General features: G+C 48.2%; 1 protein-coding gene and 1 pseudogene across 4 annotated transcripts; one reads left to right on the top strand and one right to left on the bottom strand.

Moving 5' to 3' along the window:
• The first annotated feature begins 39,461 nt into the window (after nt 1-39,461).
• On the top strand, nt 39,462-70,311 carry PEX26 (peroxisomal biogenesis factor 26). Of its 4 annotated transcripts, none has more exons than XM_009216761.3 (5): nt 39,462-40,110; nt 41,383-41,523; nt 46,421-46,716; nt 48,544-48,690; nt 70,035-70,311. In XM_009216761.3, exons 1-5 carry the CDS (start codon nt 39,881-39,883, stop codon nt 70,118-70,120), a joined length of 900 nt encoding a protein of 299 aa, XP_009215025.2. In that variant the 5' UTR covers nt 39,462-39,880; the 3' UTR covers nt 70,121-70,311. The 4 variants fall into 4 exon arrangements, with proteins under 4 accessions (XP_009215025.2, XP_021777040.2, XP_009215023.2 ...); XM_021921348.2 differs by lacking the exon at nt 70,035-70,311 and adding an exon at nt 65,250-66,697; XM_009216759.3 differs by lacking the exon at nt 70,035-70,311 and adding an exon at nt 52,034-52,506.
• On the bottom strand, nt 43,527-43,967 carry LOC103888215 (annotated as a pseudogene).
• Nucleotides 70,312-70,848: the final 537 nt, after the last annotated feature.

Raw genomic sequence — 70,848 nt, 5'->3', positions numbered from 1 at the left:
GCCATTTCCTGGAGGGGACTTCAGAAAGGATTTAGTTTACCTACTCATCAGATGAGGAGACCTACAGAGGGGAAGTCACCTGCCTGACTCCCAGAGACAGAAACTGCTGGGACTAAAACCCAAGGGTCCTGACTCCCAAGTCCCAGGAACTTAACTTCCCCCAGGGAATGGCCCACCACCCACCCAAATGTAAAAACTAGAGACTCTGGGCAGCATTCTGTCTCTATGCCAGCCTCCGATCTCCTGTCTATTTTGCCTCCAAAATATATCTCTAATCTGCCCACTTTTCTTTAACTTCACATCACCTATCTGGTATAAGCCATCATCATCTCTTTGCTTGAATCTACCAAGGCACCTAATCAATGTTCTTTTTGTTTTGTTTTGTTTTGTTTTTGAGACGGAGTCTTGTTCTTACCGCCTAGGCTGGAGTGCAGTGGCGTGATCTCAGCTCACTGCAACCTCCGCCTCCCGGGTTCAAGCGATTCTCCTGCCTCAGCCTCCTAAGAAGCTGGGATTATTGGCATGCGCCACCACACCAGGCTAATTTTGTATTTTTAGTAGAGATGGGGTTTCACCCTGTTGGCCAGGACGGTCTTGAACTCCTGACCTCAGGTGATCCACCCACCTCAGCCTCCCAAAGTGCTGGGATTACAGGCGTGAACCACCATGGCAGGCCGAATTTCATTCTTTTTCTAATATTATTAGAATATTCCCAAATAATATTCCATTGTGTGTATATCCCACATTTTGCTCATTGGTTTGTCACAGTCATATCTGAGCTTTGGGTAGATCTGGCTATAGGCGGATAATCCCTAAGACATACTGCTAAATGAAAACAGCAGATGCAGAACAGTGTGTATGATACGCTACCACTTCTGCTGGAAAATGTCATACAGGCACATGTGTGCATACATATGCACATGGACTTGGAAAGGCATAGACCATCTTTGAGAATACTCAAGAAGTGGTTATCTTGGGTAGGAGAGCTGGTGGCGGGGGACAGAAATGGGAAGGAGACTTAGTTTTCACTAGATATACTTTCGTACATTTTATGGCTTACTAATAATGATTTTATAATTATATTACATGATCAAATAAAATCCTTGGTGAATCTTCAATATTCAATAAAAGGCTTGGTTCTTTTAAGCACATATAAACCTTTTTTTTTTTTTTTTTTTTGAGACAGGGTCTTGCTCTGTCACCCAGGCTAGGGTGCAGTAGTACAATCTCTGGCTCACTGCAGCCTCTACTTCCCAGGCTCAAGTGATCCTCCCGCTTCAGCCTCCTGAGTAGCTGGGACTCAGTAGGCTGAGGTAGCAGGTGCATGCCACCACAGGCTAATTTTTAAATTTTTTATAGAGACGAGGTCTTGCTATGTTGCCCAGGCTGGTCTCAAATTCCTAAGCTCAAGTGATCTTCCCACCTTGGCCTCTCAAAGTGCTGGGATTACAGGTGTGAGCCACTGCACCTGGCCTAGCACATATAAACTTAGTAAGTTAAGAAAAGTGGGCTGGGTGTAGTGGCTCATGCCTGTAATCCCAGCACTTTGGGAGGCTGAGGTGGGTGGATCACCAGGTCAAGAGACTGAGACTATCCTGGCCAACATGGTGAAACTCCATCTCTACTAAAAATACAAAAATTAGCTGGGCGTGGTGGTGCATGCCTGTAGTCCCAGCTACTCAGGAGGCTGAGGCAGAAGAATCGCTTGAACTGGGGAGGCAAAGGTTGCAGTGAGCAGAGATTGCACCACTGCATTCCAGCCTGGTGACAGAGCAACACTCCATCTCAAAAAACAAACAAACAAACAAAAGTGACAGAGACTAAGGCCAGGCCACATTCTCTGTCTCTCTCTCTCTCTTTCTCTCTCTCTCTCTGTGTGTGTGTGTTTGTGTGTGTGTGTGTTGTAGACAGGGTCTCACTCTGTTGCCCAGGCTGGAGTGCAGTGGTGCAATCTTGGCTCACTGTAGCCTCTACTTCCTGGGCTCAAGCGATAGATCCTCCCACCTCAGCCTCCCATGTACCTGTGACTACAGGCACCTACCAACACCAGTTAGCTAGATAATTTTTTATGTTTTTTGTAGAGATGAGGTCTCGCTATGTTGTCCAGGCTGGTCTTGGACTCCTGGGCTCAGGCAATTCTCCTGACTTGGCCTCCCAAAGTGTTGGAACTACAGGTATGAGCCACTGCACCCAGCCCACACATTTGTTTGACGTTCTTGTTAACAGCTTTGTGTTTTTTTGGTACCTGGTCCCTGGAACATTAATATATACTGTTGAATAGAATTATATCACTGTTCATGTAATTACATAAATATAATTATTGGTACAAAGAAACTAAAGAAAAAATGGCTCAAGCACAAAAGTTAATAAAACAAAAAGAGCACAGGATTAGAGGCAAGACAACTAGGAAAGAGGTTGCTGTGACTCTCCAGTCTCAATGATGCCAAGGTATTAGGGAAGAGGAGACATGGGAAAGACGGAAACTTGTTGAAAGAGGGAGCAAGAGGCTGGGCACGGTGGCCCATGCCTGTAATCCCAGTACTTTGGGAGGCCAAGGCAGGCAGATCACCTGAGGTCAGGAGTTCAGGACCAGCCTGGCCAACATGGCGAAACACTGTCTCTACTAAAAATACAAAAATTAGCCAGGTGTGGTGGCATGTGCCTGCAATCCCAGCTACTTGGGAGGCTGAGGCAGGAGAATCTCTTGAACCTGGGAGGTGGAGGTTGCAATGAGCCAAGATCAAGCCACTGCAGTCCAGCCTGGATGACAGAGCGAGACCCTGTCCCAACCAAAAAACAAACAAACAAACAAAAATGGTGCTTGAAAAAATAATTCTTATGTTTATGAGAAACTAGTATGCAGCGTATATTGAAAAGGACACAGAAAGGCCACTTGTTCCTAGGGCAGAGATGGCCAGTTGCCTAACCTTTATCTACTTTCTCCTCTTGCTTCATTAACAGAACCCTGGCATTATCTGGGTGGCAATGTTCTCAGCCACAAAACTACATATCTCAGCCTCTTTTGCAAATGAAGGTGGCCAATTAGATGTAAGAAGAAATATTTGGGTAGAGCTTCTGGGGACGCTGTTTAATGGGAGCTGGTTAAGCTGGCACTCTTTGATCCTAACCTCTTCTACTTTCTTTTTTCTCTCTTTCTTTTTTTTATTTTTTGAGACGGAGTCTCGCTCTATCGCCCAGGCTGGAGTGCGGTGGCACCATCTCGGCTCACTGCAAGCTCCGCCTCCCGGGTTCACGCCATTCTCCTGCCTCAGCCTCCCGAGTAGCTGGGACTACAGGTGCCGGCCACCTCGCCCGGCTAAGTTTTTGTATTTTTAGTACAGACGGGGTTTCACCATGTTAGCCAGGATGGTCTTGATCTCCTGACCTCATGATCTGCCCGCCTCGGCCTCCCAAAGTGCTGGAATTACAGGCGTGAGCCACCGCGCCCGGCCACCTCTTCTACTTTCTATTACTGGGAACACCATGTGATGACTAGGGCTCCAGCAACCATTATGTGACTGTGAGGCGATCTGAAAGATGGAAGCCATGCAGTAAGAATGGCGGAGGAGAAAGACAGAAGAAGCCTCAGCCCTGATGACCACAGGATTACTGTATCAGCCCAATCTGCTTATATAAAAGCAGACTTCTTTTATGTAAAATAAAAATTATTCTCTACCTTGTTTAAGCCATTGTTATTTAAGGATTCCGTTTCTAGTAAACCACACTTCTTCCTAAAAGAGTCATATCTTTTCCCAAAGATATTCAGGGATTGAAAAGTGGCACCTAGAGCAAGGGTCAGTAAACGTTTCTGGTAAGAGACGAGACAGCACATGTTTTCAGCTTTTCAAGCCACATAGTGTCTGTCGCAATGACTTGACCTTTTGTTTCAGTGTGTGAGGAGCCACAGAGAATGTCACCAAGTATGCATGGCTGTGCTCCAATAAAACTATTTATAAGCACTGTAATTTGGATTCCATGTAATTTTCATGTATCATGAAATCTTATTCTGCTTTAGATTTTTTGACTCATCTAAAAAATATCAAAACCATTCTTAACTTGCATTGCAGGCCACACAAAAACCGGATTTGGCCCCAGGCTGCAGTTGGCCAACCCCTACTCTACAGGATGCAATTCCTACAAACAAACCAAGGTATAAGCAATGTAGGCTTTTATAATATATTTGTGTGTTATCTTTATGTTTCAAAACTTCTTAGATGTAGCAGAACTGGGCCTATAAAATAATGATACATGCCTGTAATCCCAGCACTTTGGGAGGCCAAGGAGGGCAGATCACATGAGGTCAGGAGTTTGAGACCAGCCTGGCCAACATGGCGAAACCCCGTCTCTACTAAAAATACAAAAATATAGCTGGGCATGGTGACGCATGGCTGTAATCCCAGCTACTTGGGAGGCTGAGGCAGGAGAACTGCTCGAACCTGGAAGCAGAGGTTGCGGTGAGCCAAGATTGCACCACTGCACTCCAGCCTGGGCTAGAGAGTGAGACTCCGTCTCAGAAAAAAATAAAGAAAAAAAAGAGATACTAGCTTGGGAACAATATATCAAAAATGTCGGCCAGGCATGTTGGCTCATGCATGTAATCCCAGCACTTTGGGAGGCTGAGGCAGGCAGATCACTTGAGCCCAAGAGTTTGAGACCAGCCTGGGCAATATGGTGAAACCCCATCTCTACAAAACAACTTAAAAAAATAAGCTGGTTATGATGGCACACACCTGTACTCCCAGCTACTTGGGAGGCTGAAGCAGGAGGATAGCTTGAGCCAGGAGGTTGAGGCTGCAGTGAGCCGTGTTGGCACCAGAGCCTGGGCAACACAGCAAGACCCTGTTGCCAAAAAAACCAAAAAAATTTTCACCTAAGTGAACGCTGCCTTCCCACTGATGACCTTGAGAGGTAAGAGAATAATGGCAGTGGTGGTGATCACATTATTATTTGAAGCCTTATTTGAATATTTAAGACTTCATATGTTTGTTTAAAAAAATCATCTTGCATCATAACCATACTTTGTAAGACCATATTACCGGTGACCGCTCGTGATGTTAAGGTCATAAAGACAATGCAAGGTGACCTAAAGCAGCGTGAGGCAGACCACGGTCCCCACCTGCATTGGCTGGTGCTGGCTGCAATTGCTGATGGAGGCTACAAACAGTGGTAGAAGCATGCAGAAGCTACACAGCACAGGCCAAGGTGCTGTGGGAGAGGCAGAGGAGGAACACTGACCACTGGCTGGCTGGGGACACGGGAGGGCTGGTTTCTGAAACTCCACGGTGTGAGAAGTCTGATCGCAGTAAGTAACTTTTCTGATGGGAAAGGTGCAGCATTGGTGGAAAAACAGGAGATGGCACTCAAGAATTTACACTGGAGAGAGACTAAGGACAGAGATTCTAAAATCTTAGTAGTATGGAAAACACCCGTGGCATGGGCATTCGTGTGTGTGTGTGTGTGAGAGAGAGAGAGAGAGAGAATTGCCAGAGCAAGCTCTTATCCGCTATGATGTGCACAAGTTATTAGGTTGATTAAGTTGCTGGCTTTTCTTTCCATGGGTTTGATAGAAAGTGCGCACACACGTCTTTTGTGTGGTGTGAGAGTGTGTGTGTACTCAGGGGAGGGTGCATGGGGGGTCAGTGGAAGCTTGTGTGTGGAGGGCAGGAGAGGATTTGGGTGTGAAAAGCCCAAAAGTAGGGTGAGAGGCAGTGTGTTCCATAGCGAGGGGTGAGAGTCAGGCAGAGATTGCTTTCATGGGCTTTGAGTCATGCCGATATCCATCGCTTAGCCTCATATATGGTAAGAATGGAGCGAGTGCTCTCTGTCTCAGTCTCTCCCTCACTCTCTCTTTTTCCCCCCCGGCAGCTGTGCAAAGCTTAAACCATGTGACCCTGAAAGCACAACACTGAAAGCCTCTGGCTGTGCCAAGAGGAGAGTGTAGGGAGACAAAGGCCAAGGCCAGGGCCAGGGCCAGCTGCCAGGAACTCCCATCCCCAGCAGGGATACAGAGAAATAACAGCAAGACGCCATTCACCGACACTCTCCTCATCAGGCCAACTCTCTGACTTGGAGAGGAGGTCCTCCTGACTTTCTTTCCAGGCTCCCACCCTCCTGTCCACCCACCTCCTCAGAGTGAAACACCAGGGCCCAGGAGCCAACATGCTGTCCTGTCTTTCTCTGGAGGGCCTGGGGGGCAGCTGTACAGGCCAGATGGAATCCTGACGAGCTCAGGGTTTTGGGGTACAGGAGAGGGAAGGAGACCCTCCAGAGGGTGGAGTCTGGAAGTTCAATAAGGTCTGTAGGATTTGAAGAGCAGGACCAGCTCGGTACAACTGAGACGCAGTCTTTGTACAGGGCTAAGACATCTCTTCCAGTCGCATTCCTGTTTATGCAGTGCACCTGCTGTTGGCTGATGGCTTCTGCTAGGAGGCCTTCAGGAGGAAGTAGAACCAGTTTGGTGCCCTCATCCTTCCTCTCTCTTTCTTTACTTCTCCAGGCCCACCCCAACCTCATCAATCCTTATCTGAAGTCTTAGTTCTACCACAGGCCCTAGACCTAGGTATTCTGGTTGGACTTCTTACCAGATCCACAATGCGCTGCCTATATTCTCTTAAAATAGCCATTTGTACTTCCCTGGGTCTCGCTCTGTTACCCATGCTGGAGTGTAATGGTACGATCACAGCTCACTACAGCCTTGACTTCCCAGGCCTAAGTGATCCTCCCACCTCCCACCTCTGCTTCCTGAGTAGCTGGGACCACTGGCGTGCAACACCACACCCTGCTAATTCTTACAGAGACAGGGTCTCACTATATTGTCCAGACTGGTCTCGAACTCCTGGGCTCAAGTGATCCACCTGCTTCGACCTCCCAAAGCGCTGGGATTACAGGCGTGAGCCACTGTGCCCAGCCCTGATTTTTAAAATACTCACTTCTACCTACCCTTTCTCTCAAAAAATACCCTTTCTCTCAAAAAATAAAATGAGATTAATTGGTAATTAAAATATACTCAGAAAAAGCATAATATGAAAGTATTATTACATAAGTATTATATAAATAAAGTGACATGTCACACATCCTGCTGATGTGTGTGAAAAGGACAATTGTTAACTATGAAAACATTGTCAGTATTTTAATGGGCACATTTAGTACACTCAATGGGTTATTTTTTGAGGTGGCAGATTCAGGTTTTGTCTTCTCACAAGGCATCCATTTGACAAGTAGCCTCTGCCTGCTGTTTTTATTGGGTAACAGTGATATTGGTAGCCTCTGATACTTGTCAAATGTCACCGACAGCCAATAAAAACATCAGACTTTTAACATTGGCTGCCATTTTCGTTCAAGACAATGAATGAAACCCACATCAAAATTATTATTATTATTATTTTTGAGATGGAATTTCACTCTTGTTGCTCAGGCTGGAATGCAATGGCACAATCTTGGCTCACCGCAACCTCCGCCTCCCAGGTTCAAGTGATTCTCCTGCCTCAGCCTACCGAGTAGCTGGGATTACGGGCATGAACCACCATGCCCAGTTATATTTTTGTATTTTTAATAGAGACGGGGGTTTCTCCATGTTGATCAGGCTGGTCTTGAACTCCTGACCCTCAGGTGATCCACCCACCTGGGCCTCCCAAAGTGCTGGGGTTACAGACGTGAGCCACCGCGCCCGGCCTATTATTTTTTTTTTGAGATGGAGTTCCGCTTTTGTTGCCCAGGTTGGCGTGCAATGGTGTGGTCTCGACTCACTGCAACCTCTGCCTCCTAGGTTCAAGCGATTCTCCTGCCTCAGCCTCCTGAGTAGCTGGGATTACGGGCACCCACCACCATGTCCGGCTAATTTTTGTATTTTTAGTAGAGATGGAGTTTCACCATGTTGGCCAGGCTGGTCTTGAACTCCTGACCTCAGGTGATCTGCCTGCTGCGGCCTCCCAGAGTGCTGGGATTACAGGTGTGAGCCACTGAGCCCGGCCATCAAAATTATTTTATACGCTTTTTTACTATGTGAAGTTTGGTTACAATCATTCAATTTTATTCTTTATTATTTTTATTGTTTTGAGACAGGGTCTCACTTTGTCTTCCAGGCTGGAGTGTGATCTCAGCTTACTACAACCTCAATCTCCTGGGCTTCAGCAATCCTCCCACCTGAGTTCCCTGAGTAGCTGAGACTACAGCCGCATGCCACCATGCCCAGCTAAATTTTTTTTTTTTTTTTTTTGTAGAGACAGGGTTTTGCCACATTGCCCCGGCTGGTCTCAAACTCCTGGGCTCAAGTGATCTGCCTTCCTTGGCCTCCCAAAGTATTGGGATTACAGGCATGAGCCACTGCATCCAGCCTCCAGTCAATCAATAAACATGAAACGCTATAGGACTGAGTGGAAATCAAGACCCTGATCTTCTTTTCTTTTTTTTTGAGACAGAGTCTTGCTCTGCTGCCTAGGCTGGAGTGCAGTGGTGTGATTCACCCTGTTAGCCAGGATGGTCTCAATCTTCTGACCTTGTGATCTGCCCGCCTCGGCCTCCCAAAGTGCTGGGATTACAGGCGTGAACCACCACGCCCGGCCTACTACTGACTTAGTCTTTCTGAAGATGAATACAGAACCCGCATTGAAAATGGCGCTGACTGCGGTTTGGCTTCAAGATAGGAACCTGAACGAATTGAACTTCATCTGTGTCTAGATAGCATTTGGGATGGCATCCAATTGGGTCAAAACCAGATCATCATTCATAGAAGGAAAAAGAAGCAGACAGGTCAACCCGAAGGGCCACATGACTGAGTTGAAAAAGAGAACTTTCTTCAGAAGTTTAGTTATTATGTGGATCTCGCCACACGCACGGATGATGCTTAGGAGAACCTAGAGCCTCTCGGGGGGAACGATATGTCTTTATTAGCCTTTACAATACTTTCCAACAAGTTACATTGATTTTTTAAAAAACAATTTTATTTTTTAGAGACAGGTCTTGCTACTGTTGGCGGGGCACAGTGGCTCATGCCTGTAATCGCAACACGCTGGGAAGCCAAGGAGGGGGATTGCTTGGAGCCAAGAGTTTGAGGCAAACCTGGGCAACATGGCGAGACCCTATCTCTACCAAAAAAATAAATAAATAAATAAATAAATACAAAAATTAGCCGGGCATGGCAGTAAGCCCTTGGAGTCCCAGCTACTCAGAAGGCTGAGGTGGGAGGATCCCTTGAGCCTGTGAGTTGGAGGCTGTAGATGAGATGAGCCTGATTGTGCTGCTGTGCTCCAGCCTGGGTGACAGAGCCAGACCCTGTCTTAAACAAAAACAGAAAGAAAGCAGTGCTAATGGCACGTACATGACCCCAGTAGCCTCCTGGAATCTCACCCCACATCATCGGGTGCTCCGGACGTGCCCTGTGTGTGCAGTCACACCTCACGTTTTGTTGGGGAGAAGGTGCGGGTGTTATGAAACATAAGTAAGCTAATGAGAATAAACAAGAATCTTTTTCTCTAGGGCCTGAGAATATTTAAGGAACATAGCTCTAAAGTCCCCACCATCTGCCAGTGCATTTAAGATTCCAGAAAGCAGAAGACGGATTCAGGACCACACAGGAAGCCCGACGCCCGGCTAGAACAGGCACGGAGGCGCTGCCTGCGCGCAGCTGGTTTACATTCCCTTGCTGCCGCCGAATGACGCGGTGCCTCGAGCAACTCCTTTGACCCTCTTAGAACCCATTCCTTTTCCAAGGGGATTAGTTCCTCTCGTGCAAAGGCAGACTGAAACGCGTTCTGCCCTTGTCCGTTTAGGGAGCTGGCAAACACCACGTGCCGCTGGCTGCGGTGATGCGCTCCTTACACCCTGTTATCTCCTCCCACTCACCCCGGTTCTCTGCTCTCTGCGTTTTATCTGCCTCACAGTGCCTTTAATGGATTTCCTTTCCTGTTCCCCTCCTATTCCAAGTGCTTCAGATATTCAAGTAATAATAGGGATTTTAAAAACCTCTCCTGTTTCTTGCCTGGGAAGTCAGATGGACCCACAGGAAGAATTCACCCCAAGGCTCAGGTGAAGACCGCCAGAAAGGTGGTGCCCAGGCAGAGAAGGATGGCAAAATGTGGTGTTGACACGTGGTCCGAGCCACAGTTCCTGGCCCAGCACCCATTGAAAACCAGGAGGCCTGAGGGGCCTCAGCACTGGCAGTGCTTCCCTCATCTCTCCTGTTTAATGAATCTACTCTGCAGAGAGCAGAGCAAAGGAGACCCATCCATGGTCCTCGATAAGCCCATCTTTTTTTTTTTTTTTTTTTTTTTTTTTTTTTTGAGGGAGTCTGGCTCTGTAGCCCAGGCTGGAGTGCAGTGGCGGATCCAGCTCACTGCAAGCTCGCCTCCCGGGTTCCACGCCATTCTCCCGACCTCAGCCTCCCGAGTAGCTGGGACTACAGAGCCCGCCACCTCGCCAGGCTAGTTTTTGTATTTCTTAATAGGGCGGGTTTCACCGTGTTAGCCAGGATGGTCTCGATCTCCTGACCTGCATTGATCCATGCGTCGGCCTCCCAGTGCTGGGAGATAAAGCCCATCTTTTAAAAATTTTATTTATTTATTTATTTATTTTATTTATTTTCTGGGGCGGTCTAGCTCTGTATCACTAGGCTGGAGTGTAATGGTGTGGTCTCAGCTCACTGCAACCTCCACTTCCTGGGTTCAAGAAATTCTCCTGCCTCAGTCTCCTGAGTAGCTGGGATTACAGGTTCCTGCCACCACATCCAGCTAATTTTTGTATTTTTAGTAGACACGGGTTTTCACCATGTTGTCCAGGCTGGTCTTGAATTGCTGACCTCAGGTGATCCACCCACCTCAGCCTCCCAAAGTGCTGGGATTACAGGCATGAGCCACCCCTCCCGGCTGAACCCATCTTTTTATTTTTTGAAACAGGGTCTTGCTTTGTTGCCCAGGCTGGAGTGCCATGGCGCAATCATAGCTCACTGCAGTCTCGATCTGCTGGGCTCAAGTGATCCTCCCACCTGTCTCCTGAGTATCCAGGACTATAGGCATGTGTAACCTTGCCTGGCTAATTTTTAAACTTTTTGTAGTGATGGGATCTAGCTATGTTGCCCAGGCTGGTTTCAAAATCCCGGGCTCAAGCAATCCTCCTGCCTTGGCCTCCCGAAGTGCTGGGACTATAGGCATGAGCCACGTTGCCCTGCCCCATCTTTCTTTTGGTGGGATGATAACTGTCCTACTTTGAGTGGACCACAACCGTATAGAGAAGACAGGGAAGAGATGATCAGATGCATCTGGCATCCAAGTGATCTGATAGACCAGGGACAACCAGACAACAGGGACACTCTGAGACCCAAGCCCATCACACAAGTGTAGATGCTACAGCTGGGCTGGACTGAAGCATTTTTGGAAGTGATTCCTGGAGACCTTGTGCCACCCCAGAGTCTGAAGTCTGGGCTGGGAGCTGCACCATGTGTAACTAGGGACATTTTTGTTTTTCTTTTTTTTCTTCTTCTTCTCCTTTTTTTTTTTTTTTTGAGACGGAGTCTCGTTCTGTTGGCCAGGCTGGAGTGCAGTGAGCGCCAATCTCAGCTCACTGCAAGCTGCACCTCCCAGGTTCACACCATTTTCCTGCCTCAGCCTCCTGGAGTACCTGGGACTACAGGCACCCATGCATCCGCCCAGCTATTTTTTTTTTTTTTTTTTTTAGTAGGGGCGGGTTTCACCCGTGTTAGCCAGGATGGTCTCGATCTGCTGACCCTAATGGTCGGCCCGCCTTGGCCTCCCAAAGTGCTGGGATTACAGGCGTCAGCCGCCATTGCCCGGCCTTTTTTAGGCGGGGTCTCCACTCTGCCAGCCCGGGTTGGAGTGCTGTGGCACGATCTCGTCTCACTGCAACCTCCACCTCCCACGTTCAGGCAATTCTCCTGCCTCAGCCTCCCGAGTAGCTGGGACTACAGGCACCTGCCTCCCACTGCGGCTAATTTTTTTTTTTGGTATTTTTAGTAGAGATGGGATTTTCACAGTGTTAGGCAGGATGGTCTCAATCTCCTGACCTCATGATCTGCCTGCCTCGGCCTCCTAATTTGCTGGGATTTTTTTTTTTTTTTTTTTTTTTTTTTAGTCGGTGTCTCCTTCTGTCACCCAGGCTGGAGTGCTGTGGTGCGATCTCGGCTCACTGCAACCTCCACCTCCCGGAGTTCAAGTGATCAAGTGATTCTCCTGCCTCAGCCTCCCAAATAGCTGGGACTACAGGCACCCGCCACCATGCCTGGCTAATTTTTTTCTTTTTGCATTTGTAGTAGAGACAGGGTTTCACCATGTTGGCCAGGCTGGTCTTGAACTCCACGCTGCCCCTCAGCCTCCCAAGTGCTAGGGTGCAGTGAGGCCACTTTCACTTACGTTTTTGCTTTTCTAGAGTATTATTAGAGAAGTTTTCCAAGTGTTCATTGTTATCCTGAGTGGGTGAGGGTGGCTAAGTGGGGAGTTAAGGGGTTGAGATGGGGGAGAATGGACTAGAAGAACCCTGTGCCCTAGAGAGTCTGTGGAAGTCTCCATGGCTGCACAATGGCAGGGAGCCATGGCTCCAGGGAAAGGCAGGCTGGGGACAGGACTTGAGTTGCCTTTTAGGGAAGCAGCCTTACCAGCAATTCCAGTTTGAAAAATTACTTTGCCAGCACAGATCAAGACTTGGCTCTTTCTGTCTGGAACAGTATGAGGAGGACATCTTTGGGGTTCCTCCCTGCGTCTCCCCAGTCACTGCCTAGCCCATCATTTAAAGGAGGCAGTGGAGATTCTATGCCCCATTTGCTGGGGTAGGTCCCAGAGGCCTCAGAGGAAGCCTGGCCTTGCAGTTGGATAAGGCTGGTTAAATACTAGCAACAAAACAGACTACTATATGTGCAAGGAACAGAAAGTCTATGCACCCGGCTGGTGGTGGCTCAGCCTGTCCCAGCACTTTGGGAGGCGAGGCAGGAAGCGGATCCGAGGTCAGGAGGGTCCCGAGACCATCCTGGCTAACACGGTGAAACCCGTCTCTACTAAAAGTACAAAAACTAACCCGAGGCGAGGTGGCGGGTGCCTGTAGTCCCAGCTACTCGGGGAGGCTGAGGCAGGAGAATGGCGTAAACCCAGAGGCCCGGAGCTTGCAGTGAGCTGAGATCCGGCCACTGCACCCAGCCTGGGGCTGACAGTGAGACTCCATCTCAAAAAAAGAGAAGTCTATACACCATTTTCAGGGGAGAGAGAGGTCAGGCTGGGTTTTGGTGCAACCTTTCTGGTTATCTTTCTGCCAGAATCTTCCCCAATGAGCTCTTCCCCACGTGCACTGCATGTGGCGATGCTGGGCAGAGGCAAAGCGATAAAGATGGTTAGGAGAGCACACTGCTGCTTCAGGGGATCGGACCCCAGAGAAACAAGCCGACAGGAGGCTTCTGGGCTGCTTCTGCCACTGACGCAGGGTGGACGTCATAGCTAAAGCAGGTGAGGCTGCTCTGCTTGAGCACTGGGGTGGTCCTGGGCAGGAGTCACGGTGGAGATCAACAGGACACCCTGGCGACTGTAGGCTGCCTTGTTTCAGCAGCAGAAGGGTCTCTGTCCCTCTCTGAGGCCACGTTTCTATGAGGACTCTTGGAACCCTCTCTTCTCTGCTTACGTGGCTTCTCCCTTTTCTCTCCCAAAGTTTTAACCCCCAATCCATTCTCTCTTGTCATTTGCAATTAAAAAGACAAGATTGACCGGCTCACACCTGTAATCCCAGCACTTAGGGAGGCCGAGACAGACAGATCACTTGAGGTCAGGAGTTCAAGACCAGCCTAGCCAACATGGTGAAACCCCGTCTCTACTAAAAATACAAAAAAAATTAGCTGGGTGTGGTGGTGGGCGCCTGTAATCCCAGCTACCGGGAGGCTGAGGCAGGAGGAGATAAGCTTGAACCGGAGGCAGGAGGTTGCAGTGAGTTGAATCGTGCCACTGCGCGCCTCCAGCCTGGGCAACAGAGAGGGACTCCGTCTCAAAATGCTTGGCAACAGCAGAGGCATGGGGTCTCATGGGGTTTCAGTGAGTTGCCCCGGGTCAGGCGGCTGATAAGTGGTAGAGTTGGGTGTGGTAGGGGCAGCCCAACAACCTGTTCAAAGAGCTTGAGGCACGTTCCTCTTCTGCTGTCACCACCTGTCCTTCTCCCTGGTGCTGCAGAGCATCCTACAGTTTGTGTGCACTGCCTCCCCACCTCCCCACACTCCCTCCTCATCTCACTCTGCCTGGCTCGTGTCTCCACCATCCCCTCTCATGGTTCCTCACGAGGCTGCCCCTGACCTCCATCTTCCCCAGGGCAGTAGGGAATCCCCCCATGACCCCTACCCTGGCTTCTGGCATGGCTTGACACAGAGCAGCACCCTCTCTCAAAGTGCTTCTTCTCCAGGCCTTCCAGGCCCACAGCCGGCCCATATGCTCCTCTTGCAATGGCTACAGCCTCCGCCTCTTGTGCTGCCTCCTCCTCCTGTTCTCTAATTGTCCTGAGTCTTTCCATCACTTCTCTCTCCACACTCTGGTCCAAGGCTCCTCTACCCCAGGGCTTTAAGAACCACACACATGCTACTGACTCTCACCTTTGACCTTCTGCTGATCTTCCAGCCGAGCTTCAGACTCATATGCACTCCCAGGCTATGTGCTGTCTTGGCACCCAACAGGTCTCAAACTTGACATGTCTAAAACAGAAGACTTGGGCCGGGCGCGGTGGCTCAAGCCTGTAATCCTAGCACTTTGGGAGGCCGAGACGGGCGGATCACGAGGTCAGGAGATCGAGACCATCCTGGCTAACACGGTGAAACCCCATCTCTATTAAGAAATACAAAAAACTAGCCGGGCGAGGTGGCGGGCGCCTGTAGTCCCAGCTACTCGGGAGGCTGAGGCTGGAGAATGGCGTGAACCTGGGAGGCGGAGCTTGCAGTGAGCTGAGATCCGGCCACTGCACTCCAGCCTGGGCGACAGAGCGAGACTCCGTCTCAAAAAAAAAAAAAAAACAGAAGACTTGCCTGTAGTCCCAACTACTTGAGAGGCTGGGGCAGGAGACTCGCTTGAACCCAGGAGGTGGAAGTTGCAGGGAGCTGAGATCACGCCACTGTACTGTACCCTGGGTGACAGAGTGAGACTCTGTCTCAATAAATAAACAAATAAATAGAACAGAAGACTTGCTTCCCTCCCACTCCAAACTCATTTATTCCCCAGTCTCCTCCATCTTACTAAGTGAAACCACTCTACCCTGTTGCTTAGGACAAAAACCTCACCCTGAACTCTTTGCTTTTCCTTAACATCTCACAATGAATCCATTAGTAAGTCCTCTCTATTTTTATTTTTTCCCCGAGATGGAGTCTCACTCTGTCGCCCAGGCTGGAGTGCGGTGGTGCGATCTCGGCTCACTGCAAGCTCTGCCTCCCAGGTTCACACCATTCTCCTGCCTCAGCCTCCCGGCTAGCTGAGACTACAGGCGCCCACCACCACGCCTGGCTAATATTTTGTATTTTGTTTAGTAGAGACGGAGTTTCACCACGTTAGCCAGAATGGTCACAATCTCCTGACCTCGTGATCCGCCTGCCTTGGCCTCCCAAAGTGCTGGGATTACAGGTGGGAGCCACCGCGCCCAGCCAGTCCTCTCCACTTTTTTTACATTCAAAACGCATTTCCCAGTGGACAACTACTAACTACCTCTACTTCCTCCACCCAGATCTTGGCCACCCTCCTCTCTTCCATGGACCAAAGCCCCTATCTAGTCTTCCTATCACCATTCTTGGCCCCTTCAAGCCCATCCTGTACAAAGCAGCCCAAGAGTGCTTTAGCCCTTTCTAAAGTACATGCCACATCACAGCACTCTTCCCCTTAAAAAACCCAACAGAATCCAAACCCCTTCCGGTGGCCTGCAGCGACAGAGCTGGCCCTGCCGGCGTTTGCGGCTCTTCTCCCTCCTCTCCCTTGGTCTCTCTGGCACTGTCCTATGGGCCTTCTTTTTGTCCCCTGAACACACCAAGCTCTTTTCTGACTCTGAGCCCTTCCACTCGATGGTCCCTCTTCTCAGAACACTCTTCCCTGCTACACAGCAGCCCCCTCACCTTTCAGGCTGCAACTCTGACACCTGCTCAGACAGGCCTGCCCTAACCTTGTGAGCTAAAGGGCCCCACATCACTCTCTAGCTGCACTTTTGTTCTGGTTTTTTTTTTTTTTTTTTTTTTTTTTTTTTGAGACGGAGTCTTGCTCTGTAGCCCGGGCTGGAGTGCAGTGGCCGGATCTCAGCTCACTGCAAGCTCCGCCTCCCGGGTTTATGCCATTCTCCTGCCTCAGCCTCCTGGTAGCTGGGACTGGCCCAGCCACCTGCAGCCCAGCTAGTTTTTTGTATTTAGTAGAGAGCCAGGTTCACCGTGTTAGCCAGGATAGTCTCGATCTCCTGACCTCGTGATCCAGCGTCAGGCCTCCCAAAGTGCTGGGATTACAGGCTTGAGCCAGCGGCCCTGTTTGTTTGAAACAGGGTCTCCCATATCACAGGCTAGACTGCAGTGGTGTGATCATAGCTCACGAAGGCCTCAAACTCCAGGCCTCAAGTGATCCTCCCTCCTGGACCTCCCAAAGCTCTGGGATTACAGGTGTGAGCCCCTATGCCTGGCTTCTATGTGCATTTTGTGTTCAGTGTATACTTAGGAGTACATAAATTATCTTGGCTAGTCGTCATTTCTGTTGGCTGTCTCCAGCCACCCCCGAAGCCTTTCATCTCCAGCTCCCAGAGCTGGGGACTTGTCTTGTTCACTGCCACATTCCCAATGCTGAGAGCTCACGTGGCATGCAGCAGGCACTGGCTATGGGTGGAGGTCTCCAGCTCTGCTCCAGCTCCTGTCCCACATGGTGAGTAGCCTTCAGAAAAGGAAGTCCCAGAAAAGTGGAGGCTGGGGCTTTGTTCGGCCTTTCCCTGCCCCTAGGCTTGTGTTCAGCCCGTGGCCGTGTGCCCCTTCCCGGCTTTGCCCCTGATTTGCTCAGTGTGGGTGAGCCATAGCCGGTTTGGTGCTGAGTGGGCAGGGCGGGGCCCACATGTCTGTGAGACACAGGCCATAGTTCAGATTGATGGCATCAAGTCTTCATGACTTCAGCTGCACTTAGTTAAACATGGACCAGCCCACTGGAACCTTGTGGGCAGTAGTCTGATTTCTGCTCTCATTTCTGCTCTCTTCCAAGCTTCAATTAAGGGAGCAACAAAAGATCTCTATCATGAGCCATGTGTGATGATCTCATCTGCTAAGACAAATATTTTTTTTCTGGTTATATTTATAGAACACTCTCTTGTTTCCTTGAACAACCCTAGCTGGCATTATCTTGTTTACCTTCTCTTCATCTAGATTTGCATTTGTAGGGGGGCAGCTTTTATCTGCTGCTCATAGCTGTGTGGGATTTCCAGTTCCTCTGTTTTTCTTCTTTTAGCTTTCATCTGTGAGCTCTTTTAAAATCAAGCAGTTAACTTACAGTTACAAGGCAGTAATTAATATTATAAGAAAATAGACAACACTGGCTCCAGCTAAGCACACCGTGGTAATTTTTCTTAGGAGTGTCTTGCGGCCTTGCAGGGGAGGATGGAACTTGGTATTCCTTTCCCCTTTCTGCCAGTCATGTGCTTCCTGATGCCAGGCCTCCCTCCAGCCCTGCCATCCCAGGGAAACTAGTCCAGACCGTCCCCACAGATCTCCGGACTGACACCTGACTACCTTTGGGGGCATCTGACCCTGCCTACGGTCCCACAGTGACTCACACTGAAACTAAGATGCATAGTTGGAGTAGGAACCTGCTGGCCCAGCAAGAGAATCTCTTCTTCGGGGGCCCATTGAGCTAGGCTGTGTCAGGTGAGGAGAATGGGGACGCTGCACACTGAGGAGAGACCGTCGAGGGGCTGAATCTGCTCCTGCAGTCTGGGAATGGCTGTGGGCTCAAAGAGGCGTAGAGATGCGGCAGCCAAGCAAGGCAGCACTGTGCCGGCTGTGTCTTTGGTGCTCCCCAACTTCTTCTTTTTTCTTTTTTAGACAGGGTCTCGCTCTGTCACCCAGGCTAGAGTGCAGTGGTATGATAATAGCTCACTGCGGTCCTGAATTCCCAGGCTAAGAGTCTCCCACCTCAGCCTCCTGAGGAGCTGGGGCTACAGGTGTGGGTCATCGTGCCTGGCTACTTTTTAAAATTTTTTTTGTAGAAACAGGGTCTTGCTTTGTTGCCCAGGCTGGTCTTGAACTCCTGGCCTCAAGTGATCCTCCTGCCTCGGCCTTTCAAAGTGCTGGGATTACAAGCATGAACCACCTCTCCCAGCCTAAGTTTACTTTTGCAAAAGATGGTTATGGGTGCTTAACGGATCCAGGTAGAGACCAAAGTGCCTATGGGGTGCATATGTGGAGAAAGAGGAAGAGCTATTTGTCATTTAGATGCTCTGTCTGTGCTTCCCCCTGGGCAGAAGCAGCAGCACTTGAGCCCCACAGTGCTCGCCTTCCTCTGGGGACACACAGTGTAGTTGCGTGTGCCTGAGACACACTCAAATGAGCATCACGAGCAAGGCTGAAGGCCCATGACGTCATCCTCCCACTGTTCTTGGCTTTAACCAGAAACTTACTGGTGACTCATGTCCAGTTTTGGCTTTAAAGGTAAAAGAGACTGGGAGCAATTGGATATAGTCCATATAAGAACAAATAAAATGAATACTTGGAAAATAGGTCCTATGCAGAATGCAATTAGGACTACTTAAATTAGACTACAGCAAGCAGATGGAAGAGGTTATTTATATGAGGAATAGTGATAAACGCTTTTCATGCCTTTTTGGATGTAAATGGGATAGAAATGACATTCATGCTTTATTTATTTCTCTCTACTGAGAACCAAATAAAAGAAACTGGGCTTGATTTGCAACTGCAGAGATGTAGGGTGGATATAAGGCATTATTTCCATGTGTTGTTAGACACTGGTCTTTTGGGGTACTTGTTTTTGTTTCTTTTTCTAAAAAATGTGAAAAAGCAAGGCACTTCAAGGATAGCTTTGCTGCAGTGGAGCTAGTTAATATTTTCTAAGTACCTGAGAACTAGGACCTTGGTAGAATCCCACAGAAGCCAGAAAATACATATTCCCTGTTTTCTGAAAGGTTGTGATATTAGGATTAGCTATTCTGATTCTTTTTATTCCTAAAGGTTAAATGCAGTGGGGTAGAGCAAGCGGAAGGAAGAGGTTGAGTGCGTGTCCTGGCTCTGACATTCACTAACTCTCCGACCTTGGGTGAACATACGCGCCTCATTTACAATGTGGTAATGATGATAGCTTTCCTTCTTAACTCACAGGTCATTAAGTGTGTTAAACAGCATCATAAATATGACAGCGGGCTACAAACCGTTGAATGCTATACAAAGACAGAAACTATTCTTAAGTTGGATAAACTATCCTTGATCAAATGTGTTTCCAGCTGAAAGTGTTGATGGAACTTGATTCCCAGGTTGGAATTTCAAAATCTGTGCAGTCCACACCCATCCGAACAACCTCCTGTCCACCCACCCACTCGCCTCTCAGAGAATGTCTATCTGTGGTAGGCAGTGTAACAGGCATGGCGATGCCACGATGAATCTCACACAGTGCCTGGCTGTGTGGGAAAGCAGATGACAGTCTGGTCCAGGGCGGAGAGAGAAGGAAACAGGTCATTACAGTGCAGAGCGGTGAGCCCTCTGATCTGGCCAGGCATAGGTGCTGCGGGACCTCACCTGAGGGCCCCAGATCCAGCCTGGTGAGGACAGAGGAGACTCCCGGAAGTGCTGGCCAACGCAGTCTTGAGTGATAGAAGTTAGCCAAGTGAAGAAGGAATGGGATGGGGAGGACCCTAGCACCCAGAAGCAAAGTGAAAGCTCAGTGCACTGCAGAGACACTGATAAGGGTGGGAGGAGGCTTACGTTGCCCATGCAGGAGGACAGCGGAGAAGGGAGGCATATCAACCAGGAGCGCTCCTTTTAACTTATCTGCCTTGTTAAGGAGTTTGGACTTTATCTTGAGGTCAATAGAGAGCCTCTAGAGGAGGTTTAAATGGGAGTGGAATCCGAATTGAAGCGTCAGGGTGGCACTCTAATCGAGAGATTGAGGATGAACTGGAGTGGGCAGGACTCTGGGCAGGAAGACCAGTGAGACGACTGCTGCAGCAATTTCGGGAGGAATGGAGGTGGCCTTACTAGGAGAGGGTAGAGTGGTCAAAAGTTTCAGGGATGCAACCAGACAGAAACATTGTTACAGAAGGAATAAAAGGAGTGAGAAAGTTGGAAAGATAGGACGTTGACGTCAGAGAGTGGAAGATAAAGTAGTTCCTGATGATGGCTGGGACCAGGGTGTAGCCTTCAGAATGGGAGCTGAACAGGAGTGGAGACGAAAGTCACCTGACCTGAGGTCAAGGATGTGGGAGGTTTCTCCCAGGGCTTTAAAACATGTGGTAGAGGCCAGGCGCAGTGGCTCATGCCTGTAATCCCAGCACTGGGAGGCGAGGTGGAAGTGAGGATCCACGAGTCAGGCGTCAGACCATCCTAGCCAACATAGTGAAACCCGTCTCTACTAAAAATACAAAAAATTAGCCAGTAAGTGGCGAGGCGCCTGTAGTCTAGCCTGGTCAGGGAGGCTGAGGCCCGGAGAATGCGTGAACCAGGGAGGTGGAGTTTGCAGTGAGGCTAAGATGGCACCCACTGCACTGTATGGAGATGGAGGCGGGGACTCCGTCTCAAAAAAAAAAAAGAAAGAGAAAAGCGCCAGAGCGCAGTGGCTCAAGCCTGTAATCCCAGCACTTTGGGAGGCGAGGCAGGTGGATCACGAGGTCACAAGATCTTGAAGACCAAATCCCTGACTAACTGCAATTGAAACCCGTCTCTACTAAAAAAATAAATAAAAAACAGCTGGGGAGGTGGCGAGGCCTGTAGTCCCCAGCTACTCGGGAAACTTGAGGAGGCAGGAGAATGGCGTGAACCCAGGAGGCAGAGCTTGCAGTGAGTAAGATCCGGCCACTGCACTCCAGCCTAGGCGACAGAAGCGAGACTCTGTCTCAAAGCGGTAGAATACACATAACGCCATTAACCATCTTAACCTTTTTTTTTTTTTTTTAAGGCGGAGTCTTGCTCTGTGGCCAAACTGGAAGATCCCAGTGGACTCTCAACTCACTACAGCTCCGCCTCCTGGGTTTATGCCATTCTGCACCTCAGCCTCCCGAGCAGTGGGGACTGCAGTCCTGTGGCTGGTTTTGTATTTTTAGAGGCGGGGTTTCAGCACGATATAGGATGGTCCAGAATCTCTGACCTGCGTGATCACCGTCACGACCTAAAGTACTGGATCTGACAACTCCAGTATCTTAACCATTTTTAAATTATTATTAGAGGTACATTGTATGAAGAACATTAAGTGTGTTAAGTGGCATTAAGTACATTCACATGGTTGTACCACCATCACCACCACCCAGCCACAGAACTCTTTCCATCTCGCAAAACAGAAACTCTGTACTCATTAAACCACAACTCCCCATCCCTCCCCCTCTACCTTGGCCAGCCCTTGGCAACCACCATTCTCCGGATTTCTGGCAGCCACCATTCTCCGGATTTCTGTCTCTCTAAATTTGACCATTCTAAGAACCTCATGAAAGTAGAACCATACAATATGTGTCCTTTCGTGACTTGCTTATTTCACTTAGCACAAATGTCCCCAACGTTCAACCGTTTTGTAGCATGTATCAGAATTTCCTTCCTTTGTAAGGCTGAATAACATTCCATTGTATATACTCCTTTCTCTTTTAGACTTTTGATTACGGCCCACAACTAGAAACATAGTTTACACCGTGACCTATTAGAGATGAAGGTATTATGTCATGGAAATAACCTATTATTAGCATATGTTTTATATCATATATATAATTAAAATAAATATTTTACCCCCAAACCACCTTTCCTACATGTGAAGTACTCTAATATTTTCTTTCTACTCCGTTTCTTTAGAAAAAGATTGCTGACCACAATCCTCAAAATCAATTTCATGACTCATTAATGGGTTGTGATTCCGAGTTTGTAAATGACTGGTCTGTTTGGACACTGAAGTTACTCAGGATGATGGCAAGACTTGGAGTGGAGTGGTGCCAAAGTCTTTAATGAATATGGAGGAGCAAAGACACAGCTCCATGCATGTTTCCTCGTGAATGGCCTGTGATTTCAGCACAGTCTATTAGGTAAAGGTCCAGACTATCAGTTTACTTCTGGTGTAAACAGGATAATTCACGGATTTGCTGTTTTTTCCCCAGTGGTCTCCAGCCGGCATGGGTCTTTAATTTATTCACTGCCGGTGACCATTCCCCTCCCTTTTTTCTATCCTAGGGAAGAACTAAGTAAACTGCCCTTCTTCACATACCCCAGCCCCACAGTCTGATCTGGCAAAGGGGCAGGGATGCGGGAACCTCAGCAGCAGGTGACTGTGGCCTCCAGACTCTGCCATGCTTCCAAAAGCTCCAGCCATCTCACAGTTGCAAGAATCTCCCAGAGGGAGAGGCCATGTCCAAAGCGACGGTGGGTGGGGTTCGGCCTCCCAGGCTAAGGCTGGGGATGTCCCTTGCCTTGCCCAGAGGAGAGAGCAGGGTGGGAGGCACTGAGGGCAAGGGTCAGGGCTCCCACAGAGCTAGTGTGTGGGAGGAGAACGGGGGCACCTGGTTGTCCTGCCCGTCTAAGAAAGTCAAAGGGTTTCTCCGTTGTCTCCCTGAGTCATTACACCCCCAGCTATTTTTGTTAAACATTAACACAAAGTGTCAGGAGAGCTTCATCATTTTTAATGAGCTAATCTCTGTGGCATCCCCATAGAATGAGGTCAGAACAATCACCATCTCAGTAGCAAGGAAAAAAATAGGCAGAGGTGGGAAGGGAAATTGAAGGGAAATCCATATTTCATCAGGCATTTACTGACACCCATTCTGCACTGCACTGATGTTGCAATGTACAACGCAAACTCGACAGTCTCTGCCTTTTTTTTTTTTTTTTTTTTTTGAGACAAGGTCTCACTCTGTTGCCCAGGTTGGAGTGGTGTGGAGTAGTTCAATAATAGGTACAGCCTCCATCTCCTGGGCTCAAGTGATCCTCCCACCTCAGTCTCTTGAGTAGCTAGGACTACAGGTGCCCGCCACCATGCCCAACTAATTTTTGTACTCTTTTTGGTAGACACAGAGTTCTGCCATGTTTCCCAGGCTGGTCTTGAACTCCTGGGCTCAAGTGTCCTACCTGCCTTGGCCTCTGAAAGTGCTGGGATTATAGGCATGAGCCACCATGCCCGGCTGGTCTCTGCTTTTTGAATGTTGACCTTAGATGTGGGGTAGGGATGATCAGACCAAGTATTCTGAATTAAGGACTTGGAATTTGCAAAGTCCAGTGATGAGAAAGAACTTGACTTGTTTTATTTATTTATTTATTTATTTATTTATTTAGAGACAGAGTTTCACCTTGTTGCCCAGGCTGGAGTGCAATGGCGCGATCTCGGCTGACTGCAACCTCCGCCTCCCAGGCTGAAGCGATTCTCCTGCCTCCGCCTCCCAAGTAGCTGGGATTACAGACGTCCACCACCACGTCCGGCTAATTGTTGTATTTTCAGTAGAGACGGGTTTCACCATATTGGCCAGGCTGGTCTCAAACTCCTGACCTGGTGATCCACTCACCTCGGCCTCCCAAAGTGCCGGGATTACGGGCGTGAGCCACCTCGCCTGGCCGACTTGTTTAGAAAAGTGGAACTGAGGTTAATATCAGGAGTTCAGAGTTCAAGAGTGGACAGTCAGGAAGGACTGATCTTGTCAAGATTTTGATGTGGCTGGATGATTTGATCAACAGATTACAGAGAGCCCTAGGGCATCGCTTAGGCTGGGCACTTGAGTGCCAGTACCTCACTATAAAACACACTGAGCTGGACAGTCAATGACACAAGAGCTTAAGGATTTTATAAAACATGACTACATACGGCACTTCATATTAGTCAATGTTCTTTCACAGCAATGATTGCATTTTATCCTTGTAACCCAGCAAGGTCAGTAGAGTGGGCATTTCCTTATACTAATACCTCTGTTCTACACCACCCCACACCCTTTTCCTTGATAAAGATTCTGGGGATTGGAGAGGAAGTAACTTGTTCTGCACTAACTGGAAAAAGAAGCTAGACATTCTGACCCAGCCTAGGGCTTTCTCCACTACTCCAGGCACCTCTTTAGCTCGACTCTCCCTCCAACCCTGCTTTTTCTGCACAGCCCAGTGAGTTCTTGCTTGCTAAAAGAACCTGGCCCAGCCAGGAAAAAGGACACATATGTTGTGTCTTCACATATGTTGTGTCTTCACATATGTTGGTCTTCAGAGGCAGCACTTGTGTGCCACCAACATAAATCTGATAGGCACTGAGATCTCAGTCTTCCATTTTATTCTGGGAAGGGAAGAGTGGAGCTTAGGCCAGACCGTCCCTGCCACCGGCCAACTCACTGAATCGGTTCCTCGGGGAGGAGCACTGGGAGATGGAGTGATGTGTCATAGTTGAGTTGATGTCACATTTCTGGGTTAAGATCTGGCCCTGCCATTTACTAGCTAGTAGTGTCAGGCAAATTTCTTAACTTTTCTGAGCTTCAGTCTAATGGCAGTAGCCAGGATTATTGTTAAGAGTAAGCCTGGACCATAAGCTTCATTCCCTGAATAGCTAGTGTTACAAATGGTGAGCTGTTAGCCTCAGGGAGCTCGGAAGTCTCTGCAGTTTTATCCGGGGGTCCTGGTGTTGCCCGCTCTGTGGATGGGTCAGGCTCTGTGGAGATTCCCCACTTAACCCACCGCATCCTGAACACTGGAGGCTGTTGTTCTGGGATCCAAAGCTTCTCCACTGTTGCCTCAGGGCATCCTGACCCAGTGAATTGCCTCCTTTAGAAGCCGTACTTTCCCATCCTCCCAGACTAGCTAATTTACTGCTGATGAAAATAGCTTTAATGGAACTTGGGTCCCAGGAAGGCCACAGCTGGCCTAGAGCATAGAATTCCAGGGTAGAAAGGGCTTCCAGGGGTCTCACACTCATTCCCAACTCTGACTCCAAGGAGACAATCCCCACAGTGGAAATCTGTTAAAACACTGAGTAAAACACTGACAGTTCCTGCTGACATCTGACTAAAGTTTTCTTCCAGCTGTACGTTCCCAACCTGCCTGAATGAGGCCTCTAGGCAGCGTCCCATCACATCTCCCCTCTGCTTTCCTAGCTGATGTTGATATTCTCAACCTCTATTTTGCTTGTACAAGTCCCGTTTTTCAAACTCAATTTGCTTCTTGCCTCCAGACCCTCTCTGAGGTTTTGTGTTCCCTCCCCCCATTCAGGTGGGGGCTGGAGTGGGATGCGAGCAGAGGCTGATCCGCAGTTGGAAAGGTTGTAGCCCAGGTTCTCCTGACTCAGGAAGAGAAGAGGGAAAAGGAAGTCCTTATCCAAGGACACAGCACACTCTCTTTGGTAATCCAGAGAGACACTTTTGTTTTCTTAGTCACAGAGTGCCCAAGGGGAGCCTCAGAATAAAGGGTGGCAGAGGTGGGAATAAGGACTGGGTTGGGGGAGCCCAAGGGAGGGCTTAGAGTATGGGTGCAGGAGTCAACACCTCAGGACGTGGATGTGCTTGGTAAGACAGGTGACTGGCCCGGAAAGTTGAGATCACGGCCTTACTTCTTTATTTTACCTCGCTAGTGCAGACCTGGTTACTCGCGAGGCCATGGCATCCTGATCATTCATTCAAGAAATATTCACGGCCTAGCTAGGTTAGGAGTTAGAAATAAAATGCGCAGCAAAGCCCTGCAGGAGTTAATAGTTTCGGTGTGGGATTTGCTTCCGTAAGCAGACGGTGAGCCGGCTGCAATGCAGGTAAGTACAGGGTGCCACAGGAAGACAGACGAGGAGCTAGTCACCCACCTGACAGAGGCGAGGAGAGGTTCAGGAAAATCTTCCCAGAAGCGGTAATAATTGAGCTGAACTCTGGAGGATTAAAAGGGGTCAACCTGTCCAGGAAGCAGGGAAGGGCTTCCAAGAAGGAGTCATTTGCTTCAAGTTCCAGACTGGGAGAAGAGAGAGTGGACCAGGACAGTGGCAGAGCGGGCTTTATGACTGCAGCTGTGGGTATGAGGAGGAGACTGGGTGTGAGAAATGAGGCCAGGAAGGCAGGCAGGGGCTGGGTCCTGAGGGACATGGGCAAGCTGCTTCCGGGAGATGGATGAAATGAGCCTGTGCTCCTTGAAGGAGTCTTCCTGGCTGTGCCCACCAACAGGCAGGCAGTGGTGGCTTCCCTCGGTCAAAGCTGCGTCATCCCTCAGAGCCGAGGCTTGCTGAGCTGAAGTCATGCTGGTGCAGGCAGAGGCAGAGGTTCTTAGCCAGCATGATGGGGCACAGCTATGTAATTCTTGGGTGGTTTGGGGGATGGAGGATTCTTTCCAGACACTCTGATGCTATCACACCAAAGTCAGGCCTTTCTTCACTTGACAATGGGCACCTGTAGGATGGATGGGGCACAGCAGCCGTGTCTGCAGCTGTATGCCAGTTGCATTTGGTGAAGGGAGAAGGCAACACTGCTCTAAATGCAATAGCTCTGGAAAGGAGGCAGGGTGAGAGGGTGAGAGGCAGGAGAGGTGATGTCATTGGCATGTCTGTCCTGTCTCCTAAATACTATAGTTCGCTTTACAATCTGCTGGATCTTGCATGTCCAAGGAAGTATGCAACCTCGATGTGATGGTCCGAGAGAATCTTTTTTTTTTTTTTGGGGAGGCGGAGTCTGGCTCCTCTGTCGCGCCCAGGCTGGAGTGCAGTGGCTGGGATCTCAGCTCACTGCAAGCTCTGCTACTGCCTCCCGGGTTCACGCCATTCTCCTGCCTCAGCCTCCCGAGCAGCTGGGCCACCACAGTAGCCCGCCACCTGCGCCCGGCTAGTTTTTTGTATTTTAGTAGAGGCAGGGTTTCACCGTGTTATGCAGGATGGTCGATCTCCTGACCTTGTGATCCGCCCGTCTCGGCCTCCCAAAGTGCTGGGATTACAGGCTTGAGCCACCGCGCCTGCCCGGAGACAATCTTTTATTGCTACTTCCTATTATTGAGAATTGAAAATGGATCTGACTGGGCAGAGAACGCACCAATCCCATCACATCATCCCTGCCACACATACAACAGTCTGCTGCTCCCTCTTCATGCAAAGTCCTTCTTCTGTTTGGCTGCTGGGGGTTGAGAGAAGCAGCAGCATGGCAGGGACTGTCATTTGCTTTGAACTGATTCGGCTCTGACCTATTGGGGTTGTACCATGGTCTCCCCAAAATCAGACAGAAAGGGAGCAGTGAGGATGAGACCCCTTGGTGGGGAGCTTAATGTGGACTAGCAGCTGGTCTGCATGTCCAGGAACTGGATGGCTCCAAGACTACTGTCTTCCTCATGGGCAGGGTCTTCTTTAGACCCCCAGAGCTGCAGTCTCGGTGCCTTGCTACTGTCCCGAGTTCCACAGACTGGCGGGACCATGATACATGCCACACTGCACCAGAGTGATCATAGCTGTGGACAATTCCACTAAAACTACTTGCAGGCTGGGCACGGTGGCTCATGCCTGTGATCCCAGCACTTTGGGAGGCTGAGGCGGGCGGATCATGAGGTCAGGAGATTGAGACCATAGTGAAACCCCGTCTACTAAAAACACACAAAAAAATTAGCTGGGTGTGGTGTCAGGCGCCTGTAGTCCTAGCTACTCGGAAGGCTGAGGCAGGAGAATGGCGTGAACCCGGGAGGTGGAGCTTGCAGTGAGCTGAGATCGCACCACTGCACTCCAGCCTGGGTGACAGAGCGACACTGCATCTCAAAAAAACAAAACGAAACAAAACAAAAACTAAACAAAAAACTACTTGCAACTCAGCCACCTGTACAATCCTTTTCTCCCTTTTTCTGCCCTTCTTTCACTTCCCTCTCACATTTTGCTGGGCAAAAGGATGACCTCAATTAAGTGCTTCTTCCCTTACCTACTCCTTTAACTCCTCTTTTCCATTCTCCCTCTCAGCTCTCTCTCACCCCGTTCTTCTCGTCCCCATTCCTCTTCCTGTCCTGCAGCCAGCTCTGCCGGGTCGGGGGTCAAGGGAGTGACTAAAGTGCCATGTGTCCTTGTTGGCGGGTTTGACACATCGTTCCCCAAATGCTAACCGGTGCCTCTGCCATCGTGCAGTGCCACCAGTCGCCTTGCCCTGTGGTTTACGTCATGCACTGGGGGCACCTTTCACGTACAATACAGAGTCCACGGCGCCACTGGAGTTGTGCAGCTCAGCCACCTTAGTTTCAGTGTGGCACTCAGAAGCCTCCAAAGCAACAAATCTCTTAGGGGAAAACGGTGCCCTCTTGGTGGAGACCAGGTTCTCAGATGGACATCAAAGTCTGCGAAAAATGTCTCTATGTACCCAGGTCTTCCTGTTACTGTTAACCTGAGGCTCAGAGCCTTCTGACTCAAAAATCTTCTGAATGAGGCTGGGTGCAGTGGCTCATACCTGTAATCCCAGCACTTTGGGAAGCCAAGGCAGGCCAAGCTCAGGAGTTTGAGACCAGCCTGGCCAACATGGTGAAACCCTATTTCTACTAAAAATACAAAAATTAGCCGGGTGTGGTGGTGTGTGCCTGTAATCCCAACTACTTGGGAGGCTGAGGCACGAGAATTGCTTGAACCTGGGAGGTGGAGGTTGTAGTGAGCCAAGATGGTGCCACTGCACTCCAGCCTGGGTGATAGAGTGAGACTTTGTCTCAAAAAGCAAACGAACAAACATCTTCCTAATCCTCCCTCTCCAGCCTCGCCATCCACTGCTTCCCAAGTGACCACGTCTCTGGACAGATGGATGGTCTGAACAGGCCATGGGCTAGCCTAGCTCCACACCCAGCTTCTGAGGGTCTTGTTGACAGCAGCACCTTCTCTCTAGATCAGAATCCGTCCTCCTGTCCATCCCTGCTCAGAAACACCCTCGCACCATTCTCCAGACTCTTTCAGAGTCTGCTCCCCTCATTGGGGACAGTTCAATGGTTTCCACTACAACTAGAAAGAAATCCCGCCTAATCCTTATGAGGCCCTGTGTGCTTTGACTCCAGCCTGGCTCTCCCACCTCCTGCTCCTGCCCTTGTCCACTCCCCTCCCACCACACTGGCCTTCTGCTCGCACGCTCACCACCCTCACACCCCTCTCAAGGCCCTGCACTTGCTGCTGTTACTTCTGCTTGGAGAACTCTTCCCCCAGACATCAGGGGCTGCCAGGAGGTGAAATCTATAAGGGCAGAAGCCTTTTCTTTTGGCATAGTCACCATTGCATTCCAAGTGGCTTAGAACAGTGCCTGCCTGGCACATGGTGGGCGATGGCTAAACAAACACTGAATGAAAGGTGTAGGAACACGCTGCCCTAAGTTGTCTGTCTCTTTCTTCCTTGCTCCATCTTTCCTTTTCCATCCTCAAGGGGAAGCCTCCTGAGGGCAGAGATCTGCTCGGTGTCAGACATCCCCCTCAGCATCCAGCCTAGTGCCTCCAGCAAAGGGGCTTCTGTCAATGTTTGTTGACAGAATGGAGACCGAGCTGGTGGGAATAGTTCTTTCATGCCTTTCCCACCAGGCGGGCTCAGCAGCCTCCCAGGCAGACAAAGAGTAACCCTTGTTCTCCCAGGCTGCTGGTCCTTTGGTTCGGCAAGCCTGTCAGCAGCCCCAGCCTCAGGGACATCCGCTCCTTTTGCAGCAGAGCACATCTTCCCCTGGGTTTCCTTCCCACCATCACTTTCTGAGCTGCTCAGAGTCAGAAAAAGGGTATCTGGCCTCCTGGAACTACAACGCCCCATCATCACACATCTAATCCTAGGAGAAAGCAGACTTCTGCTCAACTGACTGCTGAATTTAAAAAGTGAGATCTTCTAGAAAGATGTATTAAAAGATCATGACTTTGGCTGCTATATTTCAAAGACCAGGCAGGAGTTTAGGTGACAGAGTTAAATATTCCAAACTTACCTCATCCTCCCTCTCTCTGTCTCTCAAGGGTAAACATTCCGTTCCTCTTCCAAAACCCAGTGCTTCTCCATATTTGGGAATCTGGAATGGGCACTAGGGGCACAGCCCTGTCTCCTCTCGGTGTCTGCTGGGAGCTGTAGTCCCCAGTGAATGTCGGCTGCTTTTCTCTGGCCAGCAAGCAGTCTGTCCTTTCTCAGGAGGACATCTGAAAGCAGGAAAACTGTACACACTGAGATGCGAGGGTCCTATTAGGAGGCTTGCCTTCTATTTTCAGCTCTCCATGAGCTGGTTTTGAGCAAGGTCTTGCTCCTTTCATGGCTCAGTCTCCCAACCTGTAAAATGGGTATAATTATCTCTCTGTTTTCCTTGCTGCCCGATTGTTTGTTGGGTGGGGTAATTAGGCAACACCCATTCAGTGCTTTGAGTTCATTCCAGAAAGGAGTGCTTTATAAATAACACTTGTTATCTCTAGAGGGGAAAATATTAATTTTGATCACCCAGATGCCTCCATAAACCAACGCTTTGCCTATACGTCAAAAAGATGCTGTGTAATTCCTTGTAAGTGCCTTCCACTCGCCCTGGGTTTAAATGGTTTCCCTGCATCTCATTCTATTTTGTATCATCTCTAGTTTCATATCCTCAAGAATAAACAGTCTCCCTCCTTCCTCTCTGAAAAAATAAAAAAAGAATGAGACAGACCAACTCTGCCCTATGCCAAACGCACAAGAAAATGGTGAAGAAGAAACCATCTAGACCAGACCTGAGCTCCGTGAACTTTATCTCCTTCTTCCCAACTAGCGCATGAGAGCTCAGTCTCTATGCAAGAGGCTGACCTTTGTTCCCATAGAAAAAGGAACACAGATTTCATTGCGGCAGGAAGGATTTTTGAAAGACCTTAGTCAGAACTCCCCTTTCTGGAGACTTAAGAGAAGAGTTTTGACACCCAGCACCTTTTCTTTGAGGAGAGAGTCTGGTACAGTGCAGTGGAAACAGCAGCAGAGGTGAAATCACACTGGTTAGGATCCCAGCTCTGAGACTCAGGCAAACACGTAACCTCTGTGGCCTTAGTTTCTTCATCTATAAAATTGAGATGATAATATATGTTAGAGTTTTTTGTAAAGTGCTGCACAAAGATCAGCCGTTATAAGAGGCAGTATGACGCAGTGGTGAATAACAAGGAATTTTAAAGTCACAAACACCTGGATTAGAATTCCACCTGGATTAGCTGTGGAACTGTGATCAAACTACTCAGCCTCTCTAAGCTGTAGTTCTATTACGTTTAACGTGGGGATAGTGAGCATTAAATGAAACAATGCATCAACGCATGTAATGGAACTAGCCCAGAGCCTGGCACATACTAATTTCTCAATAAATATCGTTACGACTATTATCATTGTCATTGCAATCATTTTTACATATCTTATGCTTGACCATCTCACTTCATGATAATCAAATCAAATAACGTGAAAGTGCTTAAGTTGCAAAGTACTACACAAATGTGAAGGATGATGAGAATTAAGCATACAAAGAAGGGAGATGGGCACCCCAGAGTTCTCCTTGCAGCTTCAGGACTATATGGGATCAAGAATGTACATACACTTGCTTTTTAGCTACGGAGAACTGTAAACAGCTAAGTTATTATTAGCAACAGCAGGATTATTTGATTTCTTGTTTTAGGTAGTAATTCCAATATCCAATGGAAGAATAAAAAGGACCCCCCTGATGTGCCATGAGTAAGTCAGGGTGCAGAGTGGCATAACTGTGTGTAGCTACACATGTACACCGTGTGTGCTTGTGGAAGGACGTGCAGCAAAGTGCTAAAAGTTGTTATTGGGAATGGTGGGATTTCAGATGATTCTCATTCTCTTTGTACTTTTGTGTCTTTGAATTATTTTTACTTTAGGTAGGTATCATTTAAGCAAAAACAAAAGACAAACGACAGTGGATACTGAACAACCAGATTCCCGTTTGTAAAACCTTGGATCCATAGGGTCCTTTAATCTCACAGGTTTTCTCAGGTATGGAAAATGGAGTTTCTGAAAACCAGGAGCAGCTGGTGAAAATCATAATGACAAACACCTGGGACAGGAAGTCAGAGGGGAAGGAGTCCCTGCAACATGGCCCTGGGAAGGGAAGAAGAGACGCCTTTTCATCTCTGTTTATTTCATAGGCTGTAATAACATGGTGGTTTCAATCATAGGCTGTGTACACATGAGTTTCCTTGTTTGCTATGGTAACATGTGATTCCTGTTTTTCCACCTCTGTTTTTCTGATCCCTTAGACTCTGGCTGTCAAGACAGGAGAACTATGAACTCACCTACTCATTCATGCTGCCCAGGTAATCACCTCTGTCACGAGGGATTAGGGGAAAGGTGTGTGGAGTCTACCTGTAATATATTTCCACTGTCCCGCTACATTTCAAAACCAGACGCACAAAGAACACACAAGCTTCCCAGCAGGACACAAAATAGAAGGGATGGTGACTGCATGCCTTGCCATTCGGGATCCTCTTCTTCCCAGAGAACTCCCCGCAGGCAGGTCTGTACCTGCTTAGAGGCAGCCTGTCTGTTGAGCAGCCCATCCTCAGTGAGGGAGGATAAGAGACTAGGGCTGGGGGGATGGGCAGAACCTTTGCTGTTGCCACAAACCACTGAGAGTGTCCCCAGAAAACTGAATGTATCTGGACTTCGCCATCAAAGCCCGTGTTAGGGTGGCACAGGAACAGGGTAGGCTGCCACATCTGGCCTGGCACGCTGTAAAGCTGCACAACTCCAGGGGCACCACCCCCCATACATGATGTGTGATATGATTGGCACCTCCAAGAGTTGTGCCCTGTGAATCCCAGGAAGGGTCATTTTTTTTTTCTTTCTTTCTTTTTATTTTTTGAAACAGAGTATTGCTCTGCTGCCCAGGCTGCAGTGCAAGGGCACGATCTCAGCTCACTGCAACCTCCGCCTCCTGGGTTCAAGTGACTCTCCTGCCTCAGCCTCCCGAGTACCTGGGATTATAGGCACCGACCACCATGCTCAGCTAATTTTTATATTTTTAGTAGAGACAGGGTTTCAGAAGGTTGGCCAGGCTGTTCTCGAACTCCTGACCTCAGGTGATCCACCCGCCTCAGCCTCCCAAAGTGCTGGGATTACAGGCGTGAGCCAGCGCACCCAGCTGGAAGGGTCATTTTTCCTGAACAAACTAACTTGCAGAGAAAGGTCTTTACAAAACCAAGTAGACTGGAGCTTGGCTGAGTAGCCCTTAACTTTTGAAGTGAACTGAAATGTCATTGGTTAAAAAGATCCACGGACACCTGTTTTCCTCACTTCACCAGCTTTTAAGTGTTGCATCTGGTGTCCTTCTTACTCTGCTTTGGAAACAGATGCTGAGTGGGGCCTCAGTTTCTCCTTGACTGTAGTATAAGGCTCCTTCCAACTCTAAAATTCTGTGGTTCAGAGTGACTGAGTTTATTAGACTATTTGCTAGGAAATAAGGAAAAGAACTCTAGTTGCAAATTGCTCATAGACAAGAAGTCAGGCTGGGCAGATCAGTATCTGGAAACATCTGCCAGTGTCTCTCTTTCTGCAGGCCTGGGCCAGGGCATGGACCTTCTCAGCTTCCAACCTTTTCACATAGTGCTCACCAGCAAGGGTGGCTGAAAGTCAAGGCCATATGACACCGAACAGCACAGGGGAGGTGGGGCCCCTCTGTAGCATTACGTGCGGTTATTTCACACCAAGCTAGATGGCACCGGGATCCTAGAATGAGTGGGACCCTGTCCCTGCCCAAGGAGGACACCGTACAACAGGGCAATGACACAAATAACTATAAGGAACTATGGAAACTCGGAAGGACCCACAGGTGAGGCATCAAAAAAGCAGAGCATGATTGGGAAAGAGTGATTCGCCTGAATTAGGTAGGATCAGGAAAGACTCTGGGAGGAGAGAGCATCTTTATATCCTTCCACAATAGAGCCAGGGCTGAATTATCCCCAGTGCACACCCATTACTGGTTTCATTCCTCAGGCTTGGAGAGGGAATGAATTGGTCTGTCATCGTGAAGGTTTGTTCAGCCTTCTCTGAGGGCATCTTCTGACTCCTGCGGTAGGTAAGAAACGGAGGGGCTCCTGAATCACCTTCAAGGCAGATGAAGAAGAGCTGTGGAGGCCCTTTGAAGCATGGCCCCTGGGCATGGGATCTGGTAAGAAACCTCCTTCCCAGCTTTTCCATTGAAACCATGGATTTTAAACTTGGGCAGAGTTTCCAACCTTTCATTTCCCATCTATCCACAGGAATAATAATAATAGTATACCCGTATGACCTTGTTCACAGGTTTGCTTTCAAGGTCAAATAAGACGAGCAATAGTACCTTGTAGATCCAGTATTATACTAGTTAAGAAGAAAGACTGGAGCCCAGTGGCCCGGATTAAGTCCCCGCACCTCCCCCAGCTCCACTATGCACTTGTTGGGTGACCTTGGGCAAGTTATTTAACCTCCCCATAACTCAGTTTCTTCCTTGACAAAATAAGAGTGAGCCTAGGGCTTCCATCATATAGTTATAAGGATTCAAATGAGTTAAATGTAAAGCACTCAGGCCAGGTGTGGAGGCTCACACCTGTAATCCCAACACGTTGGGAGGCTGAGGCAGGAGGATCCCTTGAGCCCAGGAGTTCAAGACAAGCTGGTCAACATAGTGAGACCCGATCTCTACAAACAATTAAAGAATTATCTAGGCATGGTGGCAGGTGCCTGTAGTCCCAGCTACTCAGAGGCTGAGTTACGAGGATTGCTTGAGCCTGGGAGGTTGAGGCTGCAGTGAGCTGTGATGGCACCAGTGCACTCCAGCCTGAGCAACACAGACAGACCTTGTCTCAAATAACTAACTAACTAAATAAAGCACTCAGAAAAACACCTACTGCATAGTTAATATCATACTATATAAATTGAGCCGTCACTATTATTGTTGTAAAGTGCTATACAGGACGATTATGATGGTCACTTCTTAGACACAGAAGCAGAGTTCTGCTGTGTCTACATGGAGAGGAACACTAGAGGCAGCAACGAGTTCTGCCCTGAACTCCTAGTCCAGGCTTTAAAAAAGAGCCATAAAAATGCCATCCCACTGATGAACGTCTGGAGCAAGCGAGGCGTGCCTTGACCATCCTGGAAAAACATATCTCCACCCCACCTATACTTATCTTCTCGGCTCGCTTCTGGCCAAAGGTCCCCACTTGGTCTGAACCTATTGCATGCAGAGCTTTGCCACAGATGTCCCTGTACTGAGGGGTTCTGGCTGGTTGGGACGTTCGATGGGGCAGCTGTGGACGCTGTTTATTGGCCTGAAATGTGGAACCAGTGTGGAGAAGGCAACACAGGCTAGGTTGACCTCAGTTGTAGGCTTTTTATTTTTTGAGACAGGGTCTTGCTCTGTCACCCAGGCTCAAAGGCTCGAGTGCAGTGGCGCATCATAGCTTACTGCTGCCTTGAACTCCTGTGCTCAAGCGATCCTCCTGCCTCAGCCTCTCAAGCAGCTGGGACTACAGGCACGTGCCACCATGACCAGCTAATTAGAAAACATTTTTCAATACAGATGGGGTCTCGCTTTGCTCCCAGGCTGGTCTCAAAGTCCTGGGCTCAAGTGATCCTCCTGTCTCAGCCTCCCAAAGTGCTGGGATTACAGGCTTGAGCCACCACGCCCGGCCCTTTTGTATTTTTAGTATAGATGGTTTTTCACCATGTTGGCCAGGCTGGTCTTGAACTCCTGGCCTCAAGTGATCTGCCCGCCTTGGCCTCCCAAAGTGCTGGGATTACAGGCATGAGCCACCGTGCCCGGCCGAAATTCTTTCTTCTTTCTTGCCTTACATCAGCCTGAACAAGTCCGTGATTGACAAGTGTTCAGTGGACTGTCACATGGCTTCTTCTGCTCTTCACAGCCACCCTATGCAGCAGGTGTTAGTATTAGTGTCCTCAGATGAGACGACTGAGGCACAAAGAAATCTGGTGACTTTCTAGAGGTCACCTGGCTTTGTCACTGAAGGAACCAGGATTTTTATTCTTTTTTTTTTTTTTTTTTTTGAGACAGAGTCTTGCTCTGTCGCCCAGGCTGGGGTGCAGTGGCCGGATCTCAGCTCACTGCAAGCTCCGCCTCCCGGGTTTAGACCATTCTCCTGCCTCAGCCTCCCGAGTAGCTGGGACTACAGGCGCCGGCCACCTCGCCCGGCTAGTTTGTTGTATTTTTTTTTTAGTAGAGACGGGGTTTCACCGTGTTAGCCAGGATGGTCTCGATCTCCTGACCTCGTGATCCGCCCGTCTCGGCCTCCCAAAGTGCTGGGATTACAGGCGTGAGCCACCGCGCCCGGCCGGATTTTTATTCTTTAAAAATTTTTATTTATTTTCTTTGAGGCAAGGTCTCACTCTGTCTCCCAGGCTGGAGTACAGTGGTGTGATCTCAGCTCACTGCAGCCTCAACCTCCTGGGCTCAAGTCATCCTCTCACCTCAGCCTTCTGCGCAGTTGAGACTATAGGCATGCGCCACCACGCCTGGCTAATTTTTGTAATTTTTGTAGAGACAGGGTTTCACCATGTTGCCCAGGCTGGTCTTGAACTCCTGAGCTCAAGCAATCCTCCCACCTCGGCCTCCCAAAGTGCTGGGATTACAGGCATGAACCACTGTGCCCCACCTGAAGGAACCAGGATTCTAACTGTGCCCGTCATCTCCAGTCCAGTGTGCTTTCTGTTACAAGAATAACAATTCATCCCCTGCGGCAGCAGGCTGAACAAATCTGCTTCCTCAGATGAAGGAGCCACACTGAGCCCTCTGCCGAATGGAAAGAACAACCCCAAATTCCAGAGCCTAGGGAGGGCTAGGGAAGGGGTCGCAACGAGGATACCGGCATCTCAGGTGCTCTGCTAGTTTTCCCAAAACGAAGCAATTCAAACAATACAATTTTTTTTTTTTTTTGAGACGGAGTCTTGCTCTGTCGCCCAGGCTGGAGCGCAGTGGCCGGATCTCGGCTCACTGCAAGCTCCGCCTCCTGAGTTCATGCCATTCTCCTGCTTCAGCTTCCTGAGTAGCTGGGACTACAGGCGCCCGCCACCACGCCCGGCTAATTTTTTTGTATTTTTAGTAGAGACGGGGTTTCACCGTGTTAGCCAATATGGTCTCGATCTCCTGACCTCGTGATCCGCCTGCCTTGGCCTCCCAAAGTGCTGGGATTACAGGCGTGAGCAACAATACAAATATTAATATGGGCCTGGCCTTAAACATCTGAAAGGGCTGTCCTTAGTTCCACTGTTTTTTATCTCAAGGATGAGGAAATGAGAGAAGAAGAGGTGATTTCAAAGGCTGTCCCATGAGCCCCAACTTAGAGAGAGAAGGTTGGCTAAGTAAAGACAATACCCATTCACGTTCCCCCAGGGGGAATGAATTCGCTTCTGTTTAGCATTTCTGTGTCTTTGCTTGAGAAATTCTAGGTACTTGTAGACACAGAGGAGATGATGTATCCCAATGGATGTGTGTTGAGGAATCCATTTGTGGGCATAATAGTGCTAAACAGTGGTTACATACGGACTGATACGAAGCCCGGGAATAGTTGAAAATTGGGTGAATCAGAAGTGGAATACAATCATATTTTTACATGGTTTCTAGCTCTCCTCTCTCCTGCCTTAAATATCTTGACCTCATTCTGGCTGTCTCACTACTAAATAGGCAAATTTACTTTTAGCAAGGCTGCTTCTTTTAAGACTGTGTGTCCATCTCCTGGACAAATTTGGAATAGCAAGAAATTTGTTAGGAATTAAGGAAAGGGACTTTCCCAGGCAGCAGCCACTTAGGGCTGGCCGCTTCTGAGCATGTTCCGTCTTCCCAGGCCTGGCTCACAGTTTTCAGTGCTTAACGCGCATGGCGCTTTGTGCGCAATGTCACTTAATTCTTCCCTCAGCCATCGGGAGCTAAGGACAAACTATTATCCCAATTGTACAGGTGAGGAAATCGGAGCTCATTTAAATAAATTGCCGAGGTCACACAACTAGTAAGTGACAAAATCTCAGTCAAACCGAGGCTCTTTTGGCTCAAAGGCGTGTATTGAGCCCTACTCTGCTCTGCAGGGACAGAACTAAGTATGTTTTCTATTCAGGGCATGCACAGTCATTCCATGAGTGAGTTACACAATGTAAGATAAGGACATTGTGAAAAACAAAACTATACCATACATAATGCACTTTATAATAAAGTACTGGGAACAGAGTATGTGGTAAATTGTAACTATAATAATAATTTTAAACAGATCCACTAATCACACATTATTATATTCTGTTTCACTCGGGCTTTGCCTTGCTTCCCACTTTTGTACTAGGTCCTCTTGGCTTTAGTTTCTCCCCAGTTCTCTACCCTTTGAACTCTCTCCAAAGCTTCCCTAGAATTTTTGCTCTCCTAGAAATTAGACAGGCACCTGCTCACATCATACATCCCCTACCCTTGTCACCAGACATACACACATCCATCTTCTGGGCTTTCTGTTCTCTTGCGGAAAAGTCTGCAGGGGAAGCTGAGGCAGAACCAAGTCCACCAGATTCCGAGGAAAGATAAGTATGGACTCTGTAACCAGATAAAAGTGAAGCCACAACTTCACTTATTCCACAAATACTTTTTGACTACCTATAGATGGCACGCACTGTTCAAGGCGCTGAGGTTCCCACAGTGACAAAAGAGACAAAAACGTCTGCCTTTGTGAGTTTGTATCATAGTGGAAGGAAACAGACAAAAAAAATAAGTAAAATATAGACACTGGTATGTAGATGGTGATAAACGATAACGAGAAATATAAAATAAGGACAGATTGGAAGTGACAACAGTGGGGAGGTAGAATTGGTATCTGCATTTAACGTTTTCTAACAACAAATCCAGGGTGGGGTATAAAGCAGTGAGAAAATGAGGCCCTTATGCTCAGCGCCCCCAACCCCGCGTCGGTGGGGTCACTATTCACTTTGGAACACTGCCCTTGGGACCAACATATTCTCAGTGATCCTTGTGAAGGTTTCCACCCTAAGTCCCTCATCCTCACCAGGCAATATTTATTCTCCCAAAGCAAACTATGGAGGCAACGCGGAGAAAGTGTGAATTAATTCAAGACTAAGGTTGCCAAAATGTGTGATCAGCTCTGCCTCAGCCTTGACATTACATTACAGATTCCCTGATCGCCGCCGTCACAGAAGCTCTGAATTGGAAGCGTGCATGTATTTGCAAATCCATTGCTGGCACTTCTTTCGTTAGCCGCCGCTGGAACTGGTTAGTGAAGATCCCTCCATTTCACAAGACAGCTTCAGTTTTGTTTCGTTTTGACTGCCCCACTCCGAAGCTGTAGCGCACTTTGTTTTCTCACGGGACAGGGGCGGCTTCCGGGGCGCGGCGTGCTGGGGGTTGTAGTCCACAATCTCCCGCCTGTTCCCGTTATAGAAGCCGATGGGCCGGGAACTGCGGAACTACAACTCCTAGAGTACCCCGCGCCGCTGGGACGCCGTGCGGCTGCGGGGCGGGGCGAGCGCAAAGATGTCCGCGCCCGCTGCTGGGAGGCGAGGTGAGAGTCTTTGACCGTAACCAGGCGCCCGGAGCTGAGGCAGTTCCTGCACGTGTCGCGGGGCCGGAGACGCTAGGGCCAGGTATTCCAAGGATGCAAGAATCCTGCAAATTCGACATGTAAACTGCTTCCCCAGCCTCCAGGCGAGCCCTGCCTTTGCCTCAGGCCCCTTCCTTTTCCTTCTCGGGGAATCGACCTCGGGAAGGGGTGTGGGCAAAGAGATGAAGACTCTCCCTTTTCGCCCAGGCCAACTCGGGATATCCCGGAGCCTCTGGGGAGGCGGTCACTCCGACGTCTGAGGACCTGGGCCTTGGGCCCGGACTCGTTATGAAGAGCGACTGCTCGACCTCTGCAGCCCCCTTCAGGGGGCTTGGGGGACCTCTGCGCAGCAGCGAGCCGGTGCGCGCCGCCCCTGCCCGGTCGCCGGCCGTGGACCTTCTGGAGGAGGCGGCCGACCTCCTGGTGGTGCACCTGGACTTCCGGGCGGCGCTGGAGACCTGCGAGCGGGCCTGGCAGAGTCTGGCCAACCACGCCCTGCCAGAGGAACCCGCGGGCACGTACGTGCTGGGCTCGGAAATGAACCGATTTCCGGGTGCTCTTATGGTGGGGCCCAAGGTCTCAGGAGTTCTGTCATTCCCAGATTGCCCACAAGGAGCTTTACACCTCGCTTTCATCAGTGGTTTGTCTCCGACAGGGTGGTTGCTCATCGTGTGCCAATTCTACAGAGGAGGGAAGTTGTATAACAAGAGCTTAGTGGCGAACCCACGGCCAATTATTTGCTCCTTGTTCCAGGGTAGAATGGCATGATGCGAAGGCTGACTGTGTATTAGGTGCTAAGTTCTGTCAGTAAGCAGGTGGTAAAAGTCCTCTCCCAGGTACCTCCGCCGCGCCCCGTCCCGCCCCGCCCAAGGTTGTTTATTCCTGACCTTGCGGATGATGGAGAATGGGGGTCATGGCAGGAGCAGTGTTCTGGTCCAATTGGAAGAATGGATTAAATAATTAATTCAGGGCCGGGCGCGCGGGGGCTTACGTCTGTAATCCCAGCACTTTGGGAGGCCGAGGCAGGAGGATTGCTTGAACCCAGGAGTTCAAGACCAGCCTGGGTAACATAATGAGCCCTCTTCTCTAGCACAAAGAAGAAAAAGAAAAGAATCCGGAGAAAAAACCCTTGGGCTTGCATTGCTCTTTCTAATGCCACCAGCCTTGTCTGGCAGGTGAGAGCGTCATTTCTTTGCATTGTAAAGTTGGGTTAGGCCACTCCAGGGAGGTGTTAGGTAGAATAGCGAAAGCTGACCGCAGAGAAGGATGATCTGGAGAGCCCTGGCTGTGTTTTAGGGTACTGGGTGGAAGCTCATTTCAGTGAATGCAGAAGGCTTTGCTTCTCGGTGTCTGGAGGAACCTTACTAGGTGGTGCCTTTTAGCCAGCTGTGGAGTTGCTATACCTCCATTCAGCCAGAAACCTTGCTCCAAGCCCATTTGTTCACTGAGCAAACTTAGTTCCAGCTCTTTTTTCTCCCACACACCGGTGATGCGTGTTATTTCCCCCTCAGGATTACCCTTCCTCTTCATTTAAATCTGATTTCACTTGGATACAAAGAAGAACGTTGAGCAACAGCTGACTTGCCTCTTAAGAGGTTTACAGGAACTTTTAGTTCCTGGGGGAAAGGGCAGCCCATGAGACCAATTGTGAAGCCCATCTAAGTACTAACAGGGATGAGAGAGATGATGGCTGCTGAGTTGGGAGCTGGAGAGGAACAGTCCCAAGGTGGAGGTGGGCATGGAAATGGAGGGGAACCACTTCTAACTGAAATTGGTTTTTCTGCTGACAGCTCCTTGGAGGTGAAGTGCTCCCTGTGTGTTGTGGGGATCCAGGCCCTGGCAGAAATGGATCGGTGGCAAGAAGTCCTCTCCTGGGTCCTTCAGTATTACCAGGTCCCTGAAAAGCTACCCCCCAAAGTCCTGGAGCTGTGGTGAGTCGTCTTTGCTGACTCATCAGATCGTTTCAGAAACAAGAGGATTTGCATCTCCTCTCCGCAATCTGGGCCTAATACCTACTCTTTTCCCCTTCCCTACTATTGCCCTCCACATCTAATTCTTTCCCTTCACTTCTTCTTTTTTTCCTAGAGTTCCATACATAGCAATAAAGGATAAGGGAGGAGGAATTTAGGAGTAGAATAGATATAAAGAAGGGAGGGGACAGGGAATAGGAGTGACATGGGATGACAGAGTGGACCAAGCTGAAAGAGCAGCTTGCTACATCCTGGGAATTTAATTCTTAAAAAAAAAAGTTGTTTTGTTTTGTTTTGTTTTTTGTTTTTTTGAGATGGAGTCTCCCTGTGTCACCCAGGCTGGAGTGCAGTGGCGTGATCTCAGCTCACTGCAAGCTCAGCTTCCTGGGTTCATGCCATTTTCCTGCCTCAGCCTCCCAAGTAGCTGGGACTACAGGTACCTGCCACCATGCCTGGCTAATTTTTTTGTATTTTTAGTAGAGATGGGGTTTCACCGTGTTAGCCAGGACGTTCTCGATCTCCTCGGCCTCCCAAAGTGCTGGGATTACAGGTGTGAGCCACTATACCTGGCCAAAAAAAGCAAAGTTTTTAAAATTGACACTTGTAATTGTACATATTTTTGGGGTAAGTTTGACATTTCAATATATGCTGTGTATATGTTGTATAATGATCAAATCAGGGTAATTGGGATATCCATCACCTCATGCATTTATCATTTGTTTGTGATCAGAACATTCAAAAGCCTCTTTTCCAGCTATTTTGTAATATGCAATACCTTACTGTTAACCATAACCACCCTACTATGCAATAGAACACCATATCTTATTCCTCCTATCCCATCGTAACTTTGTACCCATTGACGAACCTCTTTGTCTTCCTTTTCTTCCTTTCCCAGTGTCTGGTAACCACTGTTCTACTCTTTGCTTCTATGATATCAACTTTTTTTTTTTAAAGATTCACATGAGTGAAATCATGTAGTATTTATCTTTCTCTGCCTGGCTTATTTCACTTAACCCGATGTCCCCCAGGTCCACCTGTGTTGTCATGAATGAAAAGATTTCATTCTTTTTCATGGCTGTATAGTATTCCATTACACACACACACACACACACACACACACACACACACACACACACACACACACACTTTATCCATTCATCTATTGTTGGACACTTAGACTGATTCCATATCTTGGCCATTGTGAACAGTGCTGCATTAAACATGGGAGATAATGGATTGCTAGATCATGTGGTAGTTCTATTTTGTTTTTTTTCACCTGGCGTTCTTTTTTTTTTTTTAAAGGGGGTGGGAGTCTGCAGCTCCTGTCGCCCAGGCTGGAGTGCATTGGCTGAATCTCAAAGCTCACTGCAAGCTCCCGCCCTCCCGGGTTCACATGTTCTCCTGCTTCCAGCCTCCCGGTAGCTGGGACTGGAGGTGCCACGCCACCACCTGTGGCTAGTTTTTGTACATTTTTAGTAGAAGAGCCCGAGGGGTTTCTTTTTTTTTTTTTTTTTTTTTTGGAGCCAGTCTCGCTCTGCCCGCCCAGGCTGGAGTACAGTGGCGGATCTCAGCTCACTGCAAGCTCCGCCTCCCGGGTTCCGCCATTCTCCTGCCTCAGCCTCCCAAGTAGCTGGGACTACAGAGGCCGCCACTTTCGCCAGCTGATTTTTTTGTATTTTAGTAGAGGCGGGGTTTCACCATTATTGCAGGATGGTCACCGATCTCCTGACCTGCGTGATCCACCCGTCTCAGCCTCCCAAAGTGCTGGGATTACAGGCAGGCCACGGCGCCCGGCCAGAGACGGGGTTTCACTGTGTTAACCAGGATGGTCTCGATCTCCTGACCTCGTGATCCACCCGTCTCGGCCTCCCAAAGTGCTGGGATTACAGGCTTGAGCCACCGCGCCCGGCCACCTGGCCATTCTTGAGTTTATTTTGATGACACTCGGTGAGAGTTCCCTGTACCTAGAAGAAGGTGTTGGGACTCTTGGTGTTGAATGTGGCTTGTGCTGAAGACACAGGACCTGGTAGGGCAGCAAGAACTTGATCTCGGAATTGTGGAACTGCTTGACTGTCGGCTGGGGGCACTTGCTGGCTGCAATCTCCTCCACTTTCATGATCCGGATGGTGTAGGCCCTGGTCATGGTGCCAGGTGCCCATCTTGGTAGCACTGGGTGGTCAGGTCCCACTATTCTGCATTCATATTGTGGATGCTGCAGTAAGCGTCATAGTGTAGCCAAATGCCAAAGTTCTTCACTTGCAGGGGGAATTTTGGAACACCTGCCCAGTAGACACTTGCCCCTGAAGACTTCATCTTCTTTTTTTGTTTTGAGACGGAGTCTTGCACTGTTGCCCAGGCTGCGGCTCACTGCAACCTCTGCCTCCTGGGTTCAAGCAATTCTCCTGCCTTAGCCTCCCTAGTAGCCGGGATTACAGGTGCTCGCCACCATGCCTGGCTAATTTTTTGCATTTTTATTTTTATTTTGCATTCACTATGTTGGTCAGGCTGGTCTCGAACTCCCTACCTCATGATCCACCCACCTTGGCCTCCCAAAGTGCTGGGACTACAGGCGTGAGCCACCACGCCCGGCCAAGACTTCATCTTCTTTAGTTGAGATACAAAGTACCAGAAGCGGGACTTGGCAACAACTTGCTTAGGTGCAGAGATTTGCTGGCAGTAGAAGGGCAGCATTTGGGAATGGGCAGGCGGCAGATACTCTTGCAGTGTGCCCAAGGCCTTCATGGCATTCTCTCAGCACTTGCCACCACTTACAAAAGGAAGTGCCGTCTTTCCTATTTTGAATTTTTTAAAGGAACCTGCATTCTGGTTTCCATAATGGCTATACCAGTTTACAGTCCCACCAGCAGTGTGTAAGTGCTCCCTTTCTCCACATCCGCACCCTCACCAACACTGATTTTCTTTTGCCTTTTTGATAAGAGCTGTTCTACCTGAAGCGAGGTGGTGCCTCAGTGTGGTTTTGATTGGCATTTCCCTGGTGATTAGTGGTGTTGAACATTTTTTCAGATACCTGTTGGCCGTGGTACATCTTCTTCTGAGAAATGAGAAATGTCTATTGAGGTATTTTTCCCTTTTGAATCAGGTTTTTTTTTTTTTTTTTTTTTCCTGCTGTTAAGTTCCTGATATATTCTGGATATTAACTCTTTGTCAGATGGATAGTTTGCAAATATTTTCTCCCATTCTGTAGGTTGTTTCTTCACTCTTAATTGCTTCCTTTGCTATGCAGAAGTTTTTAGTTTGATGTAATTTCATTTGTCCATTTTTGCTTTTGTTACCAGTGCTTTTAAGGTCTTACTTTAAAAAAACCCTTGCTCAGGCCAGGGTTGTGAGGCATTTCTCCTTTGCTTTCTTCTAGCAGTTTCATAGTTTCGGATTTTACACTTCAGTCTTGAATCCATTTTGAGGTTAATTTTTGTGTGTGGGGAAAGGTAGGGGTCTGGTCTCCTGCATAAGGATATCTGATTTTCCCAGCACCATTTATTGAAGAGACTGTCTTTTGCCCTGTGTGTGTTCTTGGCACCTTTGTTGCAAATCAGTTGGCTGTAGGTGCATGAATTTATCTCTGGGCTCTCTGTTCTGTTCTATTTTGTCTGTTTTTATGCCATACCATGAGAGCAGAACCATTCTGTTGTGGTTACTATTATAGCTTTGCGTAGTATAGTTTGAAGTCAGGTAATATGATACCTCCAGCTTTGTTCTTTTTGCCCACAACTGCTTTAGCCATTTGGGGTCTTTTGTGGTTCCATATGAATTTCAGGATTTTTGTTTCTTTCTCTTTTTTTTTTTTTTTTTTTTTTGGTGAGACAGAGTCTTGCTGTGTCGCTCAGGCTGGACTGCAGTGGCGTGATCTCAGTTCACTGCAAGCTCTGCCTCCCAGGTTCACACCTTTCTCCTGCCTCAGCCTCCCAAGTAGCTGGGACTACAGGTGCCCGTCACCACGCCTGGCTAATTTTTTTGTATTTTTAGTAGAGACGGGGTTTCACCGTGTTAGCCACAATGGTCTCAATCTCCTGACCCCATGATCCACCTGCCTCGGCCTCCCAAAGTACTGGGATTACAGGTGTGAGCCACCGCGCCTGGCCAGGATTGTTTTTTCTATTTCTGTGAAGAATGCCATTGGTGTTTTGATAGAGATTGCATTAAATCTGTAGATGGCTTTGGGTATTTTAATAATATTCTTCCAATTTGTGAATGGACACAGGATATCGTTCCATTTTTTTGTGTCCCCTTCAACTTCTTTCATCAGGCTTTATAGTCTTCAGTGTAGAGATCTTTTACCACCTTGGTTTAATTTATTCCTAGGTATATATTTTTTTGGTAGCTATTGTAAATGGAATTGTTTTCTTGGTCTCTTTTCCAGTGGTATATAAACGCTGTTTTTTTTGTACATTGATTTTTGTGTCCCACAACTTTACTGAATCTGTTTATTAGTTCTCTCTTTTGGTGGAGTCTTTAGGGTTTTCCGTATATAAGATCTTATTATCTGCAGACAGGGATAATTTTACTTCCTCCTTTCCAATTTGGATACCTTTTATTTCTTTCTGTTGCCTGATTGCTCTGGCTGTGACCTCCAGTACTCTGTTGAATAAAAAACTGTCAAAGTAGCCATCTTTGTCTTGCTCCTCATCTTAGAGGCAAGGCTTTCAGCTTCCCATTGAGTAAGCTGTTAGTGATGGGTGTGTCATGGCAAATTCCCATTAGTATCCACATTTCATCGGAAGGGGCTGGAGGGCACAGTGAGGAGGGGTTGGATAGGAGAAGCATAGTGGTCATGAGAAATGAACCAATCATTGAGCACTGACTCTAATTTTGTTGGGATCGGGTTTTTTGGGGACTGCAGCATTCTTTTATACAGCAAAATGCAAGAGCCTAGAGCTGTGCTGGATGTGGTGGGTGCCTGGCTCCAAGACCCAGCCAACCAAGACCTTCCAGAATATGGAGCCTTGGCAGAATTTCACGTGCAGCGGGTGCTGCTGCCTCTGGGCTGCTTGTCGGAGGCTGAGGAGCTAGTGGTGGGCTCTGCAGCTTTTGGTGAGGAGCGGCGACTGGATGTACTTCAGGCCATTCACACAGCGAGGCAGCAGCAGCAACAGGAACACTCAGGCTCTGAGGAGGCCCAGAAGCCAAACGAGGAAGGTAGGACATTATCCCTTTGTGGCCTCTGTAAAGTGGACTTGTGACCTTGCACTGTACCTCAGGGTCCATCGTGAAACTCCTGGGAGCTTAGGAGCAGTTCTTTGTATAAATAACTCTTGAATCACAGAATAGGAAGCCTGTTGAGTTGCTTAACAAAGTGAAGCCCAGACCCTCTGAAGTTGGCAGTGGAAGGAGAATCTCCACATGGGAAGGTGTTGCTGGGTCTTGGGACCTTGACTTGTCTTTTGAAAGTCATTTTTCCGCTGGAGTCCTCTGACGAGGTCTCTTGTATCCACCATACTGGTCTGGGTGGGATGTCCTTCCTCCTTTAAATGCTGGCCCCAATACAGACGCAGCTGAGATCTGCTGGGATAGCCAAAGGAATATAAGAAACTAATTTGCAGACCCTTTCCCTGGTCCCTGAATCTTTTCCACCCTTTTCCTTGAGTAATGATCTTGTCCAGCTGTGAATACTTTCACGGACAGAAAGTCACCATCTCTTTTTTTTTTTTTTTTTTTTTTGAGACAGAGTCTCGCTCTGTCGCCCAGGCTGGAGTGCAGTGGCGCAATCTCCACTCACTGCATGCTTTGCCTCCTGGGTTCACGCCATTCTCCTGCCTCAGCCTCCTGAGTAGCTGGGACTACAGGCACCCGCCACCACGCCTGGCTAAATTTTTGTATTTTTAGTAGAGACGGGGTTTCACCACATTAGCCAGTATGGTCTTGATCCCCTGATCTCGTGATCCACCCGCCTCAGCCTCCCAAAGTGCTGGAATGACAGCCATGAGCTACTGTGCCCAGCCCCGGCTAATTTTTTGTATTTTTAGTAGAGACGGGGTTTCACTGTGTTAGCCAGGATGGTCTCGATTTCCTGACCTCGTGATCTGGCCGTCTCAGCCTCCCAAAGTGCTGGGATTACAGGCACTGAGCCATCACACCCGGCCGTTCTGAAAGGTTTTAAAAAACTTTTACAAAGACTCATTCAATATAGTAAATAATATATAGTCAAAATAAGTAATAAACATGAGAAAAATAATTTATATTCATGAGAGTTGCAAGAGTATCTGCAGTTAAGGTACGAAGGCTTTAGCCAATACTTAGTACCCTTCTGCTCAGCTTTTTTTGTTTTTGTTTTTGAGACGGGAGTCTCGCTCTGTCGCCCAGGCTGGAGTGCAGTAGCGCGATCTCGGCTCACTGTGCTCACTGCAACCTCCGCCTCCCAGTTCAAGTGCTTCTCCTGCCTCAGCTTCCCGAGTAGCTGGGACTACAGGTGCCCGCCACCGCGCCTGGCTAATTTTTTGTATTTTTAGTAGACTGGGTTTCACTGTGTTAGCCAGGATGGTCTCGATCTCCTGACCTCATGATCTGACCTCGTGACCCACCCGCCTTGGCTTCCCAAAAGTGCTGGGATTACTGGCGTGAGCCACCACGCTGGCCTTTTTTTTTGAGACAAGTTTCACTCTTGTTGCCCAAGTTGGAGTGCAATGGCACGATCTTACTGCTTACTGCAGCCTCCACCTCCCAGGTTCAAGTGATTCTTGTGCCTCAGCCTCCCAAGTAGCTGGGACTACAGGCGCACGTGGCCATGCCCGGCTAATTTTTTGAATTTTTAGTAGAAACGGGGTTTCACCATGTTAGCTAGGCTGGTCTTGAACTCCTGACCTCTGCTGATCCGCCCACCTCGGTCTCGCCTCCCAGAGTGCTGGGATTATAGGCGTGAGCCACCGTGCCCAGCCTGCTCAGCTCTTAGAAGCAAGCACAGAGGTTGGGGTCAGGGAAGCTGATTCCCGTGACTCCCCTGAAGCTGTGCTCTGTCTCCCTGGCCAGGCTCTGTCTCCCACAAGTTCCTGTCACTACCGATGTTGGTTCGCCAGCTTTGGGACTCTGCGGTGAGCCACTTCTTTTCTCTGCCCTTCAAAAAGAGCCTCCTGGCTGCCTTGATCCTCTGTCTCCTGGTGGTGAGGTTTGATCCTGGTAAGTGGTGGAGACTCTTCCCCCCTCCTTCCTGGGAAGGGGTTGTTGTCAGGGCTGGGCCTGTGGGAGTGGGTGTTTGTCAGTACTCCTGTCAGAGTCCTACTGGGAATCGGGGCCTCTCCTATGACATTTCCCCCCGAGTCTGTTCCACAAGGAGGAATTGCTAGACTGGGGCATGAGTCAGCCCCACCCAGAAGGAGAGGCCAGTCCTGGAGTCTGTGAGAGCAGCCGGGAGAAAGTCCACTTGGCTCTGCTGACTCCTGAACATGGACTGAGTCATAGCCCTCCACTTTTTCTAGGGCTGACCTCTGACCGGAACCTCAGAATTTAAAAAAACTTCCCCTCGGCCAGGCGCGGTGGCTCACGCCTGTAATCCCAGCTTTTTGGGAGGCCGAGGCAGGCAGATCACAAGGTCAGGAGATAGAGACCAGTGTGGCCAACATTATAAAATCCCGTCTCTACTAAAGGTACAAAAAAAATTAGCCAGGCGTAGTGGCACGTGCCTGTAGTCCCAGCTACTTGGGAGGTTGAGGCAGGAGAGTAGCTTGAACCCAGGAGGCAGAGATTGCAGTGAGCCAAGATTCCGCTGCTGCACTCCAGCCTGGGTGACAGAGCAAGACTGTGTCTCAAAAAAAAAAAATAAATAAACTTCCCCTCATCAGAATGTCTACAAAAGTGTTAATTCAAGTATTAATGTCTAATGAAGTGTTAATTCGAAACAAGTTGTAAATGAAAAACTCATACCTTTTAGAAAATGTGGAAAATAGGCTGGACATGGTGGCTCATGCCTATAATCCCAGCACTTTGGGAGGCCGAGGCGGGTGGATCACCTGAGGTCAGGAGTTCGAGACCAGCCTGGCCAACATGGTGAAACCCCCTCTCTACTAAAAATACAAAAATTAGCTGGGTGTGGTGGTGTGTGCCTGTAATCCCAGCAACTAGGGAGGCTGAGGCAGGGAGCATTGCTTGAACCTGGGAGGTGGAGGTTGCAGTGAGCTGAGATTGCGCCGTTGCCCTCCAGCCTAGGTGACAGGGCGAAACTGTCTCAAAAAAGAAAAAACAATGTGGAAAATAGAGAAAAGTATAAAGAAAGGCACAGAAATCTGCTACTCTGCTATGCTTTCAGTCTGTTTCTGTGGATATAGAGATTGTAGGCAGTTACATGTCATACATATGCTTTCAAGCATGGCCTTAAATGGCTAAATATTCCAGTTCCCAGGAATGCCCCTAAGTAATTTAACTACCCGTGTTTTTGAACATTTGGGTGGTGGTTCTGTTTTCTGCCTGGCTGTGAAGAAGGCATGAGCTCCCTAAGTGATATTTGGAAACAAACCTGGTGATTTCCTGAGGATTGAGCCCTCAGGTGCATGAGGCCAAACTTAGGCACTTGCTCTTTTAGGTTTTTTTGTGTTACTCAATGTGAGTTATATTCTAATCTCTACTCTTCTCTTTTTTTTTTTTTTTTTTCTTTTGAGGCGGAGTCTCGCTCTGTCGCCCAGGCTGGAGTGCAGTGGCCGGATCTCAGCTCACTGCAAGCTCCGCCTCCTGGGTTTACGCCATTCTCCTGCCTCAGCCTCCCAAGTAGCTGGAACTACAGGCACCTGCCACCACTCCCGGCTAGTTTTATGTATTTTTTAGTAGTGACGGGGTTTCACCATGTTAGCCAGGATGGTCTCGATCTCCTGACCTCGTGATCCGCCCGTCTCAGCCTCCCAAAGTGCTGGGATTACAGGCTTGAGTCACCGAGCCCGGCATCTACTCTTCTCATGAATTTAGACTTAGAATATGATTAAGTTTCAAAATTTAAGAGGAAATCAGAAACCCTTCAAATGGTTCGTCTGTTTTGAGAACTGCCATTTATTAACTTAGTCTTTAGATTGTCCCTGTTTCCCCATTTCTCTTTCTCTTATTCAGTGAGCTTTTTTTAAAAAAAAAAATTTATTTATTTATTTATTTTAATTTTAATTTAATTAATTTATTTATTTTTTTGAGACAGGGTCTTTCTCTGTTGCCCAGGCTGGAGTGCACCAGTGTGATCTTGGCTCATTGCAACCTCTGCTTCCTAGGCTCAAGCAATCTTCTCTCCTCTGCCTCCCAAGTAACTGGGACTACAGACGCCTGCCGCCACGCCCTGCTAATTTTTTTTGTTTTTTTTTTTTAGAGACAGAGTCTTGCTTTGTTGCCCAGGCTGGAGTGCAATGGCGTGATCTCAGCTCACTGCAAGCTCCGCCTCCTGGCTTCACGCCATTCTCCTGCCTCAGCCTCCCGAGTAGCTGGGACTACAGGCGCCCGCCACCATGCCCGGCTAATTTTTTGTACTTTTAGTACAAACGGGGTTTCACCGTGTTAGCCAGGATGGTCTCAAACTCCTGACCTCGTGATCCGCCCGCCTCAGCCTCCCAAAGTGCTGGGATTGCAGGCATGAGCCACCATGCCCGGCCTAATTTTTTATTTTTATTTCTGAGACAGAGTCTCGTTCTGTTGCCCAGGCTAGAATGTTGCCCAGGTTGCAGTGGTGCACTGCAACCTCCACCTCCTGGGTTCAAGCGATTCTCCTGCCTCAGTCTCCCAAGTAGCTGGGATTACAGGCACATACCACCATGCCTGGCTACATTTTGTATTTTTAGTTGAGACAGAGTTTTGCCATGTTTGCCAGACTGGTCTCCAACTTTTGGCCTTAAGTGATCCTCCCACCTCAGCCTCCCACAGTGCTGGGATTATAGGCATGAGCCACCATGCCCAGCCAGTGAGGTTTCCTTCACATAGCTCAGAGGTGTCTTTCTAACCTGTCTACTGAACGCTGAGCAGGGATCCCCCGTGGATGGCTCTGTTTGCTTTACAAAGAAGTCACGAGTTAGCTCTCGGAATGCTTAGTATCATCAGGGTTCATCCCTGGCCACCTCCTGACTGATACAGATTTAGAAATTCTTTGTGATTCTTTAGGGTTCCTGTAAGCCCTTTAGTCTCGTAAACCCTGGTCTCCTAGTGGGGATGGCATGAGGACATTTGAGCCTGCTCTTTCCAAGGCTGCTTCAGAAGGGCCTGGCCCAGTGGCCCTGACCCTCAGCAGCAGGCCCGACTCATTGGAGCGATGATGCTGAGGGGAGGAGAAACTGCACCTGCAGGCTGAGGCGGGAGGATCACTTGAGCCCAGGAGATTCAGACTGCAGTGAGCCGAACACGGACTGTACTGTACTCCAGCCTAGGCAGCAGAGCGAGACCCTGCCTCTAAAAAAACAAAACAACTACGTGTAATGGGTGGTGGGGTCTCCCAGGCTGGGAGATGGCAGAGTGACAGGCGAGAGGGGCGGGACGTTCACAGTAGTTTCCCTCTGCCCTACAGCTTCCCCTTCCTCCCTGCCCTTCCTCTACAAGCTGGCCCAGCTCTTCCGCTGGATCCGGAAGGCTGCATCTTCTCGCCTCTACCAGCTCTGCATCCGTGACTGAGGGTCCCTGTGCACCACAGCCTCTCTGTTCCTCACGTCTGCGGCAACAGAAGCAGAGCGACAGAGCGACACATCCACAGGCGCCCCTGGGGAAATGGGATCAGCCTAATCTCGCAGAGTGCACTGTGTCTTGCTGCCTGGGTGCCCTCTCCTTTGCACCCCACTTTGGCTGGTCGTGGTAGATGATGTGGAAACAAAGCGGGACCAGCAGACACAGCACCTCCAGAACAGTGCCCCTTGAAAAGGAGGGGTTTGGGGACAGGGACTGTGTCCATGAAACATTCCATCTTCTCAGCAAAGGCAAGGGGTTGGTTCTTCAGGTCAGGATGTTAATGGAGCTGGAAGTTCAGAAAAAGCCTGGTGGAGTGACCCTCGGCCTTTCACTTCTTGAGAAACATACTTCTTTGCTGGGCATGGTGACTCATGCCTGTAATCCCAGCAGTTTGGGAGGGTGAGGCGGGTGGACCACTTGAGGCCAGGAGTTCAAAACCGGCCTGGCCAACATGGTGAAACCCTACCTCTACTAAAAATACAAAAATTAGCCAGGTGTGGTGCATGCCTGTAGTCCCAGCTACTCGGGAGGCTGAGGCACAAGAATCACTTGAGCCAGGGAGGCAAAGGTTGCAGTGAGCCGAGATTGTGCCACCGCACTCTCTCAAAACAAAAAAACATGCCGCACAGGACCGTACCTTAATTAGCTAGAGTGCGATCTGAGAGGGCCTCTTCTTGCCTGCGCTGTGCTCCCCAGAGCTGATCTAATTCTGTATCAAGATGCTGTTCCCATGGTCTTGCCACGCGCTTGAAGCTGTGGGAGCCTTCTTACCGTTCAGACTGGGGCGTGGTTTTCAGAACCGCCCGGTTGACTACTGAAAACCAAGTGAGCCTTACAGCTCTTATCACTGGGTAAAGTGATCTTGCCTGGTGCCTCTTGGTCTTCAGCTCAATTTTCCAGGTTGTCCTGGCCAAGCCTTGCTGTGTTACGCTCAGTGCCTCTGCCTACTCTTTCCCCGCCAGCCCCTCCCTCCCGCCCTGCAAATTGTCCATTGGCTCTTTCACCAGGTTCTGCTTGTATCCTTGCCTCCTTGGTACACACCATTGCAGGTTCTTCCCTTTCTGTGTCCCATTGTCCTAGTTATGTTCTGTTGTTTGTGTAATGCCCAAATTTTTCTGCTCGTGTGGCCTTGAAAAGTAGGCCAGCCTCAGAGACTGCTGAGCTGAAAATGGAACTGAGTAATCAGGTGAGCTGGAAGAGATGTGGGGGCGGGGCAGAGGAGAGACATGGGTTTTGAAGGCAGTGAACAATAAAACCTTAGGGAGGTGGCACCAAGGCCTTAGCGTATGAGGAGCTGAAATGTTTCGGTGTTGTTTTCTTACCAGCCACAAGCATCTTAGGAGTTTATGTGCAGGGAAGCATAGAGTACTGCTGTGCTGTCAGGATGAAGAAGGGCTTTCGGCAGGGGCTGGCCTTTCTGTACCCAGAGGCCAAGCAGGCTGCCCTGCACCGTGTCCTTGGTTGGTGTTGATGCCAAAAATACAGAAGGTGCTTGCTAGCTTTTCGTTGGTACATTTTTGGGGGTTGCCAGTCAACAACTTTTCTTTAGAAAAATGGGTAAAGTAGGCCGGGCATGGTGGCTCAAGCCTGTAATCCTAGCACTTTGGGAGGCCAAGACGGGCGGATCACGAGGTCAGGAGATCGAGACCATCCTGGCTAACATGGTGAAACCCCATCTCTACTAAAAATACAAAAAATTAGCCAGGCGAGGTGGCGGGTGCCTGTAGTCCCAGCTACACGGGAGGCTGAGGCAGGAGAATGGCGTAAACCCGGGAGGCGGAGCTTGCAGTGAGCTGAGATCCGGCCACTGCACTCCAGCCCGGGCGACAGTGAGACTCCGTCTCAAAAAAAAAAAAAAAAAAAAAAGAAAAATGGGTAAAGTAGGTAAACTTCACAGGCCCCTTAGAATTAAATCCCTAGGGCATGGTTCAAGTCTGTAGGAAGCAAATCTATGCTTTTTTATATGGGCTTTTAAGTAGAGCTTAGAACCCTGGGGGGAGAAGGGCAGTCAGGTGAGGTTTGAGATTCCTTCTATAGAATGATTTCTTAAAATGAAAATCTGAGCCCACTTACTACCCTAGATAAACCGCTTCAGTGGCTTCCCATGGCTCACAGGGTAACATCTAAATTCTTCATGGAATTGAAGGCCTCTGTGTGCTGCTTTTGGCTAACACCTCCCCTTGGATGTGGGGCCCCAGTTCATTATATGCACGGCCTTCCAGCTGCCCACCATCACAGCTACAGCATGCTCCCTTTGGGCCTCTGTGCCTTAGCTCACACTGTTCCTGCTGAAGGCGTAGCTCCTGCTCTCGGCCTGGTGAGCCCCGCCACCTTCCAGGCTTACTCAAAGAATTCTTTCCGTGCCCCCCCCCCCCCCCCCCCCGTGTCCTAGGCCCTGTTTCATGTCCCTTCTGTGGTAGTGAACCCATGGTCTTGTAATTGTGAACTTCTTTGTTGCCACTTCGAAGTTGGCGAGTGCTCGTTGCAGATGCATCCAAGAGGGGTAATCTGCGTATTAACAGTGGACGTGTTGATTGTTTCTGCAGGGTTCTGAAGCATGCAACATAGAACAGATACCTTTACATTTAGGGGTGCCAAGGAAAGCAGGAATCAGTAATCCTCTCCTGTGGTTGGATGGGAGGCTTGGGAGAGGGGTGGAATGGAGAGGAAACAGGCTACTGTTGGCCAGCCTGGGGTGGAGGTGGGTGCAAGCAGGACAGATAGTGCCTGGGGGCGGGGGGCGGAGGCTTTGCCTCTAGAAAGGGGCTAGAAGGGATGAGGAAAGAGCTCATAGCTTCGTGCAGGTGATCCCTGTTCTTCTGCATGTGTGTGTTTGCACATGAGTGTATGTAGACCACAGACCATTAAAAAATACGGAATTCAAAAGTAAGTTACAAAAGGGTATTCATGGAAAATAAAGTCTTTTTTTTCAGTGTTGCTATGTTTCCCAGGCTGGACCCGAACTCCTGGGCTGGAGCAGTTCTCCCGCTCAGCCTCTGGAGTAGCTGGGCCTACAGGTGTGCGCTGCCACACCCAGCTAATAAAATCTCTTTCTACTCCCACTGTCTATTCCCCAGTTTCGTGCCCAGAGGCAACCCCTGCCAGTCTGTTTTCCCTCCAGATACAGTCTCTGATAGTAAGCTTTTCTTTCTCATACACTAATGATAGTCACATACACTACACACACTGTGCCACATTTTTTTTTTTTTAACTGTCTCAGCCGGGCACAGTGGCTCACACCTGTAATCCCAGCACTTTGGGAGGCCGAGGTGGGTGGATCACCTGAGGTCAGGAGTTCAAGATCAGCATGGCCAACATGGTGAAACCCCGTCTCTACTAAAAATACAAAAAAATCAGGCACAGTGGTGGGCACCTGTAATCCCAGTTATTCAGGAGGCTGAGGCAGGAGAATCGCTTGAGCCTGGGAGGCAGGGATTGCAGTGAGTGCACTCCAGCCTGGGCAACAAAGAGTGAAACTCGGTCTCAGAAACAAAACAAAACACAAAAACCTTTCTCAGTCCCAGCATATGTGGAGCAGCCTCATTCTTCATACCTGTGTGTCATTCCGTTGCGTGATGGGGTCACAGAGCACAGACCTGGTGCCCTTTTCCTTTTTAATGTGTGGAAACCCCTCCATTCTTTCCAAAGCCTACAAGCACAGCAGCCCCAAGTTTAGGGTGAACAGTAGTGGTCAGAGCTCTTTACTGTTACTTTTGGGCAAACGCAAACCAGCCTGGCAACCACCACTGCCACGGAGGGGAGATGAGAACAGGCCATTTCACACTCTGGATGTTCAGTTTCTTTCTAAATCTAGAATGGCACTCGGGCATCCTCTGCCATCCACTGAAAGCAGCCCAAGGAACTGTCAGAAAGAGAAAGTCATGACATGAACTGAGTAGGGCACCTCCCTGTGCCGTCATCTGCTTTCCTCCCTCCCAGCACGGAAAAGCCGTGGGGCTGATGGACTTTGACCTGGCACCCACAGATGGGGCCTGTGGGAATTCTACTGATTTACTCTCTGGCCTACTCAGGCAGCCCAGCCGTGGCCTGACCAAAGTCTGCCTCACCACCCTGGCCTGGCACCTTTGGGAGCTGAATACATGGAGTGTTAACCAGAAAAATGTCTGGCCCTTTAGCCTTGCTGCCTCTGGAAACGTCAGTGTTTTGGGCTGGTAGGAAGCTACAGGACAGACAGTGGGCACAGTGCCTAGCAGCCTGTCACGTCACCCCCCGCCGTCCCGCCTCTGCATTCCTCCTGCCGTGGTGTAGGGGTCCAGACATTGTTTGCCACCTCTAGGCCTCTTGATAAAACAGCAAATATTTTTCTTGTGTTAAAGCAATGCATGTATATTTTAGAAAATATTAATTGCATAGAAGGAAATACAGGACTCGTGATCCCACCACTCAGAAATAATTACTATTAATACTGGTTGATTTTCTTTCAGCTTTTTTTCCCTAATTAATTAATTCCTTTTTCCTGCAACTCCTGCTTCAGAGACTTTTTTTTTTTTTTTTTTTTTTAAACATCCAGCTTGCCATGGTGGCTCACGCCTGTAATCTCAGCGCTTTGGGAGGCCAGAGTGGGAGGATTGCTTGAGTCTGGGAGTTCAAAGCTAGCCTGGGCAACCTAATGAGACCCCATTTCTTTTTTTTTGTGAGGGGGGCATGTTATAAAAGCCCTTTTATAAAGTCATTTTTAAACAAAACAAAAAGTTTACAAAAGAAAAAAAGATACAGAAAAAGAATAACTTGCTTCATATGTCCCAAAAAGAGAAAAAATAAAGGGGACAATGCCAACATGCTCAACAATAAAGGGTTATTTTATTTTTTAAATACAAAATACAAGCAAAGGATACACATACTTAGAGCTCAGGAGCGGACCCGCAGTCCTGGAAACCCTTCAATAAAAGCAAAGCAGGAGTTTGTTTTTTCTTTGTCTATGCAGATACATACAGAGATGGGGATATGTAAAACTTAAGTATCACAAAAGACCATCACACGAGTCTACCAATGCATCTTGCATCTATAATTCACAAACATGGTCAACAAAATCATGTTCATTTCAACCCCATTTCATTTAAAGAAAAAAACCTGACCAGGCGCGGTGGCTCACGCCTGTAATCCTAGCACTTTGGGAGGCCAAGGTGGGCGGATCACGAGGTCAGGAGATCAGATCATCTTGGCTAACATGGTGAAAACCCGTCTTTACTAAACAAAATACAAAAAAAGCCGGGCGTGGTGGCGGGCGCCTGTAGTCCCAGCTACTCGGGAGGCTGAGGCAGGAGAATGGCGTGAACCCGGAAGGCAGAGCTTGCAGTGATCCGAGATCGCGCCACTGCACTCCAGCCTGGGCGACAGAGCGAGACTCTGTCTCAAAAAAAAAAAAAAACTTTAAAATAAAGTGGTTACATTCAAACTTTAACTTCCTTAGTACCATGCTGCAGATTTGAGTACTGTTAAGGTATTGCAAGAATGCCCAACCCTCTGGTGTCTGATCATGTATCCAGCAACATTGCAGTATGAAGAAAAGAGATGCCCCGGGTGAGACCCCATTTCTATTAAAAATAAATGTAAACACCCAACCCTCTTGGCAGCCCAGACACTTGAGAACCTGTGGAAAATGGCAGTGTGCAGCCAGCATGGTTGCCAGCTCGGCGTCTCCACTAGAGAGAGCGGAGGTGGTTAGGAAAGGACAGGCGGGAAGGGGCCATGTTGGCCGGACAACTGCAGGTAAAGATGGGATTGGGAGGTACAGTCCAGGGCCCACTCACCAAGGGCTGGATCCAAATACGCGGGGTTGGGGTTCTGTGACCTACTTGTAATTTTAATACTGACCCGAGTTCATATTGAGCTCTGCATGTTTCCCAGCTCATATTTTCCAACAGCCCCTTTGAAACTTTTAACATCCTCTTGTCACTTTTGTACTATCCAAGGTGGGACGGACAGGTGTCAGATAATAGCAGCAACTTGGTGAAGAAATGAAAGCACTTTTGTAGAAGTGTGTCAGCTCAGAAAAAAGTCTTTTTTTTTTTTTTTTTTTCCGGAGTCTCACTCAGTCCCCCAGGCTGGAGTGCAGTGACCGGATCTCACCTCACTGCAAGCTCCGCCTCCTGGGTTCCACACCATTCTCCTGCCTCAAGCCTCGGTAGCTGGGACTACAGAGCCACCACCTCGCCAGTAATTTTTGTATTTTGGTAGAGCGGGTTTTTCACCGTGTTGTAGCCAGGATGGTCTGGATCCTCCTGACCTCGTGATCCACCCGTGCCCAGCCCCTCTACAGTGCTGGGATTACAGGCGTGAGCCACCGCACCTGGCCAGAAAAAAACCCTCTTTAACGATGACCTCAATATAATTTATATGGAGAGGTTTCTTAGTGGAAAACGGATTTGTATGGTCCTTAGAATGTAACCTACAGGTTCTTGCCCTCAGAAAAATGCATGCATACTTTTATGTCACAGGCTTATTTTCCAAATGCAGTAGAGCGCCATCCCTGCTTTGGCTTCTTACCTTGGCTCTGACCCCACTGACTGCCCTTTTCTGCCTCCATAACTAATTTCTCTTTTTCCTTTGGCCTCTTTCTCTTTCTTCCCTCCCTCCCTCCCTCCCTCCCTCCCTCCCTTCCTCCCTTCCTTCCTTCCTTCCTTCCTTCCTTCCTTCCTTCCTTCCTTCCTTCTTTCTCTTTCTCTCTTTCTCTCTCTCTTTCTCTCTTTCTTTCTTTGACGGAATCTTGCTCTTGTCAGCTAGGCTGGAGTGCAGTGGTGCGATCTCGGCTCACTGCAACCTCCGCCTCCCGGGTTGAAGCCAGTGAGGTAGATATTATCATTTTAGAGACAGCAAAGCAGACTCAGGGGCTAATGTGCCCAGTGGCCCACAGCTTTTAAATGGTGGAGCTGGGATTTGAACCTAGGCATATGGGTACAGGATTTCTGTTCTTATCTCCCCCATAGCACCTGGAATGAGGCCATCCATGTAAGAGGCCAAGTAATAAAGATTTGTTGAATGAACTTGGATTTTGGCCTTAGGAATTAGGGAAGGAAGAAATAGAAGCAGCAAAAGTTGGTGAGCAGTAAGACCAGCACCAGGGCTGAAGGGTGGAGGTGGGGCAGGCGAGGGCTCGGTGCTTTGGCATCTGTTTAGTAGTATCGTTGTCCAGCTCCCTCCAGAGAAAGAGCAGGAGGTGTTCCTTCTCAGATGTACCAGCGACGACAGAGCCTAGCGGGCGTCCTCCTGTGTGGGTATAAATACAAGCTGGTCGTTTCATCAGATGACTCACAGATAAGCCATGCTCTTGGTTACCAGTGGACTTAGTGGGGTCCCAAAGGATGGGCTGCTTCCTCTGGAAAGCTGGGGAGCTGGTGAAAGTTTTTGGTCACCCCACCAGAGACATGCTACCCATTCCCAGTCCCTCTGTGGGCTCTGACATCCTCCGTCCAGCAGGCACCCCCTGCTCTGGAACCTTCCGGGAATGCTTCCCACTCCCCTTTTAGTACTTGTTCGTGTTCTGTCCTGTTTGTGGATTTCTTTTTTTTTTTTTTTTTGAGACGGAGTCTCGCTCTGCCGCCCAGGCTGGAGTGCAGTGGCCGGATCTCAGCTCACTGCAAGCTCCGCCTCCCGGGTTCCCGCCATTCTCCTGTCTCAGCCTCCCGAGTAGCTGGGACTACAGGCGCCCGCCACCTCGCCCGGCTAGTTTTTTGTATTTTTTAGTAGAGACGGGGTTTCACCGTGTTAGCCAGGGTGGTCTCGATCTCCTGACCTCGTGATCCACCCGTCTCGGCCTCCCAAAGTGCTGGGATTACAGGCTTGAGCCACCGCGCCCGGCCCTGTTTGTGGATTTCATGGTCCCCATAGAGACAAGTGCCTGTTTTCAGAGGTGCTAAAGACAATGGCTAAAAGATGTGCTCTATTGATCATCCCAGGAAACATCATTTTGCAAGGCTTTTTAAATTTATTTTATTTTATTTTATTTTTTTAGAAACGAGGCCTAACCCCAATGGAGTAATTTTGCTGCATACATGAGAGACATTGTGGGATTGTGGTTAAGAGGGTGGGTCCCGGGCCCATAATGCCCAAGTGTGTATCTTTTTTTTTTTTTTTTTTTTGGAAACAGAGTCTCACTCTGTCGCCCGGGCTAGAGTGCAGTGGTGCCATCTCGAATCACTGTGACATCCACCTCCCAGGTTTAAGCAATTCTCCTGCCTCAGCCTCCCAAGTAGCTGGAACTACAGGCGCACACCACCACGCCTGGCTAATTTTTGAATTTTCCGTAGAGACGAGGTTTTACCATGTTGGCCAGGCTGTTCTCGAACTCTTAACCTCAAGTGTTCCACATGCCTCAGCCTCCCAAAGTGTTGGGATTATAGGCGTGAGCCACCACACCCGGCCCGAGTTTGTATCTTGACTCACCTACTTTGACCTTCAAATAATCTTTCCTGTGCCTCAGTTACTTCATAGGTTTGTTGTGAGGATTAACTGGTGCTAATCCATGTAAAACACTGAAAAGGTGCATAGCATATAGTGAGCAGGTGCTAGTTATTATTGTTGCTGTTAATTAAGTGAGATAAGGAGGGGAGAGTTGGAGTGGTAGAACTTAGGATCTTGTGAACACCACACCACAGAAAAGGCAGAGCTTCTGATTCCTGTTCTCAGCCTAGGAAATAGGCTTTGCAAATGGCTCTGTTTTCTTAAAGAAGTGCTAAGCCTTTTTATATGTTCATTTAAGACCATGTTTAATTTTCTAAATATGCAATACATTCATAGGGTTTGTAAAAAGGCTTAAAAAGTCTAGTGTGAAAACCGTATTAGTCCATTTTCACACTGCTTTAGAGAAGTACCCGAGACTGGGTAATTGTTAAAGAAAAGAAGTTTAACTGACAGTTCTGCATGGCTGTGAGGCCTCAGGAAACAAGCAATCATAGTGGAAAGCAAAGGGGAAGCAAGGCACGTCTTACATAGTGGCAGGAGAGAGAGAGTGAGGGGGGGATGCCACACTTTAAAACCATCAGAACTTGTAAGAACTGACTCACTATCACAAGAACAACATGAGAGAAACTGTTCCCGTGATCCAATCACCTCCCACCAGGTCCCTCCTCCAACATGTGGGGATTACAACTGGAGATGAAATTTGAGTGGGGACACAGAGCCAAACCATATCACCTCCCATCTCTTCATTTAGTAAGTTCACCCACCCCAGTGGCAGCCGCGGCCTTAGTTTTTTTTTTGTTTGTTTGTTTTGCTTTGTTTTTGTTTTTTGGTTTTTTTTTTGAGACAGAGTCTCGTTCTGTTGCCCAGGCTGGAGTGCAGTGGCATGATCTCGCTGCAAGCTCTGCCTCCTGGGTTCCCACCATTCTCCTGCCTCAGCCTCCTGAGTAGCTGGGACTACAGGCACCCACCACCAGGCCCGGCTAATTTTTTGTATTTTTAGTTGAGATGGGGTTTCACCGTGTTAGGCAGGATGGTCTCAATTTCCTAACCTCATGGTCCGCCTGCCTCGGCCTCCCAAAGTGCTGGGGTTACAGGCGTGAGCCACCACGCCCGGCCATGGTCATTAGTTTTAAATTTATTCTTCCAGAGTTTTTTCCACCAATGCAAAATCAATATGGATATAGATCCTAGTTTCTTCTTTTTTATTTAAAAAAAAGTAGTATATTATGTACTCTGTTTTATTCCTTGCTTTTTCTTATAAAAAATATAGAGATGGGGTCTTACTACACGGACCAGGCTGGTGTTGAACTTGCCTCAAGTGATCCTCCCATCTTGACCTCCCAAAGTGCTGGGATTATAGGCATGAGCCACCACACCCAGGTGATTTTTTTATTTTTCAAAGAGGTGGCATGATTTTGATGATAATAAAGGACAATATGTAATTAATGTAATTATAATATAGCCTTCTAGAGACCAGGTGCATGGCCCATGCCCATAATCCCAGCACTTTGGGTGACCAAGGAAGGTAGATCATGAGGCCAAGGCAGGTGGATCATGAGGCCAGGAGTTTGAGACCAGCCTGGCCAACATGATGAAACCCCATCTCTTCAAAAAATCTAAAAATTGGCCAGGCATGGTGGCTCACGTCTGTAATTCCAGCACTTTGGGAGGCCGAGGCAGGCAGATCATGAGGTCAGGAGATTGAGACCATCCTGGCTAACATGGTGAAACACCATCTCTGCTAAAAAAAAAAAATACAAAAAAATTAGCCAGGCATGGTGGCGGGCGCCTGCAGTCCCTGCTATTCAGGAGGCTGAGGCAGGAGAATGGCGTGAATCTGGGAGGCGGAGCTTGCAGTGAGCTGAGATTGTGCCACAGCACTCCAGCCTAGGTGACAAAGCGAGACTCTGTCTCAAAAAAAAAAAAAAAAAAAAAAATCTAAAAATTAGCTGGGTGTGGTGGCATGCACCTATAATCCCAGCTACTTGGGAGGCTAAGGCACAAAAATCACTCGAACCCAGGAGGCACAGCTTGCAGTGAGCCGAGATCGAGCCACTGCACTCCAGCCTGGGCGACAGAGTAAGACTCTGTCCCACACATACACACAAAAAAAGTATAAATATATGGCTTCCTGGATATAGGATCGGACTGGTTTGGTTCTGGCTCTGTTACTAATTTGCCCTATAACATTGTATAAATCATTTAATCTTCTTGGGTCCAATTTTTCTCACCTCCAAGATAGGGACAAAAATTGCCTTCCTTGGCTGGGTGCAGTGGCTCATGCCTGTAATTCCAGCACTTTGGGAGGCTGAGACCAGCCTGGCCAACATGATGAAACCCCACCTCTACTAAAAATACAAAAATTAGCTGGGTGTGGTGGTACACACCTGTAATCCCAGCTATTCAGGAGGAGGCTGAGGCAGGAGAATCTCTGGAACCCGGGAGGTAGAGGTTGCAGTGAGCTGAGATCCTGCCACTGCACTCCAGTCTGGGAGACAGAGTGAGACTCCGTCTCAAAAAAAAAAGAGAAAAAAAAAGAAAAAGAAAAAAATTACCTCCCTCATTTTCTTTATAATATTATTGTGTAAAATGAGTAAAAGTCTATAAGAAAAACTTAGAAAAGTATTAAGTGATACACATATGTGTATGTGTGTATGTATACATATACACATATATATAAAATATATATATACACATATGCAATGGAGTAATGAAAATACTGCATAATATAAAATAGATTAAAACTATTTAAAATAGATGCATGAAATAGGTTAAATAGATATTGATGTCTGCATATAGGCACATTTAGTTGGATTAAGTTAGATTTAAATGGTCTGATAGAGAACTGTGCATACAATTATATAGGCAACTGCAAATCAACACTTTCTCTGGGTTGTCTAAAATAATCAGGTACTAGACCAAAAAATGACATGGTGTCTGCCTTACCTTTTAGTGACGATTTGCAGGAAGAGGAAGGTGGGGGCTGGTGAGTGGAAAGGTAGTAGAGTTTGTGAGGGAATGTTCTGTGTAACTGAAAACAAAGGCTGGAGATTCGTGGACCGGAAGGTGGGAATCTACTCTGAAGGACAAGCAAGAGTCCAGCCCAGGGAAAAAGGTGCAGATGGGTAGGATTTGGGTGGGTACTTGAATTAAAAAAATGGATTTGTGAGTGCATATTGCTGGAGTCAAAACCAAAAAATCAAATTGACCAGAGTGAAAAATAGCCTGGGTCCTAGTATGGCTCTGCTGCCACGTGGAATGACTGGACTTCTTTTCAGTTTTGTGTAACAGTCCATGCTACTTATAGTATACATGAAACGCTTTCTATTCATTCAAGCAACCTTACTAAAAACACCCCATGAAAATAAAAGTCTGTATCTTCCCTTCAAAATACATTCATATGTGCTTATTGTAAGCATGTATCTACCACTTTGAGTTTGGCATTCTTTTTCATTTAATCTTATTACCTATTCAGCTTCCAACGTTATCACTTCCTTACTATATGCATTTGTTTCCTAGGACTGCTGTTAACAAATTGCCACAAATGTATGGCTTAAAACCACAGAAATTTATTCTCTCACGGCTCTGAAGGCCGGAAGTCAGCCAAGGCCTCTGCCTCTGAAGGCTGCAGGCAAGATTCCTTCCTTGTTTATTCCAGCTTCTGCTGGCTCTAGGTGTTCCCTGGCCTGCGACAGCATCACTCCAATCCCTGCCTCAATCTTTGCTTGACCGTCTTCTGTACCTCTGTGTCTTCTCTGCCAAGGATGCATGTCGTTGAATTTAGGACCCACCCTAATCCAGGATGATCTCATCTTGAGGTCCTCAGTTACGTCTTGAGGTCCTCAATTATTTGGAATAATGTAATTATTACCTTCTGTAATTACATTATGTATATATATCATTATACATCTATAATGTAATCCATAATTACATTATTCCAAATAATGTCACATTCTGAGATTTTAGGTAAACATATCTTTGGGGGGCCAAAATTCAATCCACTAATCCATGTTAGTAACCATGCAGTGCTCCTTCTTATTTCTATGTTGACCATTTCAGCTCTTTCTATTTATTATTATTATTATTATTATTTTTGAGATGGAGTTCAATCTTGTTGGCCAGGCTGGAGTGCAATGGTGCAATCTTGGCTCACTGCGAGCTCCGCCTCCCAGGTTCAAGCAATTCTCCTGCCTCAGCCTCCCGAGTAGCCAGTATGACAGGCATGCGCCACCACGCCCAGCTAATTTTATATTTTTAGTAGAGACAAGGTTTCACTATTTTGGCCAGGCTGGTCTCAAACTCCTGATCTCAGGTGATCTGCCCTCCTCAGCCTCCCAAAGTGCTGGGATTACAGGCGTGAGCCACCATGCCCGGCCGGCTGTTTCTAACTTGAAAAAAAAAAAAAAAAAAGATGGTTCTTGCAAAATACCTCAAGTGTACCTCATTTACCTCAAATATGCCTCATGGTCCAAAAGTATTTAGTAAGCAACATACCATTATAGAAAAACACATAGTTTGTGGCTCCAACTTTAAAACCAGAATAACCAAGTGAAAAGTCAGTACAGATTCTTACTTTTACTTAAAAAAAAATCAAAGGTACACATTGGGAATTAAACGGCTATGTTTTTTCTTCTTTCTAGAGATGTGATGTACATATTTTCTGGTCAGTAATATGCTACCAATGGTACTAAACCAAAGCAGGTAGACAACCAGCAAAGGTATTTACTACTTCCTACGCAGGCTGAGATGATGAGTGGAACACCATCTCGGTGGAAAGATTTTGACAGGAAAAAGAAATTGCAGAGACCCGACCTGTCCCAGAGAACCTAACAAACTGATCTATATGGAAAGGATTTTCGGCAAACATGCACAAACACAGTTAATATGCTGGAAGAAGAGGATAGCTTTTAGTCTATTTCCAGCACATGGTCTACACTCGCTGATACCCCATACAACAGGAATGATCTCCGACTTAGAGGGCATTTTTGCCTTCACAGCACTAACAACTAAAAGGCACACAGATACTCTGATCTTTAAGCAGATAATCATGGAATTCTCAACATCATATCCACCAGGTTAGGCTGAGGGTTCATCTATAAAAGTATTTTTCCAAAAATAATGCTTTAAAGAGACTTCTAGAAACAGTGGGACTGTATCAGGATCAACAGAAGACTTTTTGACCCAAAGATTCAAATATAGAACTAGGGACTGATTTTCACATGTAGGTTTTAGCTAAAGGACATCTCTTTCAGTTGATTCCCACAGCCAAGACTAGCTTTGATCGTGGGAGATTCAGAAACCTCAAGACAGGCAGCTGATTTGAGTAACACCCTAGATAACAGTCCCAGTCAAAAACCCCGCTGAGGTTGAAGGACTGAAACTGACCTACGTGAAAAAGAGCTATGAGTGCATGAGAAGACTCACGCTGATTTTGACCTTCCTCTGGCCCTTTGCCCTCAACTGCTTGCTGGAGAGTAGCGAGGAGGAGCATGTGGCACCCTCATTGGAGGCTGGAGCACTGCTGCAGAAAGTGATTCTTACTCATACTTCAAGACACAGCCTAAGTATGACCACCTGTATGGACCCTTCCCTAATGCCCAGGATCAAGAAAAGAATGTGGCCACCTTCCAAGGCTCCTAGTAGCTTCTCAATGACCTATGTCAAAACCCGAACCAGAGCAGCAGTGATGAGATCACCCTCTCTTTTAAGACCTGGCATTACAATGGCCTCATCCTGCACATGGGCAAGTCAGCTCTCTGATGGATGATGCAATCTCCTTGGTCATTAACCTGAGGTCTGGGGCCTTTGAAGCTACTGAGGACCAGTGAATGGAGAATTCGATAACAATGCCTGGCGTGATGTGAGGGTGACACATCACGGCAGGAGATGGCTGAGGAGAGAGAATGCCCAGAAGGCTCATCTTAGGTGGTTGGGTAGGAAGTTTGTGAAGCAGGTGGTGGGTGAGATGGAGTGGGTAGAGATTCAGGTATGGATATGTCCGTGTCTAACTTTCTTCTAGTCTTTGCAATTTCACAAGGAAAATCACTAAAATGTGCGTCTCCTCATTAAAAAAAAAAAAAAAAAAAAAGTTCATGCCAAAGCTGCTGGGACAAAGAGGATTCATGATAGCGGCTTATTCCACACTGTTGACACACCGAATGCCTGCTGGCGGAAGGGCCCCAGCTGGAATGCCGGGCATGGGTTTGCCCCAGAGCAGTCTGATTCAAAAGCACCTGAGAGATGGGAGGAGTACCAGGGTTACTAAACACAAGAAGGTGTTTCTGGAGAAACACGTCAAGCCATTTGTTTTTGATCCTTAGTACTTACCATGAATGGTGAGATGCTGAACAGTCAGTCTTTCCAAGATGTGTTGTTCTGTCCTCAATAGCTGCAGCCTCTCCAAACCAGTGGGCTGGTGACATCCAGGATGATCCTCTTCATTGCCTGGAGGTGGGACCTAGTGCCACAGCTTGTTCAGGGAAGCTGGCATAGAAGATGATTTGCTCAACAAAGTCACCGCTAACTATCGCTTAGGTCTAGTCCCCAGCCTATGGCACCAAGTACTCCTGGTAGTACTTGTTCACAAAATTTCTCTATAATAACCGGAACATGTCATCCATGATAATGTCTACTAAATATCCAACGACAGCATCAAATTCTGTTTGATGAAGGGCACCAGCCCCTTCATCTTTATGGTGCCTAATATTGTGAAGGTGACTGTGCCAAATCCAGCAATCTGCTCCAGCAGCTGTCCTTCAGGACACTTTTCTGTCAAGTAAATACATTTAGTAAAAATAGGCATGTAGCCAGGCGTGGTGGCTCATACCTGTAATTGCAGCACTTTGGGAGGCTGAGGCGGGTGAATCGTGAGGTCAGGAGTTCGAGACCAGCCTGGCCAACATGGTGAAACCCCATCTCTACTAAAAATACAAAAAATTAGCTGGGCATGGTGGCACGTGCCTGTAATCCCAGCTACTTGGGAGGCTGAGGCAGCAGAGTCGCTTGAACCTGGGAGGTGGAGGTTGCAGTGAGTTGAGATTGTGCCACTGCACTCCAGCCTGGGTGACAGTGCAAGACTGCATCTCAAAAAAAAAAAAAATAGGCATGTGAAAGTTGATCTCATGGAGGTAGAGAGTAGAATGACAATTACTAGAGGCTGGGCAGAGTGTGTATGTGGGATGAAGAGGTGGCTTGATGCACACAAACATAGATAGAAGGAGTGAGTTCTAATGCTTGATAGCAGAATAGGGTGACCATTGTTAACACTGTATTATATGTTTCAAAATAGACAGAAGAAAGGATTTGAAATGTTCTCAACACATAGAAATGAGAAATACTCAAGGTGATGGATATCCTGGATACCCTGAGTTGATCACTATACATTCTATGCATGTAACAAAATGTCACATCTCTTTCAATAATATGTACAAATATTATTTATCAAAAAGTAGGCGTGAGGTGAGTTGATTTTCTTCCATGTCTTCAAACTCCTGGTAGTACTTGTCCACAAATTTCTCTATAATAACAGGAACATGTCATCCATGATAACATCTACTAAATATCCAGTCACAGCATCAAATTCTGTATCAGAGGCAGAAAAGAAGGACAGCACGAAGCTCGATTCCTCCAAGTGTCCTTTGGCTGGTGGCCCTCCACCCCACCCACAGCCCGGGCAGCTCAGCCCCGTCTCGGTCCCATACAGAGCCACAGCCACAGCCACAGTGAGAGCCTGGCAGCCCACCCGGAGGAGGCTTCTTGGCCCAGCCCGGTCAACACCCACATGCACCACCACCACCTTTTTGCTATTGTAAATAACAAATCTCTAAACAGATTGCATATGAAAATGCTGTGAGATCACCGAGGGCTGAGTAGGACAGTTAAGACGATAGCAGTGTTGTTTTCTTTTTTTTTTTTTTTTTGAGACGGAGTCTTGCTCTGTCGCCCAGGCTGGAGTGCAGTGGCCGGATCTCAGCTCACTGCAAGCTCCGCCTCCCGGGTTTACGCCATTCTCCTGCCTCAGCCTCCCGAGTAGCTGGGACTACAGGCGCCCACAACAGCGCCCGGCTAATTTTTTGTATTTTTTTTTAGTAGAGACGGGGTTTCACCGTGGTCTCGATCTCCTGACCTTGTGATCCGCCCGCCTCGGCCTCCCAAAGTGCTGGGATTACAGGCGTGAGCCACCGCGCCCGGCAGCAGTGTTGTTTTCTTTCTGGGTTTTTTTCTTGGGCTACTTTTTGAAAGTGGATCTACACCATTGATAGAGATCTGTTTTTCTGCTCTTGCAACATACTGCCAGGACGTGGTCCAGAAAGACTGGGTACTTTGCAATACTCATAGCAATATATGAAGTGATTGGAAAAAATGAGACTATTCAACCAATTGTTTCAGTGTTGGATAGGAGAGAGAGGTCCAGAAAGGGGAGGAGTTAACCATCTACACAATACCAAAAGCAGGAGGTGATGACCGATGGCTTCATCTTTTCTAATCTATCCCACACAGACCCACACAGACTTTTCGGTGCTTTTTTTTTTTTTTTTTTTAAGACAGAGTTTTGCTCTTGTTGTCCAGGCTGGAGTGCAATGGCATGGCATGATCTCAGCTCACCACAACCTTCACCTCCCAGGTTCAAGTGATTCTCTTGCCTTAGCCTCCTGAGTAGCTGGGATTAGAGGCATGTGCCACCACGCCTGGCTAATTTTTGTATTTTTAGTAGAGACGGGATTTCTCCATGTTGGTCAGGCTGGTCTCGAACTCCCAACCTCAGGTGGTCTGCCTGCCTTGGCCTTCCAAAGTGTTGGGATTACAGGCGTGAGCCATCGCACCCGGCCCTTTGGGTGCTCTTTTAGGAGCTGGTAGCGGAAGAAGGTGGTTATCCATCTGTGACAGAGCCTTGGGTGTCACAGGGTGGCCTTTCCTCCTGTTTGCAGGAGGTGAGTTTTCCTGAGTTCCTAGCCTCAGTGTTCTCTGCACGGTCTATCACTGACTCCCGCTCCCAGTGCTCACTGCCTCTTGTTCTCACTGCCTCCTGTTTCTGCTGAGTTCTTTGCATCTGCCTGATGTTGGCTTAAAGGTCCACCCCTCCCAAGAGAATTTGTCCCACGCTTCACCTCCGCTTTGGTGATCTCTTGATTACGGCTGTAATCAAGCCATGTAAACCTTAAAGGACAGCCACTTTGTTTGTGATCCTGCAGCCAAAATGGTTCACCCTCAACTTCCCTTAATCCCTTGCAGCATCTGAGACACACAGGTGAATGTATATAAGGTGCTTGGGGTTAACCAAAGTTAAATACATAGGACAAGTACTTGAATCTAGATAATCTAATAGTAAGATATCGTTTGGTCTCTAGACTTCATGGGCTCACCCCAGCAGTGGGGTGCCTGGAAATGAACAGATCTTTCTTGTGTCTCATCCTCTGGGCTTCCAGGCTCCCCGAACATGGTGACCTCCATCTGTAACACCCACTATCCCAGAGCAGCATCCTGGATATTGGAACTCTCAAGTCTAACCTAAGAGAACAAGGACAAGCCTCTCTATGTAAGATTTGCCCTTCCAGATCCAGTTGAGCTCTGCTCTGGAGTCGGACTCTCTGAAGGCATAGCCCAGCTCTAGATCTTACCAATTATGTGATCAGCAATGAGAGTTAATGTTTCTATGTTTCTGACGCTTCATTTTAAAATGGGGATAATAAAAATTTAACTTCAGAGGTTTGTTGTGAGGAGTAAAAGCCATTACAGTGTTTGGCATATAGAAAGTGCTCAGTGTTGGGGAATATTGGACAGATAATGAATATCACCAAGAGTCTTTTCCTGGGTGATTATCTTACATCCTGCTCTAATGAATGTGGCTCAACTATTTAGGCCATAACTGTAATTATTATATTTGGTTATATGGCCCCATAGCATTAAAATTCATACAAGAAGAACTTCACTCACACATAGTAACTGGAATGCAGTAGATGTGGGTAATTTCTTTAAAAAGCCTAAATCATATGGGTGGTTGCTTTCTCATAAACAGCCTAGGCTTCACTTTAGTTTCTCATCTGCAAAAAGGGGACTGTACTAGGGTTCTCCAGAGAAACGGAACCAATAGGTGATATCTAGAGAGTTATAGGGAATTGGCCCATGCAATTATAGGGGCTAAGAAACCCAGGACCTGTGGTGGGCATGCTGGAGACCCAGGAGAGCTGATGGTGTGGTTCCAGTCTGTCTGAAGCCTGAGACCGAGGAGAGCTGATGGTG

The sequence above is a fragment of the Papio anubis genome, chromosome 16, assembly GCF_008728515.1.
Source record: "Papio anubis isolate 15944 chromosome 16, Panubis1.0, whole genome shotgun sequence".
NCBI classification, from domain to species: domain Eukaryota; kingdom Metazoa; phylum Chordata; class Mammalia; order Primates; family Cercopithecidae; genus Papio; species Papio anubis.
The sequence above is the reverse complement of the archived record's forward strand: the minus strand, read 5'-3'. Positions and strand labels throughout refer to the sequence as shown.

Bases quoted from the DNA above. Each gene is read 5' to 3' on its own strand.
- PEX26 (XM_009216759.3), top strand. From the start codon at position 39,881: ATGAAGAGCGACTGCTCGACCTCTGCAGCCCCCTTCAGGGGGCTTGGG. The intron at 40,111-41,382 runs GTACGTGCTGGG...TTCTGCTGACAG, and splicing joins CCAGAGGAACCCGCGGGCAC to CTCCTTGGAGGTGAAGTGCT. The intron at 48,691-52,033 runs GTAAGTGGTGGA...TCTGCCCTACAG, and splicing joins GGTGGTGAGGTTTGATCCTG to CTTCCCCTTCCTCCCTGCCC.